Source organism: Triticum urartu, chromosome 3 (genome assembly GCF_003073215.2).
Source record: "Triticum urartu cultivar G1812 chromosome 3, Tu2.1, whole genome shotgun sequence".
NCBI lineage: Eukaryota > Viridiplantae > Streptophyta > Magnoliopsida > Poales > Poaceae > Triticum > Triticum urartu.
Genome location: NC_053024.1, coordinates 314,306,099 through 314,378,187, shown reverse-complemented (window position 1 = coordinate 314,378,187; position 72,089 = coordinate 314,306,099).

The following is a 72,089-nucleotide window of genomic DNA, read 5'->3' as shown; positions in this document are numbered from 1 at the left end:
TTCCGGATACGATCAAATTAAAATGAAGGAGTCTGATCAAGCTGTAACAACATTCATTACCCCATATGGGCCATTCTGCTTCAACACCATGCCCTTAGGGCTCAAAAATACTGGCGCCACCTACCAACACATGATTCAAACATGCCTGGAGAAACAGATCGGCAACACAGTTGAAGCATATGTGGACGACATCGTCATCAAAACTAGGCACGTTGAAACACTCATAGACGATTTACGTCTCACATTCGACAACCTCCGTGCATATGACATCAAGCTCAATCCGGAAAAGTGCATTTTCGATGTCCCCGTGGGAAAACTGCTGGGCTTCATCGTTTCCAATAGAGGAATTGAAGCAAATCCAGCCAAAATCCGAGCTTTGTCACAATTGGCTACGCCATTGGACCTTAAATAGGTTCAAAATCTCGCCTATTGCGTGACAGATTTAAGACGCTTTATCTCCAGATTGGGAGAAAAGGCATTGCCACTCTATCGCCTTCTACGGTGCACCGATCACTTCGAGTGGACGGATGTGGCGACGGCTGGACTGGAAGAAATAAAAACCCTTCTAGCAAGCAACCCAATCCTGTCTGCGCCTAACGTCGACGAACACATGTTATTATACATATCGGCAACACACTAGGTGGTGAGCGCCATGCTCGTCGTTGAGCGAGAGCAGGACGGACACAAAATTCCGCTTCGGAAGCCGGTATACTCAAAAGATAGCATACGCGGTCTTCATAGCACCCCAAAAGCTACGACACTACTTCTAGGAGTGTTCGATCACGGTGGCCTCTGAAGTACCACTCAATGACATAACAAACAACCGCGATGCCATGGGCCAGATTGCCAAATGGTCCATCTAGCTCCTTCCATTTGACATAACATACAAACCGCGTCGAGCCATTAAATCCCAAGTACTGGCTGACTTCGTCGCCGAATGGATAGAGGCCGAACACCCTAAGAGTACGACACATATTCCAACTGGGTTATGTATTTTGATGGTTCTAAAATGCTAGCAGGGCTAGGAGCGGGCATCGTTTTCACATCCCCCACTAGATATGTCCTCCAATACATACTCCAACAACGCAGCCGAATATGAGGCCTTATTGCATGGTCTTGGGATGGTCATCTCCATGGGCATACAACGCCTGGAAGTGCGTGGGGACTCAAACCTTGCAATATCTCAAATAAATGGAGACTTCAATGACAAAGATCAGAAGATGGCGGCGTATCGTAATGTCGTCCTAAAAATGTCGGCCCGGTTCGAGGGGCTCGAATTTCATCCCGTGGCCCGAGAAAGTAATCAAGCGGCGGGCGTCCTTGCTCGCATCAGCGCCAAGCGCGACCCCGTCCCACCTAATATCTTTCTGGGAAAGCTTTTTAAGCCATCCGTGGTGTGGCAAGGGGAGAGTGGCAACACTAGTCCGGATCCGAACACAGATTCCGAACACACCAATATCATCGAGGGCTCAGCCACCGAAATAACACCGTCGGCCCATCTCATTATGGCAGTCATTGCCCCATGGACCGAACCCTTCTTGGCCTACCTTAATAGGAAGGAACTCCCCGAGGATTAGAATGAGGCCCGCCGCATTGTCCGGCGTTCGAAGGCCTACAAGGTTCACGAGGAGAGCTCTACAAGAAAAGCGCTATCGAAGTCCTTCAAAGATGTATCTCTGAGGAAGAAGGACGGCAGCTCCTGGCTGAAATTTATGCCGGCCTCGGCGGGCACGACGCCATAGCTCAGGCCGTTGTTAGCAAGGCCTTCCATACGGGTTTTTATTGGCTGACAGCCCGAGCAGATGCACATGACCTTGTCCAACGTTGCGTCAGATGCCAACTCTTCACCAACCAAAGCCATATGCCGCCCACCGCCTTACAAATAATCCCCATCACTTGGCCTTTCGTAGTCTGGGGGCTCGATATGGTCGGACCCCTTAAAGGAGGAATCCATAAGAAAAAGTATCTGCTGGTCATGGTGGACAAATTCACCAAGTGGATAGAGGCCAAACCAGTTAAAACGGCCGAGTCCGGGCTGGCGATAGAATTCATATCCGGTGTTGTACACCATTATGGTGTTCCACACAGCATCATTACCAATAACGGCTCCAATTTTATAGCCGATGAGGTGAAAACCTGGTGCGCTAATCTGGGCATCAAACTCGATTATGCCTCTGTCTATCATCCGCAAACAAACAGTCAAGTCGAACGAGCCAATGATCTTATTATGAGCGACATCAAGCCTAGAATAGCGCGGTCTTTGAAAGAATCAGACAAGCACTGGGTTGAGGAGCTCAACTTTGTACTCTGGGGGCTGTGGACCACGCCCAATCGTACTACCGGATATACACCTTTCTTCATGGTGTACGGCGCAGAGGCGGTGTTACCCTGCAACATTATTCATGACTCACCTCGAGTGCGCATGTACGAAGAGAGAGAGAGAGAGAGAGAGAGAGAGAGAGAGAGAGAGAGAAAGAGAGAGATAGAGAGAGGCGAGCTTCATCGACAGGATAGCTTAGATGCCCTGGAGGAGGAGCGCGACGTCGCAAAAGCCCATTCCGCATTTTATCAACAGCAGGCCCACAGGTATCAAAGCAGAGAAGTGTGGGCCAAGACTTATTATGTTGGCGAACTCATTCTACGCCCGCCGGAGAAGAAAAAGGACAAACTCAAGCTCAAGTGGGAGGGTCCCTTCATCATTTACGAAGTTCTCACCGGAGGAGCGTACTGCCTGCGTGATGCGTCAGACAATCGCTTAGAGTCGAACCCCTGGAACGCGGCCAGACTTCGACGATTCTATGCCTAGCGCCGAACTGTGTGTTCGTCTCCTTCCTCCCATTGTTTCCATCATTTTTTTCTCTCTTTTCGTTTTTTCTCTTTAGCTTTAAAGCTTTCACGCGGTTAAGCCATGCACCCCTGACGCATACATCTTAAAATATGTACGTTCATTATACCTGGGGGCTTCTTGGACAGAAGCTTGCTATTATTATTTTCCGAGCATTAAGTTCATCACATATGCGTCTTTTCCCATATGTACCTTTTCTTCACCATTATATGCATCGATATGACTTAAGTTTTGGCCAAGCTGGGCTGCCTGGCTCCTGTGCTTATGCCCTACATTCCCGTTAATTCGGCTAGGGCATAAAGGGAGCACATCTGCGATTGTTAATGCCGGGTCATCCGGATGTGTACCTCAGACTGGGTGAAGCCGAAAGCTAGCGTTCTTAAGGGAATATTCGGTCGGTGAATTAAAGATGTTTCCGCGTTCACCCCATCGTGAACCCCCAGAAGTTACTGATACGTCTCCGACATATCTATAATTTTTGATTGTTCCATGCTATTATATTATCAACCTTGGATGTTTTATATGCTATTTTATATGATATTTGGGACTAACCTATTAACCTAGAGCCCAGTGCGAGTTTCTGTTTTTTCCTTGTTTTAGAGTATCGCTAAAAAGGAAAATCAAACGAAGTCCAATTGACCTGAAACTTCACGGAACTTATTTTTGGACCAGAGGAAGCCCACAGAGTATCAGAGATGGACCAGGAGAGTCTCAGGCTGCCCACGAGGGTGGGGGGCGCGCCCACCCCCTGGGCGCGCCCCCTGCCTCGTGGACAGCCCAGAGGTCCACTAACGTACTTCTTCCTCCTATATATATCCATATACCCTAAAAACTTCGGGGAGCACGATAGATCGGGAGTTCCGCCGCCAGAAGCCTCCGTAGCCACCGAAAACTAATCTAGACCCGTTCCGGCACCCTGCCGGAGGGGGGAATCCCTCTCCGGTGGCCATCTTCATCATCCCGGTGCTCTCCATGATGAGGAGGGAGTAGTTCTCCCTCGGGGCTGAGGGTATGTACTAGTAGCTATGTGTTTGATCTCTCTCTCTCTCTCTCTCTCTCTCTCGTGTTCTTGAGGTGATACGATCTTGATGTATCGCGAGCTTTGCTATTATAGTTGGATCTTATGATGTTTCTCCCCCTCTACTCTGTTGTAATGGATTGAGTTTTCCCTTTGAAGTTATCTTATCAGATTGAGTCTTTAAGGATTTGAGAACACTTGATGTATGTCTTGTGTGGGATACCCGTGGTGACAATGGGGTATTCTATTGATCCACTTGATGTATGTTTTGGTGATCAACTTGCGGGTTCCGCCCATGAACCTATTCATAGGGGTTGGCACACGTTTTCGTCTTGACTCTCCGGTAGAAACTTTGGGGCACTCTTTGAAGTTCTTTGTGTTGGTTGTATAGATGAATCTGAGATTGTGTGATGCATATCATATATTCATACCCACAGATACTTGAGGTGACATTGGAGTATCTAGGTGACATTAGGGTTTTGGTTGATTTCTGTCTTAAGGTGTTATTCTAGTACGAACTCTATGATGGATTGAACAGAAAGAATAGCATCATGTTATTTTACTACGGACTCTTGAATAGATCGATCAGAAAGGATAACTTTGAGGCGGTTTCGTACCCTACCATAATCTCTTCGTTTGTTCTCCGCTATTAGTGACTTTGGAGTGACTCTTTGTTGCATGTTGAGGGATAGTTATATGATCCAATTATGTTATTGTTGTTGAGGGAACTTGCACTAGTGAAAGTATGAACCCTAGGCCTTGTTTCAACACATTGCAATACCGTTTGTGCTCACTTTTATCATTAGTTACCTTGCTGTTTTTATATTTTCATATTACAAAAACCTTTATCTACCATCCATATAGCACTTGTATCACCATCTCTTCGCCGAACTAGTGCACCTATACAATTTACCATTGTATTGGGTGTGTTGCGGACACAAGAGACTCTTTGTTATTTGGTTGCAGGGTTGCTTGAGAGAGACCATCTTCATCCTACGGCTCCTACGGATCGATAAACCTGAGGTCATCCACTTGAGGGAAATTTGCTACTGTCCTACAAACCTCTGCACTTGGAGGCCCAACAACGTCTACAAGAAGAAGGTTGTGTAGTAGACATTAGTTACATATACTGCGATTTTTCAATCATAGTTCGGACATGCACATTAAACGCATGCCCACCCAGGGAAAGGAACCCTTAATGGAACTATTCTCTCTGGAAGATGTTTCTTACTATCATAATGTAATATAACATAACAAGCCGGATACAACTTGTCTATTCAAGCAACTATGACCCCTATGCCTGGTTTCCACGTATACCCCGGTCTATTTTACCGCTCAGGTATTCGGAAACACTCCGCACCTTCGGGCCTAGAGGTCGAAGAGAAAAGGTCTGCCATGACAATCGTTTTACAATTCAGCTAGAGTTACATACGTCAAGGAAGGTACATAGTCACTTGGACTCAAAAATTTCCTCCTCTATACCTTCCAGCAGGTTGTCTAACTTACAATCCTGCTGCGAATACTTGGCGGCTATTTCTACTTGGTCATATACCAAATTAACGGGAACTTCTTTTCCATTTGACCCTAGAGGTCCGACCTGGGCCATATGATTCGGATCAAGCTTGGTATACCGTGTTTCACGATGGCCCAGGCTTCTCGTGCACCTTCCCGGCAGGCCGATATCTTCCACAATCGAAAGTGCCGCCACACTCTCTTGAATAGCTGTATAAGCTCCTCCATCTTTCCTGGAGGGGAGGCAGATGGCCATAAGGCCTTGGCAACACTTCACATCGCCTGCCGAGCCTGCTCATGCACTTGCGACAGCTCTTGTAGCAAATCGCCCGAGAATCCGAACATCTCCTCTTCGGGACGACTGGTCAGCATACCTGCAGACACAACTCTGTCAGTTCCCTCCACCTCCAGTTATTCAAAGATAAGTTCAACCACATATTGGATATGCCGCCTCGCAGCCTTTTATTCTCCTTTACGAAGTCAGCCAGCTGGGCCCGTACATCTTTCAGCTCCTCGCCCAATCGGGTATTCGAATCCTGGAGCTTGTTTTTCTCCATCATGACTTTTGTTAGCACACGCTCGCCAGCGGCTAGCAGTTTTTTGGCTTCTCATTCTCCGCCTTGACCAGCTTTCAGTTGTTCTTAGCAGTTGATCTAGTGATCCTAATAAGAGGTGAGCAACTGTGTTAGCATTATTGGTCTACCATTGTGTTTTCTCGATGGAGGGGAACATTACCAGGAGACGCCTTCTTGGATTTCTCCAGTTCGGCATTGGCAGCAGTTAGCTGCGTCTGACATGTTTCTAGCTCTTGGGCTAGCAGGTCATTCTTCTCCGTAAGAACCTGGTTATACAACGATACTTAAATCAGTTGTACCAACTTCTTCAAGTCTCGGGGGCTACTAGTATATGGTTATCATATTCGGACAAAGTGAACTTACCCGCACATCTTTTAAATGCTGCTTTGTGGCTCTATTAAGCCCATCTCGAGCAGCTCGGATGTATGCATCAGCCGAGCTGAAGGCGTTAAACGCCTCTTTTGAAAAGTCGGGGTCTTGTAAAACGGCCCTTCGGCGCCGACGATTCATGGCTCTCTCCACTTCCGAGTTGGTGACGGATACATCGTCCGTATCCTTGCCTAGAGGACAATCCGGCGTTACCCCCATATCAGCCCCCATCTTTACGACAGGATCTGGATCCTGGCTGTGGGAAGTATGACCGGCCGGACCCCCAGACATAGTCCGACACACTCTTTTCCTGATATAGGAAAAACAAAAAGGTCACATTTGGATGTGACTGCCATGGTGCATACTTGCAAATCCATACCTCTTTGATGAAGGCTCGACCGTATCTTCGTTTTCCTTCCTCTTAGAAGGCTTCCCCGGTGTGGGGGCCGCTCTCTTCGGAGATGCCCCTAGGGCAGCATGGCGCGCTGAACGCCTCCCCTTTTGAGCACAGGACATTGCGGTGGGTGAGGCAGAATGAGAGAACTCTTTTGGATGAGATATCTCCTGATTACTTACGTGTGAAGCAGGGAGAAGGCCGGGATAATCGGCGGTGATAGCCACCTTTGTGTCATCATAGCTCGGCTGGTAAAACACCCCTTCCTCGAGCACCATGAATATATCCGGATGCTCCTCGAATCCAGGATCAAGGTCCCGATTGTGGCCCTCGGGCTGTGGGGTGGGGCTGTGAAGCCCTTCAGAAATCTTTCTCCAGTGCTGTTATAAATGGAAGGGTTAATACTCATTGAAAGTAGCTCAGGGAGCGGAGTGAGTAGAGCAAAGGGGTTGGGTCTTAACCAGCTAGGTGGACTGTACGTGGAAAATCCATCTCTGCACTTGATACGTAGAAATTCCTCTTCCTCCCATTTGAACAATTCGGCCAATATTTTGGCCAGAGCGGCGGGGATATTCGGACCCTTCCGGCCGCAGCAGGAGGCGTCATCTTCCCCGTTGTAGTGCCACATGGGGAGACCTCTATACTGGAGTGGCTAAACCCCCCGTACTATGGAATTCGCCATTACTTCGACTATTGATAGTCCGGAATGAGTGAGTGTCCTTATCTTGCTCATGAGTTGACGAACTTCCACACTATCTTCCTCCTCGAGGCTCTAAGGGCGCCAGCTGTGGCGTTTCTTCAAAGGAGCGCTTGTGAATTCGGGAAGCCCCCTCCGAATTGGTTCTAGAAGTGCAACGTCCTCAATGTAGAACCATTCGGAGGGCCACTCTTCGGATGCCTTCTTTGGTGTGCCGGACAGATATCCGGTCTCGATGATGCACCATATTTCAGCTCCGCTTACTTCAAATATTGACCCCCATGGTTGCGCGGGACAAGACAGAATAGCTTTCTCCACAATTCAAAGTGGGCCTCACAACCCAGGAACAGTTCACAAAGAGCAACGTAACCCACGATATGCATGATGGAGGCAGGAGTAAAGTTGTGCAGTTGGAGGCCATAATACTCAAGAAGCACTCGGAGGAATGGATGAATTGGAAATCCGACACCTCTTAGAAGACAAGGGACGAAGCATACTCATTCCCCTGGATGGATTGGGGAAATTTTCAGCCCGAGCCTCGCCATTAAAGGAGGTCAATCCTGCTCAGACAGGGACTAGATCTGCGGGGGGAAGGAATCCCTGTGTTTGCAGCTTCACCAGCTGACTGTGGGATACGGAACACCTCTCCCATTCGCCTTTTTTAGGGATGCAGGGGTGGGATGAACAGCCGGGAGCGTCAGCCATGTTGGAATGGACTTTCCTGGTGCTCAAAGGAACTTTCCATATGGTGCTGAATGGATCTGAGATCCAATCTCTTTAAATAGGCACTCCTCCTTGCATGGCCGGGGTGTTATGCGTAAACACACCCTGGCCTCTTGCCTTCGCTCGACACATGGAAGCTGAAGTTGTTGATACACAGAAGTTGAGGGATACAAAATTAAATGGGAGGCCGAGTACATCACTCTAAAGTCATCGGAGGAAGAACCCTCCTTGCAATGCCGAAGACAATCTGCGTGTTGGATACCTCGTCATTGAAGTCTGGTTCAGGGGTGATAACCCACAAGTATAGGGGATAAATTGTAGCCTCTTTCAATAAGTTAGAGTGTCGAACCCAACGAGGAGCTAAAGGTAGAACAAATATTACCTCAAGTTCTATCGACCACCTATACAACTCTACGCACGCTTAACGTTCGCTTTACCTAGAACAAGTATGGAACTAGAAGTACTTTGTAGGTGTAACGGGATAGGTATGCAAGAATATATAGAGCACGTAAAAAAACTAGGGGCTGTTTTAGGTAAAGAAGCAATAAAGTTAGTATAGCAAGTGTGGAAAAGTGGTGGTAGGAGTTGCGAAATTGTCCCTAAGCAATTGGCTACTTTACTAGACCGATAGCAAGTTTTATGTGGGAGAGGCCACTACTAGCATGTCATCCCTAACTTGGAATTCTATGCACTTATGATTGGAACTATTAGCAAGCATCCGCAACTACAAACGTTCATTATGGTAAAACCCAACCATAGCACTAAAATATATTGGCTCCCCTTCAATGACATGTGCATAAATTTCTATGCTAGGTTGAAGCTTCTATCACTCTTGCCATCCAATACGTAGTCTTATCAACATACAACTAACCCTATGGTGTGATCCACGCGCGCGCTCATATGATGGGCACCAAAGGACATCAACATAACCACAAGCAAATTAAACCAATCATAGCAATTCACCAATTACCAATAGGACAATGAAAATCTACTCAGACATCATAGGATGGCAACACATCATTGGATAATAATATGAAGCATAAAGCACCATGTTCGAGTAGAGGGTACATCAGGTTGCGGGAGAGTGGACCGCTGTAGATAGATGGGGGAAGGTGATGAAGATGTTGGTGAAGATGACGGAGGTGTTGGTGTAGATCGTCGTCACATGATGATGGTCCCGGCCGCGTTCTGGCGCCACCGGGAGAGAGGGGGAGAGAGCCCCCCTTCTTCTTCTTCCTTGACCTTCTCCCTAGATGGGAGAAGGGTTTCCCCTCTGTTCCATGGCCTCCATGGCGGCGGAGGGGCGAGATCCCCTCCGAGATTGGATATGTCTCTCTGTCTCTCTCTGTTTCTGCGTTCCGTGATTCTACCCTTTCACCGTTTCTTAAATTCCGGAGATCCGTTACTCCGATTGGGCTGAAATTTGGAAACGATTTTTATATGAATATTAGCTTTCTTGCGGCCAAATAAGGGCGCAAACTGCCTTACGGGGTGGCCATGAGGGCCCAGGGCACGCCTGACCCCCTGGGGCGCGCCCCCTGCCTCGTGGCCCCCTCGGGCATCGTCTCGCGTTGATTCTTCTTCCCAAAAATCACATATATTCCAAAAAAATCTCCATCAATTTTTATCCCATTTGGACTCAGTTTGATATGGATTTTCTGCGAAACAAAAAACATGCAACAAACAGGAACTAGCACTGGGCACTGGATCAATATGTTAGTCCCAAAGATAGTATAAAAAGTTGCCAAACGGATATAAAAGTTGTAGAATATTAGCATGAAACAATCAAAAATTATACATACGACAGAGACGTATCAAGGGGCTACTCAGGGAGTCCTGGACTAAGGGTTCCTCGGGTGTCCGGCCTGTTAGCCATGGGCCGGACTGTTGGGCTGTGAAGATACAAAGACCGAATACTCTACCCATGTCCGTATGGGGTTCTCCTTGGCGTGGAAGGCAAGCTTGGCGACCAAATATGAAGATTTCCTTTTTCTGTAACCGACTTTGTGTAACCCTAGATCCCTCCGGTGCCTATATAAACCAGAGGCTAGTTCCGTAGATATACAATCATAATCATAATCATATAGGCTAGACTTCTAGGGTTTAGCCATTACGATCTCGTGGTAGATCAACTCTTGTAATACTCATATTCATCAAGATCAATCAAGCAAGAAGTAGGGTATTACCTCCATAAAGAGGGTCCGAACCTGGGTAAACATTGTATCCTCTATCTCCTGTTACCGTCGACCTCAGACGCACAGTTCGGGACCCCCTACCCGAGATCCGCCGGTTTTGACACCGACACCTGGCAACTAGGATGAAGCTGAAAGAGTAGCCCGAAGGGCCAGTATGTATCAGTTTTTCGATGACACTCTGTACAAAAGAAGGCCCAACGGTGTAAAATTAAAGTGTGTTTGCCGGGACGATGGAAAGGAACTACTGGCTGAGATTTATAGAGGAATGCGCGGCTCCCACATTGGATCAAGTGCATTAGTTTGGAAAGCATTCCGGCAAGGATTCTATTGGCCCACGGCCCTCCAAGATGCGGTTCAGTTAGTCACGAAATGTGAAGCCTGTCAGTTCCATTCCACGAGAATACACCTGCCTGCCCATGCTCTTCATACAATCCCTCTATCATGGCCATTTTTGGTCTGGGGCTCGATATCCTCGACCCTTTCCCCGAGCAATCGGCGGCTTTGAATTCTTGTTCGTTGCCATCGACAAGTTTACAAAGTGACCGGAAGTGACTGCGGTGAGAAAGGTGACTGCTTAGTCAGCTCTCAAGTTCTTGAAAGAATTGGTGTGTTGTTTTGGAGTTCTGGCAAGGATCATCAAAGACAACGACACCCAGTTCACGAGCCATGCCTTCATGCAATACGTTCATATCCTCGGATGCAAAATCTCATTCGCTTCTGTGGCACCCCCTGGAGCAATGGACAAGCTAAGAGGGCGAATGCTGAAGTGCTTCGTGGACTCAAGACATGAACTTTTGATATGCTGCGGAAGCACGATAGTCAGTGGAATGAGAAGCTGCCGGTAGTTCTCTGGTCCCTCAGAACGACACCTAACCGAGCTACCGGGCAGACTCCCTTCTCCCTGGTTTACGAGGTAGAAGCAGTTATCCCCACAGAACTCATTTACGGTTCCCCTCGAGTGCTTGCCTAGGATGAAGTAGGGAAAGATCAGCACCGACGTGACGACACTGTGCTACTTGAGGAGAACCGTCTCCGGGCTGCTACGCGTGCTACACGCTACCAGCAAGCCCTGCGTCGCTATCATAGCCGCAGGGTTCATGCCCGGTGTTTTGAGGAAGGTGACCTTGTCTAGGCGCGTTCAGTCCACTAAGGCTACAAACAAGCTGTCATGGAAGTGGGAAGGCCCTTACCGGGTGGTACGAGTCACCAGACCTGGCGCAGTCCGTCTGGAGACCAGAGATGGCACACAGTTGCAAAACTCATGGAATATTGAGCATCCCCATAAGTACTACCCGTAAGGTGCGAGGCTACCGGGCACTGCACGACAGCCACCCTATTGTACAGGCCTTGCCTCAGTTGCATGTAACCCCTTGTACAAAGCCAGGGCGATGACCCCGTGCATGATAAAATAAAGAAGCTCTGTGGGGGCCCCTGATCGAGATCGCATGCATCCACGAGCACATCGAGATCACTGCATAGGCCTTTCATGAGCATTTGCATATGCATATAGATAGGATTGCATCCTGCATTCATTCTCATCTACATGGAGTTGCAGGTTCCTGCCGTGAACTTGACTCCGACAAAGGACGAGAAGATTGCACGGCACAACGGTAAGCCAAACAGATAAGTTTACCTCTTGTCCATTAGTGCTCTGTAAGCTATAACTTGTGCAAAGAAACCACGCCAGTGTCTTGGAACCAGGGTGCTCCCATCCTTGGCTCGAATGCTGCTTCGGCCTGGATGGTCGCAGTAGCCCTTGGTAAAAAGGGAGTGGGCAGGGGGCTGGTACCTTAGTCTATTCCCCGACAGACATGGTTCTCCGGCAGACAAAAAGGGTGCCGACAGGATATTCTGCCGGGGAAAACTCGTTTAATTACAGTAAAGAGGCACTCCACCTCTGCATGGACAGATACATGCATGGGTTCCCAGCAAGGTTTATCTCTTTCATTGACATGCAAATACATGTACAAGCATTACAGAACACAAACATGGATGAAAGGGATTACGCTATTTGAATTAAAATTTGGCAATTGCCTACAAGTTTAAGATTGGCAAAAGGTAAGTGCTCCGTAATGTCCTGTCATGTCCCTCTCCTCCTAGGCACAACCATCAAAGGCGAGGAGGACAAAAGGAGCGCCAGAGCTGAAGTCCAGTCCGTTCTCATCGGGCTCCAGGAGAGGTAGCCCGGAGGGAATGGAAGCACGAGGGAACGCCTCGATGGAGAGCACGGCGGAAGGTGGCCCTATCAACCACCGTCACCAGGGCTAGCAGGACTTGGCAGAGCTAACGGAGCTGTAGCCTGAGAGGAGGCCTACTAGGGTCCAGCTGGAAGACTACTGGAGGAGCTCGGCAGCACCATCCACACCTCCGCATCCAACTCACCGGAAAATCACATTGCCGGGAAGAGGCGCAGATGTAGATGGTGGTGCTGCTGCCAGATGAAGATGGTGTGGGCGACGATCAGCCGGAGTCAGAGTCGTCGCTCCTCCGCCCGCTGCCGTCATCATCGCCGTCAGTCACTGTCATCCTCGTCACTTCGCTTGAGGAGGAGCTTTCGTCGTCGGTCGAGCTCTCCACATAGCACCCTAAGCGGCCTCCTGACCGCCCGAAGATCTTGACAGAGAGCAGGCCACTCTCCATTAAATTAAAGTGGAGAATTGGCCCCTCCGAAAAGCTGTGTGTGTGGTGGTGTGGGGGGGGGGGGGAATCGACGTCAACCCACATGCTTCCATTCCCGCATCCCCTCATGTGTAGCCTCAGAGCGCGTGGTTGTTCGAGCTCCATCTCCCGCACAATGTTGGTTGGACGACAAAGGTGACCACATAAGGGCTTATACAGCCTGATGATGAACTCTCAAGGTTGATCCCCGACGTGGCCTTCCATCGGAGGAAGAGCCGCCGGTGGGGGCACAACCAAGGAGCTCCCTCGTCCTCCTCCTCCTCGAGCACCATGGCGGCCTCGGTCGCGCACCCTCCTCCCTCCTCTCACAGCGAGCTCCGCCGCCTCAGGATCCGGAGGAGGAGGGATATGCTATCGAGTGGAGGCCCTCGTCCCCGTTGTCGAGACACTACTGCGCCCTCGCCCTCTCACCACGGCTAAGGAGAATTGCGGAGAAGAAGGAGAGGTATGTGCAGAGGGGTACTGCCTTTGCCTCTTTTTATAGAGGGGACGAGGCAGGGGGCTGGCCTCTCGTGGTAAAGATGGCCACCCCGCTCCTCCAATACGGCCCCTTTCTGCACCCTCGATAGCTTTGGGAATCAAGGCCGACCCTCTACTCCAACGATCGATGTTTGATTTTCAACCATGGCACTCCTCCCCGTGCCCTCCGCATCCACCACCTACCACGCCCAATGCATGTGGGACACATGGCGAGGTGCATGCGAAACATGAGGCGAGTGGGGTAGCAATTTCCGCCCCGTGATCTTGGTGCGAGGAGAATCCGTGGGCCACGTCCTAGTTCTTCCACGACGCCACGAGCAACGTGTGGGGAAACCGAAAACTAGCCCAGAATTAAGGCTGATGAAGTAGCAACTGAAAACTTAAGGGGACAACCCTTCAGCAACCTTGCCTGTGCATTTGTTAGGCCCTACCCCGACGACGCTCAGCAGCGCATTCGGGGAAGGCCCGGGGGCTTTTGTCGGTGCAACAAACCCTGGGTCTGTTGACCAACTGTGCACAGGAACAAGATCGAGATTGAAGCACCAGGTTAAGTCAGAGATTGAAGCACCAACAGATTTGAGGAACGAACATGCAGCTCAGAGGGACCAAGATCGAGCCTAAGGAGCAAGATATCGGCAAGAGAAGGGCCTCCCTTTCCGGTTAGGCGAGCCCGGCAAGGGGCGAGGCCACCACCAGAAGCAAGCAACCGAGGCTCCCCGGCAGAGCCTGTCGGGGCTCGCGGGGGTAGAACCACCCCACCAACCACTCAAGCACGACTCACATTGTCAATCAGTGCGGTGTTAAGCCGCAAGATGATTAAGTGGCAGCCGTTCGCCACATGGTAGCTATTTCCTACAGAAGAAGCCTATATATGACACCCGTCCCGCGATGTGTCAAGAGACCAGGCACGGAGCTGGCAAGATAGCCCGATAGGCTTTGCCGGGCGACCAGTGAGTTAGGTATGATAGCACTGTTCTCTATCATATCAGTGGATAATGACCACTTTGCCACTATGGTGACCCCTTAATCTTTAAAAGGAGGCCCATGGCACTTGTAGGAGGGATTAGAAGGTTTGAAAGTTGACAAACCCAAGCCACCATACGCGCGCAGTTGCTGCGGCCCTGAGGCAAACTATGTCAGGCAAGTGTACTACACACCACCACATTCATTCCACCATCAATCTACCAAAGCAGGAGTAGGGTCTTACGCCTCGCGGCGGCTCGAACCTGGGTAAATTGCTTGTCTGCTCTCTATCGCGCTGCCGTACGCTTGTCTACTCTTTGTGCAATGCACCGTCCCCCTGCTGAACCAACAAGGGGCCATCCGGTCCCATAGGTGGCTGCGGACATCCCGCGACACTGGTTGAAGCTTTCCGCAAGATGTTATGGCACTTCTCCAAGCATCCCGGCCATCCGCTGGTTGCTCCAGGGTGCCCATCAAATCCTTCCTCCACAGAGTAGTGAGTTTGAAGTCCATCTTGAGCTTGAAGTCATGGGGTTGTCATCATCTTGACTCTCACTTCTCCCATATGTATCACTCAATCAACACCGTCTACGAGCATAGCAAAATAAACTACATCATCCCGGGCAATGGTAACACAGGGATTTTGGGTGAACCTACCACATGATACTACTCAAGACTTGATTTATTTTTCTCCTACTACATGCATGCTGGGGAGGAAATACTACTAATGCAATAAAACATAGGTAAATAATTTCATGATCAAGACTTGCCTGGCTGACGGTCTTTGAACGCTAGTGACTCGTGATAGCAAGCTTCACATTCTAGGATTTCTATTCGAAGAAAACAATAAACACATAAGCATACAACTATACCAACATACTAACATAACAGCAAGCTATCATACTTCACACATAGAGAATCAACCAAAACCAAAGAAAACCAATTGAACTCAAAATAGGCTTCCTTTACTCCAAGCCAAAAACTAGCAAGAAAATGAAATAAAACATTTTATTTTCTGTAATTAAAAGTTCAAATACGGACAAACGTCGAGGGCGTCGGGCGCGAGCGAGATGTGTGGGCGAGCCTTGCGGGAGGAGGCAGACGGGGTGGGGTTGGTGGGTTAGTGGGCGAGGGGGTTGAGCGGTCGGTTGGGTGGCCGAGATCGAGGGGAATCGGGTGCGGGCACGCTGGGGCAGGCCGGCTCGGCTCGCTGGTGGGCCAGTTGGGCTGCGGCTGGCCTGGTCCAACCGCTGAGGGTTTTCCCTACTTTTTTTTGAAATAAGACAGTGAAGAAATAAAACGTCAATATAAAATAAGAAATACTTTTATATAGGGAATATATATCAAAATTCTCAAAAAAACATAACCTATAAGATGAGCTATTTTTCAGAGGCAAAATAAAAACTTTATAAAAACATATTTTTTGAAAATTCCAAATAAAACTCAAATTTGAATTCAAAACTTTTGGCACTAATTTCTTCTGACATTTTGGAGTGTCTTGTTCGTGCCTCTCATACATTTGCTCAAGTATTTGTCAGGGATATTTGAACTTAATTTTCCAATGCCAAGCTGAATCCAAATTCAAATACAACTCAAATGCCTCTGAAATTTCCAAATGTCACTCAATTCAAAAAAATGCATAGATGCTTAGCTATTAACTGTAAAACATTCCAAATTAAAATTTTGGGATGTTACACTCACATCGAATGTCATGTGCGTATGCAAAATTTTCCAACATGAATGAATGTGTTGATCCTGAATCGAATAAATCAGAAGCTGGTACTAAATTAACAAGGAGAGTGCCCATCACAATAGCAGGTTGGTCTTGAGCTTCATTCAGATCAACATGATTAGCCTGGCCACGACCATAAGGCATGGCATTGTTGTTGCAGGGCCGGTTGTTATGGCCAGTAGAAGGCAGAGCCAGCTGGTTCTGATTCTCAGGGCAGTTTCTGGAACGGTGACCTAGAAGGTTACACTTGAAGCATAGACCATCATTGGGGTTGGGAGCAAGAGCTTGCGGTGGTGCAGTTTGAAGAGGCTGCTCGCCGGTGGTGGAGGCAGATGTGGTGCAGCATAAGACTGTCTTGGTGCATGTGCCATTGGACGGTACATGCTATGGGGGATCCATACCCGACGATTATGCGCTCATGGGCCTGAAGATGAGCCAGCATCATGGTTGCGCCTAAGAGATCCCTAATGTTCCTGAAGACCAATCTCAACCTGGATAGCCTTGTTCACCAAGGTGGCGAAGTCGGCAAAGTCATGAACGAGCAGTGCTAGCTTGATATCAGGGTGAAGTCCGTCACGATCTGCGAGCATCAGTAACAATGTCTTCTTTGGCATGGTGGGACAAGTCTAGGAATTCCCGCTGATAAGCATCAACCGTCTTGTTGCCTTGGGTGAGGTTACTGAACTCGTGCTTCTTCCTATCCATGATTTCCCAAGGAATGAAGCAGGCACGGAAAGCTGCTTGGAAATCCGGCCAAGTGATGACCGTTCCAGCAGGTATGGTACGCGTGTGGTTGTCCCACCATTGAGCAGCGGGACCCTTCAGAAAGAATGATGCAAAGGTGACATAGCTAGCAGGGGCCACACTAGCAGACCCCATTTCATACATGATGTCATGGAGCCAATCATCAGCATCAAGGGGCTGAGTTGAACAGCGGTAAATAGTTGGGTTCAGGTACATGAAATCCTGCAGAGTTATTGGGGCTGGCTGTTGATTCATGTTGGGGCGAGGAAACTGAGCCATCATTCCTTCCATGAACTGGCGATTCATCTCAAACTGCTGCATCATTCCGACCACGGCCACCACGGCCACCACGGCGGTGGTGGAGCGTTGCCACCACGGCCACGACCAGCGGGTCTAACCATCCTGCTAACATGTAACAGGGGTAGTTCAGCATCGAGCATTTGTAAAGACAAAGGATCATTCATGATGAAACATGCATAATGAAAGAGATATGATGGATACCACATAGTAGTCAAGATGACACTGTGTGTACTATTCAAAATACTATTATAAGGAATAACTATGGCTGATCCAACTTTAGGGTGAATGTGGTCACGGGATCCTAATGTTAGAGTTAGTAAATTCGTTTAACCCGAATGGAAGAGAGATCAGAATCCTAGAGAATAGACAAGGAGGAAAAGATCCTAAAACCACCCAATGGTAACGTGGGCCCGTAAGACACAAAACCATGTTAGTAAAAGTTTTGTAGTGACTAGACTCTACTTCGGCCAAGGAGCTGGAAGGGGGGCTACCTACAGGCAGTCGGCTCTGATACCAACTTGTGACGCCCACGATTCAATCATACACTAATCAAACACGCAAATGTGTACGATCAAGATAAGGGACTCACGGGAAGATATCACAATATAACTCTAGACACAAAGTGAAATAATACAACCTTTATATTACAAGCCAGGGGCCTCAAGGGCTCGAATACATAATCTCGAATACACAAGAGTCAGTGGAAGCAACAATATCTGAGTAAATACATAAGTTAACAAGTTTGCCTTAAGAAGGCTAGCTGAACATGATCGAAAAGGCAAGGCCTCCTGCCTGAGAGCCTCCTAACTACTCTTGGTCGTCGGCGGCCATCATGTAGTAGTAGGCACCCTCGGGGTAGTAGTAGTCGTCAGTGGCGTCATCTGGGTGAAAAAGAGGTAGCAAAGCAACTGTGAGTACTCATACAAAGTATTTGCAAGACTTACATCAGATCTAGACTAAGTATGCATCTGTATCAAAGGAATGGGTTGTATTTGTGGAGTGAACTGTAGAATGCCAGAAGAGAAGGGGAAGGCCTAGCCTATCAAAGACTAGCATCTTCAAGCATCTTGCAACATGAGAAGAGATAAGAGTAGTATTATATTATTAGCAAGTATGTTGTAACATCGCCCAGAGATCACTTCCTTGACTCCCTGTGAGAAAACAATCCCGGAGCCATCATTTCCATTACATGCCTCAACAACAAGTTCTAGTTGTATCGACCGGGATACAACTCCGAGCTTCCGTTACCGTGGACACGACTATTTGAATATATAGAATACTTCCATGAAGGGGTGCACTAACTTATCCAACACGCTCGATCAACTCCGGTCGGACACACCATCAGGTCATGTCCGCCCTAGGCTGATCAACACACTGCAGTCCTACCTAGGCTCAACAGAGAGGCCAGCACGCCGGTCTACATCCTAAGCACGCAGGGGTCTTGGGCCCATCGCCCTTTGCACTCCGGCACATTAAGTAGGCAGCCGGTGAGTAGACCTAGCTGCCCCCTTAAAAAGGCATGTGCTTACGCAGTCCAACCCGACACGCGCCGCTCCATTGCTGACGTCCGAAGAGCTTTCAGCTGATACATATGATGTAGAGTGCCCATACTTATTCCTGCGTCGTGGTCAGTGTGAAATGGCCAGAGGCCTATTCAGATCAAATATCCAAATCATTAGTGACTTGGTAGCGCGCGGTAATGATCAATGATCCATGATATGTCGTCTCGTTGCCTTGTCTCATGGACTTATGACAAGGGCTAAGAATGCCCGACCGCGCCGTGTGGAAAACTTGTGGGTATCCTCCAGATCAACCCGACTTCACATCACTCGTGGGTACCCCTCGGGGCCGACCCGATGTCATCATGGTTCTGTGGTAAGTCAAAGTAACCGTGTGTCTGAAACAATAAGGGGGAAACCTGAGGAATCACCCTCGATGGATTCCCACTTGATGTAACCATCAAGGTGGACTTGGAGGAATCACCCTCCTTGGTCCACACTTGAGAGGTTGCACGACAGTGTCATTATCAAAAGTGGTGAAGGACGAATCACCCTCAATGAGCACGACCGAATAGCTACACTACAGGGTTAACATCAGAAGTGCTGACGAGGTATCACCCTCGGCACTTGATAATAACTCTGCAGAGTCGTACAACTAGGGGGTGACGTGCGGTGTCGGGCCTAGACGTTGATCGAGTCATCGAACATAAAGCGGGGCAACTGGGACAAGGTGGGGGTCACTGATGGATCTCTAACCAACCTATACTAAACAATTTAGAATAAGCAGGTTAGGTACGAAAGCAGGTAACAAAAACAGGCTATGCATCAGAGTAGGATGATACAAAAATAGTAGCAGTTCTAATGCAAGCATAAGAGAGAAGGGAATGGTTGAAATCGGTATGATCAATGGGGGGTTTGCTTGCCTGGAAGCTATTCTGAAAAGAAAGAAGTGTCATCGATGACGTAGTCGATCACATGGGCATCATCGGTTTCGAGGTCTACGGGAGAGAAGATGGGGAAGAAACAGTAAATACAGTGCAAACAGATGCATCACTAAGCATTACATGACGATATGCAGAGCTAGGGTTGACATAATGTAGTACTATACGTTGCAAACGGAGGGAAAAAACATCCGAGGATAAATTCCCGACGTTAGGAGAATTCCGAACACGTGAAAGAGAGGGGACGGTTCCATGTTCAGCATGCTAGGGGCATGTGACAGATGAACGGATCGCATATTCGGACTCGTTGGATTTTTTCGAGCAACTTTCATGTATAGAACTTTTTCAACCGAGTTATAGATTATTTTATATTAATTTTCTAAGTTTATTGAAATTCTGGAAATATCTTTAATTCAAAAAGGATTATTGTGTCAGCATGACGTCACCCTAACATCAGCAGTCAACCAACAAGTTGGACTGGTCAAGCTGATGCCTGGGACCCACCTGTCAATGATAGTGGGGGGTTAATAGTGTTAAGAACTAATCTAAATTAGCCAGCTAACCTACTGGGCCCACCTATCATGGGGTAATTAGGTTAAACTAATTATTTGAAAATGTGGTTTGGTTAATTAAAGGGTGGGACCCATCTGTCTGTGGTACTGGGCGGCCTAGTCAGCATGTTGAGCAAGTCAACATGGTCAATATGGCTCAGGGGATCCAAGTGAAGCGACCCAGGGTGGGCTACAGGGCCAGCCACGTCAGCGGCATTGCCGGAGTAAGCTCCGACGACCTCAAACGCGGCGGCTGAACCACCACAAGCCGGAAAACCGTGGTAGGGCATCATTTTGCGTGATTTTTGTTGCGTTCGAATGGATACTCCTCCGCTCATCGATCTGCGGCGTTGGAATGGGCGGAGGTGGCCGGCAAAGGCATCGGCGACGAGCAATGGTGTCGGCAGCTTCGGGCGAGCACGAGATCGGGACCGTGGGGTGCTAGCTGGCTAGCTATGGGGCTCACTGGCCTCCTGGGAGGGCCAGGAGCAAGTGGGGATCGCCGGTGTGGGAAAAGAAACACTGGATGCGCGAGCCCGACGGCCATAGCGGACGGCGGAGCTCAGCTACGCTGCAGAGGAGGCGGAGATGCGCAAGGAGAGGGAGAAGGTGGGGGGCACACGGTGGCCCGGTGGGTGACTAGGAGCAGAAGTGGCGCGGATTCGGGGTGGCGGCGTTCGTCGGAGCCGAGGGCGAAGGCGAGGTCATGGCGGTGCTGCGAGGCCGTCATGGTCTGCGTGGCTCAGCGGGAAGGATGAGGAGGTCGAGGCAGAGCCTGGGGCATGTTGGCGAGGCGAAGGCTGGCTGGTGGCCATGGTAGAGTGTGATGAGCGGCGACGGAGAGGCGCGACCGAGAGCATAGACGAGAGAGAGAGAGAGAAAACGAGGAGGGCTGGTGAGTGGGAAAGGGGATCGAGGAGGCACGAGGGCCTTATCCGCTGTCGTCGCTGGCGAGGTGGCTCGATGGCGACCGTGGGCACGGTCGGGGAAACAGGGAGGGGGAAGGGGCGACCCGGCAGGGAAGGTGGGCCGGCTTGCTGGGATGGGCCATGGCCCAGGGGCAGGGCTCTCTCTCTCTCTCTCTCTCTCTGTCTATCTCCTATGCTTTTCCTTTTCTTTTAAAACTTTCTGTTTTCCAAAACTTTTCAAAACCAAAACAATTTATAAATTATAAAACTTACACCTAAGATATCATCATGTTTTAGGCTACTGCTACAATTAGTTTAGCATTAAAATAAAACATGTTAGCATTTTTATAATTTTAAATAGCATTTAAATTATTGTTTTAACCAGTGCTTTAATTGGTTTAGGCCATTTAGACATTTTGCAAAAATGTTGGTTCACCACCAATATCAACAGAGGATTATTAACCACATGATGAACATTTTAGATTTCATGTTTGAGCAAATTGAACTTCACTCATAATTTTGAAATTGAATTCAACTGGAATTTGAAATGAGATATTGATCAAAGTGACTAAGCACTGTTTTAGCAAAATGATTAGCTTGATCTCCGGAATTACTATGGCATCATTACACAGGGGTGTTACAGTCCGTGTGGACAACGCCCCAGAGATCGTTTTCGATGTCGCGGTCTGTCCTATGGACATCGCCTCGGAGATCGATTCCGATGCCGCTGTCCGTCCTGTGGACATCGCCCCGGAGATCGATTCTGATGCCGCTGTCCATCCTGTGGACATCGCCCCAGAGATCGATTTTGATGTCATGGTCCATCCTATGGACATCGCCCAGAGATCGACTCCCATGCCTCTATCCGTGCTGTGGTCATTGCCCGAGAGATCGATGACAAGAAATAGTTCATCGCGCTAATCCTTCAAGGTACTTTGCATTGTGTTTAATTACTAGAACCATGTGTGTTATCAAACCATATTAGGTCTAGTGCACTTTCTTGTGTGGGTGGTACTTGCTACTTTTGTTTGATAGTGAATCATGCGACCCTCTCCGAGTTATGGAAATAGATGTATCCTCACCAGCTTTTGATGTAATATATGGCATGCTTAGATGTAAGTTTGAACTATTTATCATATCAGCAGTGATTGTTTGATGGTTCTTGGTGTTAGTGGGCTAGCTACTGTGCGAGCTATAGTACTTGCAAAACACTCATCGAAGAGAAACATTGGGGCTGATGAGCTCGTGGTACGCTTATAGGTCTGATCCGTCATCGATTGGCCAATAGCCCAAGCTCCTAAAATTGTAGGCTTAGCGACCGATCAGACAATAGCCCACAATTATGCATTAATTCACATCAAACTCAAAGAGTTGGTTCACGGATACATTCAGGCCTCATTTGGCTCATAGGGTAGGAAAATCGTAGCGATACGAAATTCATAGGAAATGAGATGACATGTATCTTAAATCCTATGAGTAGGAATAGGAAAGGAGATGCCCTTTGATTCACATTATAGGATTTTTTTCCATTGAGTCTAGGCTAATGTTTATTTTTTCATATCAAATGTGGAGTATAGGAAGAATTCCTCCATAAGAATATGATTCATTCCTATAAACCAAAGGGGCTCTATAGAAATTTTTCCCATAGAAATCCTATCCTATGAAATTCCTACAAGATTCCTCTAAACCAAATGAGGCCTCACATTAATAGCCACCAAATTGGCACGTACTTATAACATGCGTGAATGTGTAATTTTTTGGGTGGAAGCGTGAATGTGTAGTGACATCGTACTTTCGGAGTGGCTACAGAGAGTGTGTACGTGTGCTAGAGGGGTTCCGGGATGGAGTCAGGGAGAGAGATCTAGAGATAGAGAAAGACCCTCTTTCTACTCCTAATCGTTAGATTGACAAAGGATATTTTTTGAGAACACAAAATCGTAGCAGTACAAAGACGTACTCCCTCTGTTCCAAAATAGATGACTCAACTTTGTACTAACTTTGAAACGGAGGGAGTACAAATCCTGGGCGGGCTAGTTGGCCTAGTGGGTTTCAGTGATATGACGTGCTACGGTGCCGTCCAGTCTTCGCATGTGGTAGCAGTATTGCGGGTACAGTAAGTTTTCTTGAAGAAGCGGAATTCAACGGAGTCATGATGGTTCCTTTGTCCGACCAACTTACAGTGGGAAAGGTTGGGCTGCGCTATGACTGGGGTGGACCAGGATAATTTTGTGCATGGTAGGTGGACTAGGATGGTCGACGTCCGACATGTCGGCGCATGAAAGTATTCTTCCCCATATCGAGGACGAGCAACGAGTATTCATTGTTTTTTTGGTGAAAGCTATTGTCTCCTCTGTTAGGACTGAGGAGTGTGAGACACGACAGCCCAGTGAACTTGGCATGTGCACAACTCCCTCCTTCCACATGTGACATAGTGTTGACTATAAGGTTGGCTACAAGGTTACAACCTTTTCTCACTTTCTCTCTATCCATTTCCTCTCAAATATTTTTTACCTTCTTTTTTAGACACAATTTTTAATACCTGTTATTTTAGAATTAGTTTTTTTATACCTAGGAGCACGTGTAGAGACGGGCTCTTGTAGAGCCCACTCCTTGACTTTGTCAATGCCTCTCTCTCCTCCACATAAGCGGGCTTATAGCCCAGTATTGTACTAGTACTAGTTGCTATGAATGCGGGTAGCTGGCATCTGAGGGGGGAGCGCGCGCGGCAGGGGGGATGGGTTTTCTGGTGGGCCAGGACGATCAGAAGCGGGCTTGGAAGCGGTCTGGATTCCCGCATGGCCCACCTCACATTATCATGATATTTCTAGGAGTCCATGCGTGGCGGGCGGGCGATCTGTTCTCCCTCCCCCGTCTCTCTCTTCTCAGCCGACGCCCGCCGAGTGGTTAGATTTCGGCTATCGACGGTTTATTCAATTGCAATCCCACATGTCAGTGAAAATGCAAGACAACACGTGTCTCCTCTTGTGAGCGGCGTGCGAGCCGGATTGTCGGGGGTGCGACGCGAATGCGACATGCATGCTTTGAGTGTGCCGCCTTTTCCTTTTGAACTTGCAAAGCGTAACATTTTCATGCGATCGATCGATAGAAATCCAGAACAAAATGATGAGGGCGGGGCTTTCCCGCGCATTAGGCGGGCTAGTTTGAGTCATATGACGTGCTATAGTGCCATCCACTTGCTCCATTTTTATGTAAGCAAGAGTCTACACCCTTACGTGGGAGGAGTGCGAAAAATGGTGGATCTGATTTTGATCGAGGGATAACTATTCACTGCGGAATAATGCAGCACTGTTAGCGATGATAGTATGATAGTTAGGGCATCTCCAGTGCTGACCCACAAATTTACTCTGGCATCTGTCCGAGGACACAAATGCCACAGGATGCCATCCAATGCTACCCGCATACCTTTCGACAACAATATGAACTAAACGAACGAAATTCATGCAAACAAAGCAAATTTCAATTAACATATTGAAATTCATTACATTTCGAATACTTTTCCTATAAACTGGACGAAATTCATTACCTATTTCACACAAACCATACTAAAACCTACTGTAAACCTAATCTAAACAATCGCCGGCGCTCGACCACCATTCCCGGCCATGAGCCCCGAGAACTGATGCTCCGGCTATTGCCTTTGCCTCCTCCTCATCTGCCTTGGCTTTGTCCAGCTCTGCCTCGATAACCTCCTCCTCCGAAGCACAAGGTTTTGAAGATTTCCGCCTCCATGTCGCCGTCAAGTGGCTAATCTGCCGTCGATGTTGTTGGGAAACACAGTAATTTCAAAAAAATTCCTACACACACGCAAGATCTATCATGGTGATGCATAGCAACGAGAGGAGAAGAGTGTTGTCCACGTACCCTCGTAGACCGTAAGCGGAAGCGCTATGACAATGCGGTTGATGTACTCATACGTCTTCACGATCCTTCCGATCCTAGTACTGAAAGTACGGCACCTCCGCGATCTGCACACGTTCGGCTCGGTGACGTCCCAGGAACTCTTGATCCAGTTGAATGTCGAGGGAGAGCTTCGTCAGCACGACGGCGTGATGACGGTGATGATGAAGCTACCGGTGCAGGGCTTCGCCTAAGCACTACGACGATATGACCGAGGTGGATTATGGTGGAGGGGGGCACCGCACATGGCTACGGGATCAATGAATAACTTGTGTGTCCTAGGGTGCCCCCTTGCCCCCGTATATAAAGGAGCAAGGGGGGAGGCCGGCCGGCCCTTGGGGCGTGCCAAGGAGGGGAGGAGTCCTCCTCCTAGTAGGAGTAGACTCCCCCTTTCCTTGTCCAACTAGGAGGAGGAAGGGGGAAGGAAGCAGAGGGAGAGAGGGAGGGAAAGAGGGGGCGCCACCCCCTCTCCTTGTCCAATTCGGACTCCTCAAGCGAGGGGGGGGGCGGCCAGCCCTAAGGCCCCCTCCTCTCTCTCTCTGACAAGGCCCATGTTGGCAATTAGATCCCCTGGGGTTTCCGATAACCCCCCGGCACTCCGATAGCTATCTCGTAACCCCCGGAACTCATCCGGTGTCCGAATATAGTCATCCAAAATATCAATCTTTATGTCTCAACCATTTAGAGACTCCTCGTCATGTCCGTGATCACATCCGGGACTCCGAACTATCTTCGGAACATCAAAACACATGAACTCATAATACCGATCGTCACCGAACGTTAAGCGTGCGGACCCTACGGGTTCGAGAACTATGTAGACATGACCGAGACACGTCTCCGGTCAATAACCAACTATGTAGACATGACCGAGTCACGTCTCCGGTCAATAACCAATAGCGGAACCTGGATGTTCATACTGGCTCCCACATATTCTACGAAGATCTTTATCGGTCAAACTGCATAACAATATACGTTGTTCCCTTTGTCATCGGTATGTTACTTGCCCGAGATTCGGTCGTTGGTATCTTAATACCTAGTTCAATCTCGTTACCGGCAAGTCTCTTTACTCGTTTCATAATGCATCATCCCGTAATTAACTCATTAGTCACATTGCTTGCAAGGCTTATAGTGATGTGCATTACCGAGAGGGCACAGAGATACCTCTCCGATACTCGAAGTGACAATTCCTAATCTCTATCTATGCCAACTCAACAAACACCATCAGAGACACCTGTAGAGCATCTTTATAGTCACTAGTTACGTTGTGACGTTTGATAGCACACTAAGTGTTCCTCCGATATTCGGGAGTTGCATGATCTCATAGTCATAGGAACATGTATAAGTTATGGACAAAGCAATAGAAACAAACTAAACGATCATCGTGCTAAGCTAACGGATGGGTCAAGTCAATCACATCATTCTCTAATGATGTGATCTTGTTAATCAAATAAAAACTCATGTCTATGGTTAGGAAACACAACCATCATTTGTTCAACGAGCTAGTCAAGTAGAGGCATACTAGTGACATTCTGTTTGTCTATGTATTCACACATGTACTAAGTTTCCATTTAATACAATTCTAGTATGAATAATAAACATTTATCTGATATAAGGGAATATAAATAACAACTTTATTATTGCCAGTAGGGCATATTTCCTTCAGTCTCCTAGTTGCACTAGAGTCAATAATCTAGATTACATTTTAATGATTCTAACACCCATGGAGTCTTGGTGTTGATCATGTTTTGCTCATGAGAGAGGCTTAGTCAACGGGTATGCAACATTCAGATCCGTATGTATCTTGCAAATATCTATGTCTCCCTCCTTGACTTGATCGTAGATGGAACTGAAGCATCTCTTGATGTGTTTGGTTCTCTTGTGAAATCTGGATTCGTTTGCCAAGGCAATTGCACTAGTGTTGTTACAAAAGATTTTCATTGGACCCGATGCACTAGGTATGACACCTAGATCGGATATGAACTCCTTCATCCAGACTCCTTCATTTGCTGCTTCCGAAGCAGCTATGTACTCCACTTCACACATAGATCCCGCCACGACGCTCTGCTTGGAACTGCACCAACTGACAGCTCCACCATTTAATAAAAACACGTATCCGGTTTTTGACTTAGAGTCATCCGGATCAGTGTCAAAGCTTGCATTGATGTAACCTTTTATGAAGAGCTCTTTGTCACCTCCATATACGATAAACATATCCTTAGTCCTTTTTAGATATTTCAGGATGTTCTTGGCCGCTGTCTAGTGATCCACGCCTAGATTACTTTGGTACCTCCCTTCTAAACTAATAGCAAGGCACATATCAGGTCTGGTACATAGCATTGCATACATGATAGAACCTATGGCTGAAGCATAGGGAATGACTTAAATTTATCTCTATCTTTTGCAATGGTCGGGCATTGAGTCTGACTCAACTTCACACCTTGAAACATGGGCAAGAACCATTTCTTTGCTTGATCCATTTTGAACTTATTCAAAACTTTATCAAGGTATGTGCTTTGTGAAAGTCCAATTAAGCGTCTTCATCTATCTCTATAGATCTTGATGCCCAATATATAAGCAGCTTCACCGAGGTCTTTCATTAAGGAATGCAGTTTTGACATCCATTTGCCAAATTTCATAATCATAAAATGCGGCAATTGCTAACATGATTCAGACGGACTTAAGCATCGCTACGGAGAGGGTCTCATTGTAGTCAACTCCTTGAACTTGTTGAAAACCTTTTGCAACAAGTCGAGCTTTGTAGACAGTAACATTACCATCAGCGTCAGTCTTCATCTTGAAGATCCATTTATTCTCTATGGCATGACGATCATCGGGCAAGTCAACCAAAGTCCACACTTTGTTCTCATACATGGATCCCATCTCAGATTTCATGGCTTCAAGGCATTTTGCAGAATCTAGGCTCATCATCGCTTCCTCATAGTTCGAAGGTTCGTCATGGTCAAGTAACATGACCTCCAGAATAGGATTACCGTACCACTCTACTGCGGATCTTACTATGTTTGACCTACGAGGTTCGGTAGTAACTTGATCAGATGTTTCATGATCATCATCATTAGCTTCCTCACTTACTGGTGTAGTAATCACTTGAACTGATCTCAGTGATGAACTACTTTCCAATAAGGGAGCAGGTACAATTACCTCATCAAGTAATACTTTCCTCCCACTCACTTATTTCGAGAGAAACTCCTTCTCTAGAAAGGATCCATTCTGAGCAACGAATATCTTGCCTTCGGATCTATGATAGAAGGTGTAACCAACCATCTCCTTTGGGTATCCAATGAAGACACATTTCTCCGATTTGGGTTCGAGCTTATCAGGTTGAAGCCTTTTCACATAAGCATCGCAACCCCAAACTTTAAGAAACGACAACTTGGGTTTCTTGACAAACCACAGTTCATAAGGTGTCGTCTCGACATATTTAGATGGTTCCCTATTTAACATGAATGCATCCATCTCTAAAGCATAACCCCAAAGCGATAGCGGTAAATCAGTAAGAGACATCATAGATCGCACCATATCTAGTAAAGTACGATTACGACGTTCTGACACACCATTACGCTGTGGTGTTCCGGGTGGCGTGAGTTGCGAAACTATTCCGCATTGTTTCAAATGAAGACCAAACTCATAACTCAAATATTCACCTCCACGATCAGATCGTAGAAACTTAATTTTCTTGTTACGATGATTTTCCACTTCACTCTGAAATTCTTTGAACATTTCAAATGTTTCAGACTTATGTTTCATCAAGTAGATATACCCATATCTGCTCAAATCATCTATGAACCTCAATGTTCATTGGACCACATACATCAGTATGTATGATTTCCAATAACTTGGTTGCTCGCTCCATTTTTCTAGAGAACGGAGTTTTAGTCATCTTGCCCATGAGGCATGGTTCGCAAGTACCAAGTGATTCATAATCAAGTGATTCCAGAAGTCCATCAGAATGGAGTTTCTTCATGCGCTTTACACCAATGTGACCCAAACGGTAGTGCCATAAATAAGTTGCACTATGATTATCAACTCTGCATCTTTTGGCTTCAATAGTATGAACATGTGTATCACTACTATCAAGATTTTGTAAAAATAGACCACTCATCAAGGGTGCATTACCATAAAAGATATTACTCATATAAATAGAACAACTATTATTCTCTGATTTAAATGAATAACCATCTCGCATCAAACAAGATCCAGATATAATGTTCATGCTCAACGCTGGCATCAAATTACAATTATTTAGGTCTAAAACTAATCCCGAAGGTAGATGTAGAGGTAGCGTGCCGAAGGCGATCACATCGACTTCGGATCCATTTCGCACGTGCATCGTCACCTCGTCCTTAGCCAATCTTCGCATAATCTATAACCCCTGTTTCGAGTTGCAAATATTAGCAACAGGACCAGTATCAAATACCCAGGCGCTACTGCGAGCATTAGTAAGGTACACATCAATAACATTTATATCAAATATACCTTTCACTTTGTCGATATCAAATATACCTTTCAACTTGTCTGAGTACAGACAACTACAAATGAAGAAGGCTGAGAAGCCTGACTATCTACAAGACCCTACCGAGGGCACAACATCGAAGTCCACGCGGAACTACTAGCGAGACTGACATCTCTCTGCAAAATCATAAATTAAACAAACCTGAGTACAAATGTACCCAGCAAGACTTACATCAGAACTAACTACGTATGCATCGGTATCAACAAAGGGGGTAGTGGAGTTTAACTGCAGCAAGCCAGATTTGACTCAGTGGCTAACATGAACCACGACTGCAGGCAACTATTTTGAGGTGGCGCACACGAGTCCACATATTCACCATATCAATTCACCACTATGGATCTGCTCCCCTCTCCCTACGAGAAGGCCATCCATAGCACTCATGCTTATCTTGCGCATTTTAGGGTATCCACTTTCACTTGTCTATGAACTGTATAGGCAACCAAGTAGTCCTTTACCATGGACGCGGCTATTTGAATAGATGATGTTAACCCTGCAGGGGTGTATTTCTTCACACACGCTCTCACCACTTACTACCGTTTACACGAGATGTACTCGGCAACCTTCAAGCGGAAGCCCAACGAGGGTGTCGGCCACGGCTTACCTAAACACTCAAGTCTGTAGTCTAGGTTTATCGCCTATCCAGGTTCCATCCACAGGGAGTCCGGCAGGTTTCCACATACGGCCCCAAACGATTTGTACAGGGTTCCGAGACACCAAACGGGCGCCCTGCATACCCGGCCACGGTGTATCTACCGCATCATAGCCCACCCCTAGGGTCAGCGCTATGCACGGCCGCCAACACATATCCTATAAACACCAGAAACTAGTTGCAACTCCTGGACAGAGAACTAGGGTGGTTAAGGAGCCAAGAGGGCCAATTAAGGATCCCAATGCATGGTAGTAACTGATTCTTAAATCACACATACAGATCTCGGTGCTTAAGGATGGTTCCAATGAAACAACCCACCATGTACTCCTACATGGCCTCCCATTAATACCTTTACCAAAACATGTTCAACACACTTAGCTCACACATAGTAGGACATGTTCACAACTTTCCAATTCATCCCTGATGAATCAAACCTGACTCAACTCTAAGCAGTAGCAAGCATGACAAACAAGCATGAATGAGTAGGCACATCAGGGCTCAAACAACTCCTACTCATGATAGTGGGTTTCATCTATCTAATGTGGCAATGACAGGTCATGCAGAGAAAAAGGGGTTCAACTACCGCAGCATGTAACAGTTGAATCATTGTTATCCTAATGCAAGAAAAGAGAGCAGGAGCGAGAGAGTGGGATTGTATCGGAATGAAAAAGGGGGTTTTGCTTGACTGGCACTTCTAAACATAATATAGCTCTTCATCGGTGTCATCGAACACGTCATCGGAACACGTCTATCGAGAGGGAACAACCATCGACAAACAAAGAAGAAACACAATCAATGCCATGCAAAAATATGATGCATGAATGTGACATGGCAATATGCTGTTGATTGGCCTAATGCAACTAGCAACAAGTTAAATGGAGTTCATTTGAACACTAGGTTCAAATTCAAACTCCATATGTGCTTTCTTAAATGCCATTTAATTGAATTGTCCTAAACAGAGGACATAAGTTGCTCTAACATGCATGCAAATTCCATAAACAGATTCTTTGGATTTTTCTAACAATTTTTCATATATAAATTATTTCCATTGGAGTCATAGATTATTTTCTATGGATTTTTGAAGTTTTGGGCATTTTGTGAAAATAAAGAAATCAAATAGATTCATTTAAAATCCAGAAAATCATTACTGCGTCATCACGGGGTCAGCATGACGTCAGCAAGTCAAAGGCGACAACCCATGTCAAACTTGACGCCTGGGACCCACATGTCAGTGTCTCAGGGCTGGTTTGGGTGGATGACACGCGGGGCCGGTCAACACTGACTTGACCAAGTCAAAGCTGACACGTGGGGTCCACACATATTAGTACTAATCTTAAGAGAAAATTAGACTAACCTAATTAGGCTCAGGGTCCCACACGTCAGTGGCTCTAGAGGGGTGATTAGTGGGCTCATTAGCAATTAATGATGTCGCCATGTCAGCCTCGCCGGAAACTGGCCGGCGGCAACCATTCCGCACGGCGGAGGCGTCGGGTTTTGCCATCCGGCGACCATTGGGCTCGCGGTTTGGCCCTATGGGCTGCTGGACGTGCACCGCATCCAACGGAGCACGCGGCTGGCCGAGGGGAGGTCGAGAACTACGGCGGCGACCACTTGGGCGGCGGCCAGAGCTAGGGCAACGGCGGAGATGGCACTACAGGGCATGGCAGGGCGAACCCGTGAGTGCTTCAGGTTCCCAGGAGCGCAGCGAGCTCGCTGATGATGCTCGGGCGAGCGGCCGAGCTCAAGAGCACGGAGCTCATTGGCAATGGCGGTGGCGAGCTTCAGCGGAGATGGGGAACGAAGCTAGAACATGAACGCGAGAAGGAGAGGTTGGGGAGTAGGTCCGTCAGCTCACAGTGGTTGCAGAACGTGTCTCAACAGCTCGGGGGAGGTCAGACGATGTCGGGGCGTTGCCGGTGATCTCGGAGGTCGGGGGTTGAAGATGACGGTGGTGATGGCGTTGTAGGCCTCATGCCATCGCGTTCTTTGTCATGCGGCTCCACGGCGTTGGGGCGGAGCTAGGGGACCGGACGGCGAGGCGAGGCGTGCTCGGTGGCTGCGGTGCTGCTCGACGGCACGCTGCGCTGCGCTCGGGTGCGAGGTGGAGAGGGACCAGAGGAGGGGGGAAGCACGGGGGAGAGTGAGAGAGGTTCGGGTGGGGTGTCGTGGAGTCTCCAGGCGCTCGAACAAGGGCGGGGAGGAGGAAGCAGGAGGTGGAGGCCTCGGGTGCGCGCGCGTCGACACGCCTCTGCCTACTGGCAGAGGTTGAAGACGACCGCTTCGGCCAGTGGGCTGGGCCACCATCTGGGCCGCCAGGTGGGCTACTACAGGTAAGCCAGGTAAGTATCTTCTCTCTCTCTCTCTCTGCTTTCCTATTTTAGTTTCTGTTTTCTATTATTTTGTAGTATTTAGGGCTTTACTAAAAATACTTAAACAGATCCAAAAATCATGAAACTGCTCAATGCCACTGTTTGGAATATAACCAACAGCAAACATTTTAGTTTATGATTATTTGAGCATTTAAAATATTATATAGCATTTAAATGCCCAAATGCAAATAGACTATGATTTAATTCAGTGCCCAAAGTTGTCCTAGAAAAATGTGAACCATTTTTGACAGAGGTTCTAGACCAAGGAAAAGATGATGAACATTTTAGAAGGGCATTTCAGGTTCATTGAAAAAATATTTAGTAAACCTAGTTGGTTTAAGTGGTGCTGGGGGTTTCTGTCATCCCCATTTCAACTTTCTGAGAAAATTTAACATGATGACATGATGATCATGCAAGGACAAGCAAAGGCTAAGCTGGGGATGTGAAAATAACTTTTAATGTCGGCGATGAACCAAAATACAGGACAGTCCGGGCACCAGCTGCCTTGGTCCTCAAACCGATCGTGGACGGCTTTCGGCTCACCAAAGTTCTCATGGACGGTGGCAGCAGACTAAACCTCATCTACGAGGATACACTCCACAAAATGGAAATAGACAGGAGCCGCATCGAGCAAAGCAACACGACCTTCCGAGGAATCATTCCCAGTCGGGAGGCACGGTGTGCGGGAAAAATCAAACTTGACGTGGTATTCGGCACGCCGAAGAATTATCGGTCCGAAGAGATAACCTTCCAAGTGGCCCCTTTCAATAGTGGATATCACGCCCTCTTGGGGCGAGATGCATTTACACGCTTCCAAGCTGTACCTCATTACAGATACATGAAGCTTAAGATGCCTGGCCCAATGAATAATCACTATCGCTAGTGATCTGGACATTGCACTCCACGCCGAAAATAAAACCGCATCTCTAGCCCTCGAGGCATTATCTGAAGCCCTCACGGCCGAAGAATTAACCGCACTACGCTCCACGGTGGACAGGGACGATGTGATCCTAGATAAACGACCCAAATCCACATCCTTCAAATCGGCAGAAGAAATAGTCAAATTCCAAGTCCATCCAACGAACCCTAAGAAGACAACGTCTATTGGAGCACAACTAGACCCAACGGTTGACACGGAGCTACGAGAATTCCTGCGCGAGAGCTGGGATATATTCGCCTGGCACCCTTCTGATATGCCAGGAATCCCACGCAAGTTGGCTGAACACAACCTCAATATATTGAGGGGATATAAACCGGTCAAGCAAACACTGCGGCGCTTTCCCGAACCCAAACGTCAAGCTTTGGGGGAGGAGCTAGCGAAACTAATCGAGGCCGGATTCATAAGAGAAATAAAACACCCGGACTGGCTGGCCAACCTGGTGATGGTGCCAAAGAAAGACAAATGCTGGCGCCTGTGCATCGATTTCAAAGACCTCAATAAGGCTTGCCCCAAGGATCCCTCCCCCCTCCCCCGCATCGAGCAGATCATTGATGCTACCACATGACACGACTCATTGTGCTTCCTCGACGCATATTCCGGATACGATCAAATTAAAATGAAGGAGTCCGATCAAGCCGTAACAACATTCATTACCCCATATGGGCCATTCTGCTTTAACACCATGCCCTTAGGGCTCAAAAATGCCGGCGCCACCTACCAACACACGATTCAAACATCCCTGGAGAAACAGATCGGCAAGACAGTTGAAGCATATGTGGACGACGTCGTCATCAAAACTAGGCACGTTGAAACACTCATAGACAATTTATGTCTCACATTCGACAACCTTCGTGCATATGACATCAAGCTCAATCCAGAAAAGTGCGTTTTCGGTGTCCTCGTGGGAAAACTGCTGGGCTTCATCATTTCCAATAGAGGAATTGAAGCAAATCCAGCCAAAATCCGAGCTTTGTCACAATTGGCTACGCCAACGGACCTTAAACAGGTTCAAAATCTCGCCTGTTGCGTGGCAGCTTTAAGACGCTTTATCTCCAGATTGGGAGAAAAGGCATTGCCACTCTATCGCCTTCTGCGGTGCACCGATCACTTCGAGTGGACGAATGTGGCAATGGCCGGACTGGAAGAAATAAAAACCCTTCTAGCAAGCAACCCAATCCTGGCCACGCCTAACGTCGACGAACACATGTTATTATACATATCGGCAACACACCAGGTGGTGAGCGTTGTGCTCATCGTTGAGCGAGAGCAGGATGGACACAAATTTCCACTTCGGAAGCCGGTATACTATGTATCCACTATCCTCGCACCATGTAAATCCTGGTACCCACATTATCAAAAGATAGCATACGCGGTCTTCATGGCACCCCGAAAGCTATGACACTACTTCCGGGAGTGTTCGATCACGGTTGCCTCTGAAGTACCACTCAATGACATAACAAACAACTACGATGCCATGGGCCGGATTGCCAAATGGTCCATCGAGCTCCTTCCATTTGACATAACATACAAACTGCGTCGAGCCATTAAATCCCAAGTACTGGCTGACTTCGTCGCCGAATGGACAGAGGCCGAACTCCCTAAGAGTACGACACATATTCCAACTGGGTTATGTATTTTGATGGTTCTAAAATGCTAGCAGGGCTAGGAGCGGGCGTCGTTTTAACGTCCCCCACTAGATATGTCGTCCAATACATACTCCAAATATTGTACACAGACTCCAACAACGCAGCCGAATATGAGGCCTTATTGCATGGTCTTCGGATGGTCGTCTCCCCATGGGCATACAACGCCTGGAAGTGCGTGGGGACTCAAACCTCGCAATATCTCAAATAAATGGAGACTTCAATGCCAAAGATCTGAAGATGGCGGCGTATCGTAATGCCGTCCTAAAAATGTCGGCCTGGTTTGAGGGGCTCGAATTTCATCCCGTGGCCCGAGAAAGTAATCAAGCGGCGGGCGTCCTTGCTCGCATCAGCGCCAAGCGCGACCCCGTCCCACCTAATATCTTTCTGGGAAAGCTTTTTAAGCCATCCGTGGTGTGGCAAGGGGAGAGTGGCAACACTAGTACGGATCCGAACACAGATTCTGAACACACCAATATCATCGGGTGCTCAGCCACCGAAATAACACCGTCGGCCCATCTCATTATGGCAGTCATTGCCCCATGGACCGAACCCTTCTTGGCCTACCTTAATAGGAAGGAACTCCCTGAGGATCAGAATGAGGCCCGCTGCATTGTCTGGCGTTCGAAGGCCTACAAGGTTCACGACGGAGAGCTCTACAAGAAAAGCGCTACCGAAGTCCTTCAAAGATGTATCTTCGAGGAAGAAGGGCGGCAGCTCCTGGCTGAAATTCATGCCGGTCTCGGCGGGCACCACGCCATAGCTCAGGCTGTTGTTAGCAAGGCCTTCTGTATGGTTTTTTATTGGCTGACGGCCCGAGCAGATGCACATGACCTTGTCCAACGTTGCGTCGTATGCCAACTCTTCGCCAACCAAAGCCATATGCTGCCCACCGCCTTACAAATAATCCCCATCACTTGGCCTTTCGTAGTCTGGGGGCTCGATATGGTCGGACCCCTTAAAGGAGGAATCCATAAGAAAAAGTATCTGCTGGTCATGGTGGACAAATTCACCAAGTGGATAGAGGCCAAACCAGTTAAAACGGCCGAGTCCGGGCCGGCGATAGAATTCATATCCGGTGTTGTACACCATTACGGTGTTCCACACAGCATCATTACCGATAACGGCTCCAATTTTACAGCCGATGAGGTGAAAACCTGGTGCGCTAATCTGGGCATCAAACTCGATTACGCCTCTGTCTATCATCCGCAAACAAACGGTCAAGTCGAATGAGCCAATGATCTTATTATGAGCGGCATCAAGCCTAGACTAGCACGGTCTTTGAAATAATCAGACAAGCACTGGGTTGAGGAGCTCGTCTTTGTACTCTGGGGGCTGCGGACCACGCCCAGTCGTACTACCGGATATACACCTTTCTTCATGGTGTACGGCGCAGAGGCAGTGTTACCCTGCAACATTATTCATGACTCACCTCGAGTGTGCATGTACGAAGAGAGAGAGAGAGAGAGATAGAGTGAGAGAGAGGCGAGCTTGATCGACAGGACAGCTTAGATGCCCTGGAGGAGCAGCACCACGTCGCAAAAGCCCATTCCGCATTTTATCAATAACTGGCTCACAGATATCAAAGCAGAGAAGTGTGGGCCAAGACTTATAATGATGGCGAACTCATTCTACGCATGCCGGAGAAGAAAAAGGACAAACTCAAGCCCAAGTAGGAGGGTCCCTTCATCATTGATGAAGTTCTCACCTTAGGAGTGCACCGCCTGCGTGATGCGTCAGACAATCGCTTAGAGCCGAACCCCTGGAACGCGGCCAGACTTCGATGTTCTATGCCTAGAGCCGAACTCTGTGTTCGTATCCTTCCTCCCGTTGTTTCCATCATTTTTTTCTCTTTTCGTTTTTTCTCTTTAGCTTTAAAGCTTTCACGTGGTTAGGCTGTGTACCCCTGACGCATACATCTTCAAATATGTACGTCCATTATACCTGGGGGCTTCTTGGACAGAAGCTTGCTATTATTATTTTCCGAGCATTAAGCTCATCACATATGCGTCTTTTCCCATATGTACCTTTTCTTCACAATTATATGCATCAATATGACTTAAGTTTTGGCCAAGCTGGGCCGCCTGGCTCCTGTGCTTATGCCCTACGTTCCCGTTAATTCGACTAGGGCATAAAGGGAGCACCTCTGCGATTGTTACTGCCGGGTCCTCCAGATGTGTACCTCAGACTGGGTGAAGCCGAAAGCTAGCGTTCTTAAGGGAATATTCGGTCGATGAATTTAAGATGTTTCCGCGTTCACCCCATCGTGAACCCCCAGAAGTTACTAATATGTCTCCGACATATCTATAATTTCTGATTGTTCCATGCTATTATATTATCAACCTTGGACGTTTTATATGCATTTATAGGCTATTTTATATGATTTTTGGGAGTAACCTATTAACCTAGAGCCTAGTGCCAGTTTTTTGTTTTTTCCTTGTTTTATAGTATCGCTGAAAAGGAAAACCAAACGGAGTCCAATTGACCTGAAACTTCACGGAACTTATTTTTGGACCAGAAGAAGCCCACGGAGTATCGGAGATGGACCAGGAGAGTCCCGGGCTGCCCACGAGGGTGGGGGGCGCGCCCCCCTGCCTCGTGGACAGCCCGGAGGTCCACCGACGTACTTCTTCCTCCTATATATATCCATATACCCTAAAAACTTCGGGGAGCACGATAGATCGAGAGTTCCGCCGCCAGAAGCCTCCGTAGCCACCGAAAACTAATCTAGACCCGTTCCGGCACCCTGCCGGAGGGGGGAATTCCTCTCCGGTGGCCATCTTCATCATCCCGGTGCTCTCCATGACGAGGAGGGAGTAGTTCTCCCTCGGGGCTGAGGGTATGTACTAGTAGCTATCTGTTTGATCTCTCTCTCTCTCTCTTGTTATTGAGGTGATACGATCTTGATGTGTCGCGAGCTTTGCTATTATAGTTGGATCTTATGATGTTTCTCCCCCTCTACTCTCTTGTAATGGATTGAGTTTTCCCTTTGAAGTTATCTTATCAGATTGAGTCTTTAAGGATTTGAGAACACTTGATGTATGTCTTGCGTGGGATACCCGTGGTGACAATGGGGTATTCTATTGATCCACTTGATGTATGTTTTGGTGATCAACTTGCGGGTTCCGCCCATGAACCTATTCATAGGGGTTGGCACACGTTTTCGTCTTGACTCTCTGGTAGAAACTTTGGGGCACTCTTTGAAGTTCTTTGTGTTGGTTGTATAGATGAATCTGAGATTGTGTGATGCATATCGTATAATCATACACACAGATACTTGAGGTGACATTGGAGTATCTAGGTGACATTAGGGTTTTGGTTGATTTCTGTCTTAAGGTGTTATTCTAGTACGAACTCTATGATAGATTGAACAGAAAGAATAGCTTCATGTTATTTTACTACGAACTCTTGAATAGATCGATCAGAAAGGATAACTTTGAGGTGGTTTCGTACCCTACCATAATCTCTTCGTTTGTTCCCCGCTATTAGTGACTTTGGAGTGACTCTTTGTTGCATGTTGAGGGATAGTTATATGATCCAATTATGTTATTGTTGTTGAGGGAATTTGCACTAGTGAAAGTATGAACCCTAGGCCTTGTTTCAACACATTGCAATACCGTTTGTGCTCACTTTTATCATTAGTTACCTTGCTGTTTTTATATTTTCAGATTACAAAAACCTTTATCTACCATCCATATACCACTTGTATCACCATCTCTTCGCCGAACTAGTGCACCTATACAATTTACCATTGTATTGGGTGTGTTGCGGACACAAGAGACTCTTTGTTATTTGGTTGCAGGGTTGCTTGAGAGAGACCATCTTCATCCTACGGCTCCTACGGATTGATAAACCTTAGGTCATCCACTTGAGGGAAATTTGCTACTGTCCTACAAACCTCTGCACTTGGAGGCCCAACAACGTCTACAAGAAGAAGGTTGTGTAGTAGACATCAGTTACATATACTGCGATTTTTCAATCATAGTTCGGACATGCACATTAAACGCATGCACACCCAGGGAAAGGAACCCTTAACAGAACTATTCTCTCTGGAAGATGTTTCTTACTATCATAATGTAATATAACATAACTAGCCGGATACAACTTGTCTATTCAAGCAACTATGACCCCTATGCCTGGTTTCCACGCATATTCGGAAACACTCCGCACCTTCGGGCCTAGAGGTCGAAGCGAAAAGGTCTGCCATGACAATCGTTTTACAATTCAGCTAGAGTTACATATGTCAAGGAAGGTACATAGTCACTTGGACTAAAAAATTTCCTCCTCTATACCTTCCAGCAGGCTGTCTAACTTACAATCCTGCTGGGAATACTTGGCGGCTATTTCTACTTGGTCATATACCAAATTAACGGGAACTTCTTTTCCATTTGACCCTAGAGGTCCGACCCGAGCCATATGATTCGGATCAAGCTTGGTATACTGTGTTTCACGATGGCCCAAGCTTCTCGTGCACCTTCCCGGCAGGCCGATATCTTCCACAATTGAAAGTGCCGCCACGCTCTCTTGAATAGCTGTATAAGCTCCTCAATCTTCCTGGAGGGGAGGCAGATGGCCATAAGGCCTTGGCAACACTTCACATCGCCTGCCGAGCCTTCTCGTGCACTTGCGACAGCTCTTGTAGCAAATTGCCCGAGAATCCGAACATCTCCTCTTCGGGACGACTGGTCAGCATACCTGCAGACACAACTCTGTCAGTTCCCTCCACCTCCAGTTATTCAAAGATAAGTTCAACCACATATTGAATATGCCGCCTCGCAGCCTTTTATTCTCCTTTACGAAGTCAGCCAGCTGGGCCCGTACATCTTTCAGCTCCTCGCCCAATCGGGTATTCGAATCCTGGAGCTTGTTTTTCTCCATCATGACTTTTGTTAGCACACGCTCGCCCGCGGCTAGCAGTTTTTTGGCTTCTCATTCTCCGCCTTGACCAGCTTTCAGTTGTTCTTTGCAGTTGATCTAGTGATCCTAATAAGAGGTGAGCAACTGTGTTAGCATTATTGGTCTACCATTGTGTTTTCTCGATGGAGGGGAACATTACCAGGAGACGCCTTCTTGGATTTCTCCAGTTCAGCATTGGTAGCAGTTAGCTGCGTCTTACATGTTTCTAGCTCTTGGGCTAGTAGGTCGTTCTTCTCCGTAAGAACCTGGTTATACAACGATACTTAAATCAGTTGTACCAACTGCTTCAAGTCTCAGGGGCTACTGGTATATGGTTATCATATTCAGTCAAAGTGAACTTACTCGCACATCTTTTAAATGCTGCTTTGTGGCTCTATTAAGCCCATCTTGAGCAGCTCGGATGTATGCATCAGCCGAGCTGAAGGCATTAAACGCCTCTTTTGAAAAGCTGGGGTCTTGTAAAACGGCCCTTCGGCGCCGATGATTCATGGCTCTCTCCACTTCCGAGTTGGTGAGGGATACATCAACCGAATCCTTGCCTAGAGGACAATCCGGCGTTACCCCCATATCAGCCCCCATCTTTACGACAGGATCTGGATCCTGGCTGTGGGAATTTTGACTGACCAGACCCCTGGACATAGTTCGACACACTCTTTTCATGATACAAGAAAAACAAAAAGGTCACAGTTGGATGTGACTGCCATGTTTCATACTTGCAAATCCATACCTCTTCGATGAAGGTTCGATCGTATCTTTGTTTTCCTTCCTCTTATAAGGCTTCCCCGGCGTGGGGGCCGCTCTCTTTGGAGATGCCCCTGGGGCAGCATGGCATGCTGAATGCCTCCCCTTTTGAGCACATGACATTGCGGTGGGTGAGGCAGAATGAGAGAACTCTTTCGGATGAGATATCTCCTGATTACTTACGTGTGAAGCAGGGAGAAGGCCGGGATAATCGGAGGTGATAGCCGCCTTTGTGTCATCATAGCTCGGCTGGTAAAACACCCCGTCCTCGAGCACCACAAATATATCCGGATCCTCATCGAATCTAGGATCAAGGTCCCGATTGTGGCCCTTGGGCTGTGGGGCGGGGCTGTGAAGCCCTTCAGAAATCTTTCCCCAATGCTGTTATAAATGGAAGGGTTAATACTCATTGAAAGTAGCTCAGGGAGCGGAGTGAGTAGAGCAGAGGGGTTGGGTCTTACCCAGCTAGGTGGACTGTACGTGGAAAATCCATCTCTGCGCTTGATACGTAGAAATTCCTCTTCCTCCCCTTTGAACAATTCGGCCAATATTTTGGCCAGAGCGGCGGGGGTATCCGGACCCTTCCGGCCGCAGCAGGAGGCGTCATCTTCCCCGTTGTAGTGCCACATGGGAAGACCTCTGTACTGGAGTGGCTAAAGCCCCTGTACTATGGAATTCGCCATTACTTCGACTATTGATAGTCTGGAATGAGTGAGTGTCCTTATCTTGCTCATGAGTTGACGAACTTCCACACTATCTTCCTCCTCGAGGCTCCGAGGGCGCCAGCTGTGGCGTTTCTTCAAAGGAGCGTTTGTGAATTCGGGAAGCCCCCTCCGAATTGGGTCTAGAAGTGCAACGTCCTCAATGCAGAACCATTCAGAGGACCACTCTTTGGATGCCTTCTTTGGTGTGCTGGACAGATATCCGGTCTCGATAATGCACCATATTTCGGCTCCACTTACTTCAAATATGGACCCCCCGTGGTTGCGCGGGACAAGACAGAATACCCTTCTCCACAATTCAAAGTGGGCCTCACAACCCAGGAACAGTTCACAAAGAGCAACGTAACCCGCGATATGCACGATGGAGGCAGGAGTAGAGTTGTGCAGTTGGAGGCCATAATACTCCAGAAGCACTCGGAGGAATGGATGAATTGGAAATCCGACACCTCTTAGCAGATAAGGGAGGAAACATACTCATTCCCCCTAGATGGATTGGGGAAATTTTTAGCCCGAGCCTCGCCATTAAAGGAGGTCAATCCTCCTTGGACAGGGACTAGATCTGCGGGGGAAGGAATCCCTGTGTTTGCAGCTTCACCAGCTGACTGTGGGATACGGAAAACCTCTCACATTCACATTTTTCGGGGACGCAGGGGTGGGATGAAGAGCCAGGAGCATCAGCCATGTTGGAATGGACTTTCCTGGTGCTTAGAGGAATTTTCCGTATGGTGCTGAATGGATCTGAGATCCAATCTCTTTAAATAGGCGCTCCTCCTTGGATGGCCGGGGTGTTATGCGTAAACACACCCTGACCTCTTGCCTTCGCTCGACACGTGGAAACTAAAGTTGTTGATACACAGAAGCCGAGGGATACAAAATTAAATGGGATGCCGAGTACATCACTCTGAAGTCATCGGAGGAAGAACCCGCCTTGCAATGCCGAAGACAATCTGCGCGTTGGATACCTCTTCATTGAAGTCTGGTTCAGGGGTGATAACCCACAAGTATAGGGGATCAATTGTAGCCTCTTTCAATAAGTTAGAGTGTCGAACCCAACGAGGACCTAAAGGTAGAACAAATATTCCCTCAAGTTCTATCGACCACTCATACAACTCTACGCACGCTTAACGTTCGCTTTACCTAGAACAAGTATGGAACTAGAAGTACTTTGTAGGTGTAAAGGGATAGGTATGCAAGAATATATAGAGCATGTAAATAAAAACTAGGGGCTGTTTTAGGTAAAGAAGCAATAAAGTTAGTATAGCAAGTGTGGAAAAGTGGTGGTAGGAGTTGCGAAATTGTCCCTAAGCAATTGACTACTTTACTAGACCGATAGCAAGTTTTATGTGGGAGAGGCCACTACTAGCATGTCATCCCTGACTTGGAATTCTATGCACTTATGATTGGAACTATTAGCAAGCATCCGCAACTACTAACGTTCATCATGGTAAAACCCAACCATAGCACTAAAATATATTGGCCCCCCTTCAATCCCATATGCATCAATTTCTATGCTAGGTTGAAGCTTCTGTCACTCTTGTCATCCAATACGTAGTCTTATCAACATACAACTAACCCTATGGTGTGGTCCATGCACGCGCTCATATGATGGGCACCAAAGGACAGCAAGATAACCACAAGCAAATTAAACCAATCATAGCAATTCACCAATTACCGATAGGACAATGAAAATCTACTCAGACATCATAGGATGGCAACACATCATTGGATAATAATATGAAGCATAAAGCACCATGTTTGAGTAGAGGGTACAGCAGATTGCGGGAGAGTGGACCGCTGTAGATAGATGGGGGAAGGTGATGAAGATGTTGGTGAAGATGACGGAGGTGTTGGTGTAGAGCGTCGTCACACGATGATGGCCCCGGCGGCGTTCCGGCGCCACCGGGAGAGAGGGGGAGAGAGCCCCCCTTCTTCTTCTTCTTCTTCTTCTTCTTCTTCTTCCTTGACCTTCTCCCTAGATGGGAGAAGGGTTTCCCCTCTGGTGCATGGCCTCCATGGCAGCGGAGGGGCGAGATCCCCTCCGAGATTGGATCTTTCTCTCTGTCTCTCTCTGTTTCTGCGTTCCGTGATTCTGCCCTTTCACCGATTCTTAAATTCCCGGAGATCCGTAACTCCGACTGGGCTGAAATTTGGACATGATTTTTATCCGGATATTATCTTTCTTGCGGCGAAAGAAGGGCACAAACCGCCTTACAGGGTGGCCATGAGGGCCCAGGGCGCGCCTGACCCCCTGGGGCGCGCCCCCTGCCTCGTGGCCCCCTCGGGCATCGTCTCACGTTGATTCTTCTTCCCAAAAATCACATATATTCCAAAAAAATCTCCATCGGTTTTTATCCTATTTGGACTCAGTTTGATATGGATTTTCTGCGAAACAAAAAAACATGCAACAAACAGGAACTAGCACTGGGCACTGGATCAATATGTTAGTCCCAAAAATAGTATAAAAAGTTGCCAAAAGTATATAAAAGTTGTAGAATATTGGCATGAAACAATCAAAAATTATAGATACGACGGAGACGTATCAAGGGGCTACTGAGGGAGTCCTGGACTAAGGGGTCCTCGGGCATCTGACCTGTTAGCCATGGGCCGGACTGTTGGGCTGTGAAGATACAAAGACCGAAGACTCTACCCATGTCCGGATGGGGTTCTCCTTGGCGTGGAAGGCAAGCTTGGCGACCAAATATGAAGATTTCCTTTTTTGTAACCGACTTTGTGTAACCCCAGATCCCTCCGGTGCCTATATAAACTAGAGGGCTAGTTCCGTAGATATACAATCATAATCATAATCATACAGGCTAGACTTCTAGGGTTTAGCCATTACGATCTCATGGTAGATCAACTCTTCTAATACTCATATTCATCAAGATCAATCAAGCAAGAAGTAGGGTATTACCTCCATAAAGAGGGTCCGAACCTGGGTAAACATTGTATCCCCTGTCTCCTGTTACCGTCGACCTCAGACGCACAGTTCGGGACCCCCTACTCGAGATCCACCGGTTTTGACACCGACACCTGGCAACTAGGATGAAGCTGAAAGAGTAGCCCGAAGGGCCAGTATGTATCAGTTTGTCGATGACACTCTGTACAAAAGGAAGGCCCAACGGTGTGAAATTAAAGTGTGTTTGCCGGGAGAAAAGAAAGGAACTGCTGGCTGAGATTCACAGAGGAATGCGCGGCTCCCACATTGGATCAAGTGCATTAGTTCGGAACGCATTCGGACAAGGACTCTATTGGCCCACAGCCCTCCAAGATGAGGTTCAGTTAGTCACGAAATGTGAAGCCTGTCAGTTCCATTCCACGAGAATACACCTTCTTGCCCATGCTCTTCAGACAATCCCTCTATCATGGCCATTTTCGGTATGGGGGATCGATATCCTCGTCCCCTTCCCCGAGCAATCGGTGGCTTTGAATTCTTGTTCGTTGCCATCGACAAGTTTACAAAGTGACGGGAAGTGACTGCCGTGAGAAAGGTGACTGCTTAGTCAGCTCTCAAGTTCTTGAAAGAATTGGTGTGTTGTTTCGGAGTTCCGACAAGGATCATCAAAGACAACGACACCCAGTTCACGAGCCACGCCTTCATGCAATACGTTCATACCCTCGGATGCAAAATATCATTCACTTCTGTGGCACCCCCCGGAGCAATGGACAAGCTAAGAGGGCAAACGCTGAAGTGCTTCGTGGACTCAAGACATGAACTTTTGAGATGCTGCGGAAGCACGACATTCGGTGGAATGAGAAGCTGCCTGTAGTTCTCTGGTCCCTCAGAACGACACCTAACTGAGCTACCGGGCAGACTCCCTTCTCCCTGGTTTACGAGGTAGAAGCAGTTATCCCCACAGAACTCATTTACGGTTCCCCTTGAGTGCTTGCCTAGGATGAAGTAGGGAAATATCAGCACCGACGTGACGACGCTGTGCTACTTGAGGAGAACCGTCTCCGGGCAGCTACGCGTGCTGCACGCTACCAGCAAGCCCTGCGTCGCTATCATAGCTGCAGGGTTCATGCCCGGTGTTTTGAGGAAGGTGACCGTGTCCTTAGGCGCGTTCAGTCCACTAAGGCTACATACAAGCTGTCATGGAGGTGGGAAGGCCCTTACCGGGTGGTATGAGTCACCAGACCTGGCGTAGTCCATCTGGAGACCGGAGATGGCACATAGTTGCAAACCTCATGGAATATTGAGCATCCCGATAAGTACTACCCGTAAGGTGCGAGGCTACCAGGCAATGCCCGACAGCCACCCTTTTGTACAGACCTTGCCTCAGTTGCATGTAACCCCTTGTACAAAGCCGGGGCGATGACCCCGTGCAAGATAAAATAAAGAACGCATTGTGGGGGCCCCTGATCGAGATCGCATGCTTGCACAAGCACACCTAGATCACTGCATAAGCATTTCATGAGCATTTGCATATGCATATAGATAGGATTGCATCCTACATTCATTCTCATCTACATGGAGTTGTAGGTTCCTGCCGTGAACTTGACTCCGACAAAGGACGAGAAGATTGCACGGCACAATGATAAGACAAACAGATAAGTTTACCTCTTGTCCATTAGTGCTCTGTAAGCTATAACTTGTGCATAGAAACCATGCCGGTGTCTTGGAACCAGGGTGCTCCCATCCTTGGCTCGAATGCTGCTTCGGCTTGGATGGTCGCAGTAGCCCTTGGTAAAAAGGGAGTGGGCGGGGGGCTGGCACCTTAGTCTATTCCCCGACAGACATGGTTCTTCGGCAGACAAAAAGGGTGCCGACAAGATATCCTGCCGGGGAAAACTCGTTTAATTAAAGTAAAGAGGCACTCCACCTCTGCATGGACATATACATGCATGGGTTCCCAGCAAGGTTTATCTCTTTCATTGACATGCAAATACATGTACAAGCATTACAGAACACAAACATGGATGAAAGGGATTACGCTATTTGAAATAAAATTTGGCAATTGCCTACAAGTTTAAGATTGAAAAAAGGTAAGTGCTCCGTAATGTCCTTTCCTGTCCCTCTCCTCCTAGGCACAACCATCGAAGCCGAGGAGGACAAAAGGAGCGCCAGAGCTGAAGTCCAGTCCGTTCTCGTCGGGCTCCAGGAGAGGTAGTCCGAAGGGAACGGAAGCACGAGGGAACGCCTCAATGGAGAGCACGGCGGAAGGCGGCCCCATCAACCACCGTCACCAGGGCTAGCAGGACTCGGCAGAGCTAACGAAGCTGTAGCCTGAGAGGAAGCCTACTAGGGTCTAGCTGGAAGACTGCTGGAGGAGCCCGGCAGCACCATCCACACCTCTGCATCCAACTCACCGGCAAATCACATTGCCGGGAAGAGGCGCAGATGTAGATGGTGGTGCTGCTGCCAGATGAAGATGGTGCGGGCGACGATCAGCTGGAGTCAGAGTCATCGCTCCTCCTTCCGCTGCCGTCGTCATCGCCGTCACTGTCATCCTTGTCACTTCGCTTGAGGAGGAGCTTTCGTCGTCGGTCGAGCTCTCCACATAGCACCCTAAGCGGCCTCCTGAGAGCCCGAAGATCTTGACAGAGAGCAGGCCACTCTCCATTAATTTAAAGTGGAGAACTGGCCCCTCCGAAAAGCTGTGTGTGTGAGGGGGGGGGGAATCGACGTCAACCCACATGCTTCCATTCCCGCATCCCCTCATGTGTAGCCTCAGGGCGCGTGGTTGTTCGAGCTCCATCTCCCGCACAAAGTAGGTTGGAAGACAAAGGTGACTACACAAGGGCTTATACAGCCTGATGATGAACACTCGAGGTTGATCCCCGACGTGGCCTTCCATCGGAGGAAGAGCCGCCGATGGGGGCACAACCAAGGAGCTCCCTCCTCCTCCTCCTCCTCGAGCACCATGGCGGCCTCGGCCGCGCCCCCTCCTCCCTCCTCTCAAGGAGGAGGGATACGCTGTCGAGTTGAAGCCCTCGTCCCCATTGTCGAGACACTACTACGCCCACGCCCTCTCACCACGGCTAAGGAGAATTGTGGAGAAGAAGGAGAGGTATGTGCAAAGGGGTACTGCCTTTGCCTCTTTTTATAGAGGGGACGAGGCAGGGGGCTGGCCTCTCGTGGTAAAGATGGCCGCCCTGCTCCTCCAATACGGCCCCTTTCTGCACCCTCGACAGCTTTGGGAATCAAGGCTGACCCTCTACTCCAACGATTGATGTTTGATTTTCAACCATGGCACTCCTCCCCGTGCCCTCTGCATCCACCACCTACCACGCCCAATGCATGCGGGACAGGTGGCGAGGTGCGTGCGAAACAGGAGGCGAGTGGGGTAGCAGATTCCGCCCTGTGATCTTGGTGCGAGGAGAATCCGTGGGCCATGATCCTAGTTCTTCCATGATGCCATGCGCAACGCACGGGGAAACCGAAAACTAGCCAGGAATTAAGGCTGATGAAGTAGAAACTGAAAACCTAAGGGGACAACCCTTCAGCAACCTTGCTTGTGCATTTTTTGGCCCTACCCCGACGACGCTCAGCAGCGCGTTCGGGGCAGGCCCGGGGGCTTTTGTCGGTGCAACAAACCCTGGGTCTGTTGACCAACTGCGCACAGGCACAAGATCGAGATTGAAGCACCATGTTAAGTAAGAGATTGAAGAACCAAGAGATTTGAGGAACCAACATGCAGCTCAGAGGGACCATGATCGAGCCTAACGAGCAAGATATCGGCAAGAGAAGGGCCTCCCTTGCCGGGTAGGCGAGCCCGACAAGGGGCGAGGCCACCACCAGAAGCAAGCAACCGAGGCTCCCCGGGAGAGCCTGTCGGGGATCACGGGGGCAGAACCACCCCACCAACCACTCAAGCACGACTCACGTTGTCAATTAGTGCGATGTTAAGCCGCAAGATGATTAAGTGGCAGTCGTTCGCCACATGGTAGCCATTTCCTACAGAAGAAGCCTATATATGACACCCGTCCCGCGATGTGTCAAGAGAACATGCGCGGAGCTGGCAAGATAGCCCGGTAGGCTTTGCCGGGCGGCAAGTGAGTTAGGTATGATAGCATTGTTCTCTATCATATCAGTGGATAATGACCACTTTAGCACTATGGTGACCCCTTAATCTATAAAAGGAGGCCCATGGCACTTGTAGGAGGGGTTAGAAGGTTTGAAAGTTGACAAACCCAAGCCACCATACGCGTGCAGTTGCTGCGGCCCTGAGGCAAACTATGTCAGGCAAGTGTACTACACACCACCACATTCATTCCACCATCATTATACCAAAGAAGGATTAGGGTCTTACACCTCGCGGCGGCTCGATCCTGGGTAAATTGCTTGTCTGCTCTCTATCGCACTGCCGTACGCTGGTCTACTCTTTGTGCAATGCGCCATCCCCCCGCTGAACCAACAAGGGGCCACCCGGTCCCATAGGTGGCCGCGGACATCCCGCGACACTGGGTGAAGCTTTCCGCAAGATGTTATGGCACTTCTCCAAGCATCCCGGCCATCCGCTGGTTGCTCCAGGGTGCCCATCAAATCCTTCCTCCACATAGTAGTGAGTTTGAAGTCCATCTTGAGCTTGAAGTCATGGGGTTGTCATCATCTTGACTCTCACATCTCCCATATGTATCACTCAATCAACCCCGTCTACGAGCATAGCAAAATAAACTATATCATCCCGGGCAATGGTAACATAGGGATTTTGGGTGAACCTACCACATGATACTACTCAAGACCCGATTCATTTTTCTCCTACTACATGCATGCTGGGGAGGAAATACTACTAATGCAATAAAACATAGGTAAATAATTTCATGATCAAGACTTGCCTGGCTGACGGTCTTCGAACGCTAGTGACACGTGATAGCAAGCTTCACATTCTAGGATTTCTATTCGAAGCAAACAATAAACACATAAGCATACAACTATACCAACATAGTAACATAACAGCAAGCTATCATACTTCACACATAGACAATCAACCAAAACCAAAGAAAACCAATTGAACTCAAAATAGGCTTCCTTTACTCCAAGCCAAAAACTAGCAAGAAAATGAAATAAAACATTTTATTTTCTGTAATTAAAAGTTCAAATACGGACAAATATCGAGGGCGTCGGGCGCGAGCGAGATGTGCGGGCGAGCCTTGCGGGAGGAGGCAGACGGGGTGGGGCCGGTGGGTAAGTGGGCGAGGGGGTCTAGAGGTCGGTTGGGTGGCCGAGATCGAGGGGAATCGGGTGCGGGCACGCTGGGGCAGGCCGGCTCGACTCGCTGGTGGGCCAGTTGGGCTGCGGCTGGCCTGGCCAGGCGCTGAGGATTTTCCCTACTTTTTTTTGAAATAAGACAGTGAAGAAATAAAATATAAATATAAAATAAGAAATACTTTTATATAGGGAATATATATCAAAATTCTTAGAAAAACATAACCTATAAGATGAACTATTTTTCGGAGGGACAATAAAAACTTTATAAAAACATTTTTTTGAAAATTCCAAATAAAACTCAAATTTGAATTCAAAACTTTTGGCACTAATTTCTTCTGACATTTTGGAGTGTCATGTTAGCGCCTCTCATACATTTGCTCAAGTATTTGTCAGGGATATTTGAACTGAATTTTCCAATGCCAAGTTGAATCCAAATTCAAATACAACTCAAATGCCTCTGAAATTTCCAAATGTCACTCAATTCAAAAAAATTCATAGATGCTTAGCTAGTAACTATAAAACATTCCAAATTTAAAATTTGGGATGTTACACTCGCATCGAATGTCATGCGCGTATGCAAAATTTTCCAACATGAATGAATGTGTTGATCCTGAATCGAATAAATCAGAAGTTGGTACTGAATTAACAAGGAGAGTACCCATCACAGTAGTAGGTTGGTCTTGAGCTTCATTCAGATCAACATGATTAGCCTGGCCACGACCATAAGGCATGGCATTGTTGTTGCAGGGCTGGTTGTTACGGCCAGTAGAAGGCAGAGCCAGCTGGTTCTGATTCTCAGGGCAGTTTCTGGAACGGTGACCTAGAAGGTTACACTTAAAGCAAAGACCATCATTTGGGTTGGGAGCAGGAGCGTGGGGTGGTGCAGTTTGAAGAAGCTGCTCGCCGGTGGTGGAGGCAGACGTGGTGTAGCATAAGACTGTCTTGGTGCATGTGCCATAGGACGGTACATGCTATGGGGGATCCATACCTGACGATTATGCACTGACGGGCCCGAAGATGAGCCAGCGTCATGGTTGCGCCTAAGAGATCCCTAATGTTCCTGAAGACCAGTCTCAACCTGGATAGCCTTTTTCACCAAGGTGGCGAAGTCGACAAAGTCATGAACGAGCAGTGCTAGCTTGATATCAGGGTGAAGTCCGTCATGATCTGCGAGCATCAGTAGCAATGTCTTCTTCGGCATAGTGGGACAAGTCTAGTAATTCCCGCTGATAAGCATTAACCGTCTTGTTGCCTTGGGTGAGGTTACTGAACTCGTGCTTCTTCCTATCCATGATTTCCCAAGGAAATAAGCAGGCACGGAAAGTGGCTTGGAAATCTGGCCAAGTGATGACCATTCCAACAGGTATGGTACGCGTGTGGTTGTCCCACCATTGAGCAGCGGGACCCTTCAGAAAGAATGATGCAAAGGTGACATAGCTAGCAGGGGCCACACTAGCAGACTCCATTTCATACATGATGTCATTGGAGCCAGTCATCAGCATCAAGGGGCTGAGTTGAACAGCGGTAAATAGTTGGGCTCAGGTACATGAAATCCTGCAGAGTTATTGGGGCTGGCTGTTGATTCATGTTGGGGCGAGGAAACTGAGCCATCATTCCTTCCATGAACTGGCGATTCAGCTCAAACTGCTGCATCATTCCGACCCTGAATTCGGGCGGTGGTGGAGCGTTGCCACCACGGCCACGACCAGTGGGTCTAACCATCCCGCTAACATGTAACAGGGGTAGTTCAGCATCGAGCATTTGTAAAGACAAAGGATCATTCATGATGAAACATGCATAATGAAAGAGATATGATGGATACCACATAGTAGTCAAGACGACACCGTGTGTACTATTCAAAATACTATTATAAGGAATAACTATGGCTGATCCAACTTTGGGGTGAATGTGGTCACGGGATCCTAATGTTAGAGTTAGTAAATTCGTTTAACCCGAATGGAAGAGAGATCAGAATCCTAGAGAATAGACGAGGAGGAAAAGATCCTAAAACCACCCAATGGCAACGTGGGACCGTAAGACACAAAACCATGTTAGTAAAAGTTTTGTAGTGACTAGACTCGACTTTGGCCAAGGAGTTGGAAGGGGGGCTACCTACAGGCAGTTGGCTCTGATACCAACTTGTGACGCCCCCGATTCAATCGTACACTAATCAAACACGCAAATGTGAACGATCAAGATCAGGGACTCACGGGAAGATATCACAACATAACTCTAGACACAAAGTGAAATAATACAAGCTTTATATTACAAGCCAGGGGCCTCGAGGGCTCGAATACACAAGAGTCAGTGGAAGCAACAATATCTGAGTACATACATAAGTTAACAAGTTTGCCTTAAGAAGGCTAGCTGAACATGATCGAAAAGGCAAGGCCTCCTGCCTGGGAGCCTCCTAACTACTCCTCGTCGTCGGCGGCCATCATGTAGTAGTAGGCACCCTCGGGGTAGTAGTAGTCGTCAGTGGCATCATCTGGCTCCTGGGATCTGTCATTTGGTCGCGACAATCGGGTATGGGGGAAAAAGAGGTAGCAAAGCAACCATGAGTACTCATACAAAGTATTTGCAAGACTTACATCAGATCTAGACTAAGTATGCATCTGTATCAAAGGAATGGGTTGTATTTGTGGACTGAAATGTAGAATGCTAGAAGAGAAGGGGAAGGCCTAGCCTATCGAAGACTAGCATCTTCAAGCATCTTGCGGCATCAGAAGAGATAAGAGTAGTATTATATTATTAGCAAGTATGTTGTAACATCGCCCAGAGATCACTTCCTTGACTCCTTGCAAGAAAACAATCCTGGAGCCATCATTTCCATTACATGCCTCAGCAACAAGTTCTAGTTGTATCGATCAGGATACAATTCCGAGCGTCCGTTACCGTGGACACGGCTATTTGAATAAATAGAATACTTCCATGCAAGGGTGCACAAACTTACCGAACATGCTCAATCAACTCCGGCCGGACACACCATCAGGTCATGTCCGCCCTCGGCTGATCAACACACCCAGTCCTACCTAGGCTCAACAGATAGGCCAGCGCGCCGGTCTACATCCTAAGCATGCAGGGGTCTTGGACCCATCGCCCTTTGCTCTCCGGCACATTAAGTAGGCGGCCGGTGATCAGACCTAGCTGCCCCCTTAAAAGGCAGGTGCTTACGCAGTCCAACCCAACGCACGCCACTCCATTGCTGACGTCCGAAGAGCTTTCGGCTGATACATATGATGTAGAGTGCCCATTCTTATTCCTGCGTCGTGGTCAGTGTGAAATGGCCAGAGGCCTATTCGGATCAAATATCCAAATCATTAGTGACTTGGTAGCACGCGGTAATGATCAATGATCCATGATATGTGGTCCTGTCGCCCTGTCTCACGGACTTACGACAAGGGCTAAGAATGCCCGGTCACGCCGTGTGGAAAACTTGTGGGTATCCTCTAGATCAACCCGACTTCACATCACTCGTGGGTACCCCTTGGGGCCGACCCGATGTCATCATGGTTCTGTGGTAAGTCAAGGTAACCGTGTGTCTGAAACAATAAGGGGGAAACCTGAGGAATCACCCTCGATGGATTCCCACTCGATGTAACCATCAAGGTGGACTTGGAGGAATCACCCTCCTTGGTCCACACTTGAGAGGTTGCACGACAGTGTCATTATCAAAAGTTGTGAAGGACGAATCACCCTCGATGAGCACGACCGAATAGCTACACTACAGGGTTAACATCAGAAGTGCTGACGAGGTATCACCCTCGGCACTTGATAATAACTCTGCAGAGTCGTACAACTAGGGGGGGTGACGTGCGGTGTCAGGCCTGGACGTTGATCGAGTCATCGAACATAAAGCGGGGAAACTGGGACAAGGTGGGGGTCACTGATGGATCTCTAACCAACCTATACTAAACAATTTAGAATAAGCAGGTTAGGTACGAAAGCAGGTAACAAAAATAGGCTATGCATCAGAGTAGGATGATACAAAAATAGTAGCAGTTCTAATGCAAGCATAAGAGAGAAGGGAATGGTTGAAATCGGTAAGATCAATGGGGGGTTTGCTTGCCTGGAAGCTATTCTGAAAATAAAGAAGTGTCAACGGTGACGTAGTCGATCACATGGGCATCATCGGTCTCGAGGTCTACGGGAGAGAAGATGGGGAAGAAACAGTGAATACAGTGCAAACAGATGTGTCACTAAGCATGACATGATGATATGCAGAGCTAGGGTTGACATAATGTAGTACTATACGTTGCAAACGGAGGGAAAAACGTCCGAGGATGAATTCCCAGTGTTAGGCGAATTCCGGACACGTGAAAAGAGGGGACAGTTCCATGTTCAGCATGCTTGGGGCATGTGACAGATGAACGGATCGCGTATTCGGACTTGTTGGATTTTTCCGAGCAACTTTCATGTATGAAACTTTTTCATCCGAGTTATAGATTATTTTATATTAATTTTCTAAGTTTTAATGAAATTCTGGAAATATCTTTAATTTGAAAAGGATTATTGTGTCAGCATGACGTCACACTAACATCGGCAGTCAACCAACAAGTTTGACTGGTCAAGCTGATGCCTGGGACCCACCTGTCAATGACAGTGGGGGGGGGGGGGGTTAATAGTGTTAAGAACTAATCTGAATTAGCCAACTAACCTACTGGGCCCACCTATCATGGGGTAATTAGGTTAAACTAATTATTTGAAAATGTGGTTTGGTTAATTAAAGGGTGGGACCCATCTGTCTGTGGTACTGGGCGGCCTAGTCAGCATGTTGAGCAAGTCAACATGGTCAATATGGCTCAGGGGATCCAACTGCAGCGACCCAGGGTGGGCTACAGGGCCAGCCACGTCAGCGGCGTTGCTGGAGTAAGCTCTGACGACCTCAAACGCGGCGGCCAAACCACCGCAAGCCGGAAAACCGTGGTAGGGCATCATTTTGCGTGATTTTTGTTGCGTTCGAACGGATACTCCTCCGCTCATCGATCTGCGGCGTTGTAACGGGCGGAGGTGGCCGGCAAAGGCATCGGCGACGAGCAATGGCGTCGGCAGCTTCGGGCGAGCACGGGATCGGGACTGCGGGGTGCTAGCTGGCTAGCTAAGGGGCTCACTGGCCTCCTGGGAGGGCCAGGAGCAAGTGGGGATCGCCGGTGTGGGCAAAGAAGCACTGGATGCGCGAGCCCGACGGAGCTCAGCTACGATGCGAATTAGCTGCAGAGGAGGCGGAGATGCGCAAGGAGAGGGAGAAGGTGGGGGGCACATGGTGGCCCGGTGGGTGACTAGGAGCAGAAGTGGCGCGGATTCGGGGCGGCGGCGTTCGTCGGAGCCGAGGGCGAAGGTGAGGTCATGGCAGTGCTACGAGGCCGTCATGGTCTGCGTGGCTCAGCGGGGAGGATGAGGAGGTCGAGGCAGAGCCTGGGGCACGTTGGCGAGGCGAAGGCTGGCTGGTGGCCGCGGTAGAGTGTGATGAGCGGCGACTGAGAGGCGCGACCGAGGCAGATTTGGAGGGACGAGAGAGAGAGAGAGAAAACGAGGAGGGCTGGTGAGTGGGAAAGGGGATCGAGGAGGCACGAGGGCCTTATCCGCTGTCGTCGCTGGCGAGGTGGCTCGATGGCGACCGTGGGCACGGTCGGGGAAACAGGGAGGGGGAAGGGGCGACCCGGCAGGGAAGGTGGGCCGGCTTGCTGGGATGGGCCATGGCCCAGGGGCAGGGCTCTCTCTCTCTCTCTCTCTCTCTGTCTATCTCCTATGCTTTTCCTTTTCTTTTAAAACTTTCTGTTTTCCAAAACTTTTCAAAACCAAAACAATTTATAAATTATAAAACTTACACCTAAGATATCATCATGTTTTAGGCTACTGCTACAATTAGTTTAGCATTAAAATAAAACATGTTAGCATTTTTATAATTTTAAATAGCATTTAAATTATTGTTTTAACCAGTGCTTTAATTGGTTTAGGCCATTTAGACATTTTGCAAAAATGTTGGTTCACCACCAATATCAACAGAGGATTATTAACCACATGATGAACATTTTAGATTTCATGTTTGAGCAAATTGAACTTCACTCATAATTTTGAAATTGAATTCAACTGGAATTTGAAATGAGATATTGATCAAAGTGACTAAGCATTGTTTTAGCAAAATGATTAGCTTGATCTCCGGAATTACTATAGCATCATTACACAGGGGTGTTACAGTCCGTGTGGACAACGACCTAGAGATCATTTTCGATGTCGCGGTCCGTCCTGTGGACATCGCCCCGGAGATCGATTCTGATGCCGCTGTCCGTCCTGTGGACATTGCCCCGGAGATCGATTCTAATGCCGCTGTCCGTCTTGTGGACATCGCCTTAGAGATCGATTTCGATGTCACGGTCCATCCTGTGGACATCGCCTAGAGATCGATTCCCATGCCTCTGTCCGTGCTGTGGTCATTGCCCAAGAGATCGATGACAAGAAATAGTTCATCGCGCTAATCCTTCAAGGTAGTTTGCATTGTGTTTAATTACCAGAACCATGTGTGTTATCAAACCATCTTAGGGTTGGTGCACTATCTTTTGTGGGTGGTACTTGCTACTTTTGTTTGATAGTGAATCATGTGAACCCTCTCCGAGTTATGGAAACAGATGTATCCTCACCAGCTTTTGATGTAATATATGGCATGCTTAGATGTAAGTTTGAACTATTTATCATATCAGCAGGGATTTTTTGATGATTCTTGGTGTTAGTGGGCTAGCTACTGTGCGAGCTATAGTACTTACAAAACACTCATCGAAGAGAAACATTGGGGCTGATGAGCTCGTGGTACGCTTATAGGTCTGATCCGTCATCGATTGGCCAATAGCCCAAGCTCCTAAAATTGTAGGCTTAGCGACCGATCAGACAATAGCCCACAATTATGCATTAATTCACATCAAACTCAAAGAGTTGGTTCATGGATACATTCAGGCCTCATTTGGCTCATAGGGTAGGAAAATCGTAGCAATACGAAAGTCATAGGAAATGAGATGACATGTATCTTAAATCCTATGAGTAGGAATAGGAAAGGAGATGCCCTTTGATTCACATTATAGGATTTTTTTTCCATTGAGTCTAGGCTAATGTTTATTTTTTCATATCAAATGTGGAGGATAGGAAGAATTCCTCCATAAGAATATGATTCCATTCCTATAAACCAAAGGGGCTCTATAGAAATTTTTCCCATAGAAATCCTATCCTATGAAATTCCTACAAGATTCCTCTAAACCAATGGAGGCCTCACATTAATAGCCACCAAAATTGTCACGTACTTGTAACATGCATGAATGTGTAATTTTTTGGGTGGAAGCGTGAATGTGTAGTGACATCGTACTTTCGGAGTGGCTACAGAGAGTGTGTGCGTGTGCTAGAGGGGTTCTGGGATGGAGTCAGGGAGAGAGATCTAGAGAGAGAGAGAGAAAGACCCTCTTTCTACTCCTAATCGTTAGATTGACAAAGGATATTTTTTGAGAACACAAAATCATAGCAGTACAAAGACGTACTCCCTCTGTTCCAAAATAGAAGACTCAACTTTGTACTAACTTTGAAACAGAGGGAGTACAAATCCTGGGTGGGCTAGTTGGCCTAGTGGGTTTCAGTGATATGACGTGCTACGGTGCCGTCCAGTCTTTGCATGTGGTAGCAGTATTGTGGGTACAGTAAGTTTTCTTGAAGAAGCGGAATTCGATGAAGTCATGATGGTTCCTTTGTCTGACCAACTTATAGTGGGAAAGGTTGGGCTGCGCTACGACTGGGGTGGACCAGGATAATTTTGTGCATGGCAGGTGGACTAGGATGGTCGACGTCCGACACATGTTGGCGCATGAAAGTATTCTTCCCAACACGAGGATGAGCAACGAGTGTTCATTGTTTATTTTTGGTGAAAGCTATTGTCTCCACTGTTACGACGGAGGAGTGTGAGACACGACAGCCCAGTGAACTTGGCATGTGCACAACTCCCTCCTTCCACATGTACCATAGTGTTGACTATAAGGTTGGCTACAAGGTTACAACCTTTTCTCACTTTCTCTCTATCCATTTCCTCTCAAATATTTTTTACCTTCTTTTTTAGAAACAATTTTTAATACCTGTTTTTTAGAATTAGTTTTTTATACCTAGGAGCACGTGTAGAGACGGGCTCTTGCAGAGCCCACTCCATGACTTTGTCAATGCCTCTCTCTCCTCCACATAAGCGGGCTTATAGCCCAGTATTGTACTAGTACTACTTGCTATGAATGCGGGCAGCTGGCGTCTGAGGGGGGAGCGCGCACGGCAGGGGGGATGGGTTTTCTGGTGGGCCAGGACAATCAAAAGCGGGCTTGGAAGCGGTCTGGACTCCCGCATGGCCCACCTCACATTATCACGATATTTCTTGGAGTTCGTGCGTGGTGGGCGGGCAATCTGTTCTCCCTCCCCCGTCTCTCTCTTCTCAGCCGACGCCCGCCGAGCGGTTAGATTTTGGCTATCGACGGTTTATTCAATTGCAATCCCACATGTCAGTGAAAATGCAAGAGAACACGTGTCTCCTCTTGTGAGCGGCGTGCGAGCCGGACTGTCGGGGGTGCGACGCGAATGCGACATGCGTGCTTTGAGTGTGCCACCTTTTCCTTTTGAACTTGCAAAGCATAACATTTTCATGTGATCGATCGATAGAAATCCAGAACAAAATGATGAGGACGGGGCTTTCCCACGCGTTAGGCGGGCTAGTTTGAGTGATATGACATGCTACAGTGCCGTCCACTTGCTCCATTTTTATGTAAGCAAGAGTCTACACCCTTACGTGGGAGGAGTGCGAAAAATGGTGGATCTGATTTTGATCGAGGGATAACTGTTCCCTGCGAAATAATGCAGCACTGTTAGCAATGATAGTATGATAGTTTGGGCATCTCCAGTGCTGACCCACAAATTTACTCCGGCATCTATCCGAGGACACAGATGCCACAGGATGCCATCCAATGCTACCTGCATACCTTTCGAAAACAATATGAACTAACCGAACGAAATTCATGGAAACAAAGCAAATTTCAATTAACAGAATGAAATTCATTAGATTTCAAATACTTTTCCTATAAACTGGACGAAATTCATTACATATTTCACACAAACCATACTAAAACATACTGTAAACCTAATTTAAACAATCGGCGGCGCTCGACCACCATGCCCGGCCATGAGCCCCGAGAACTGATGCTCCGGCTATTGCCTTTGCCTCCTCCTCACCCACCTTGGCTTTGTCCAGCTCCGCCTCGATAACGTACAAGGTTTTGAAGATTTCCGCCTCCACGTCGCCGTCAAGCGGCTAATCTGCCGTATATGTTGTTGGGAAACACAGTAATTTCAAAAAAATTCCTACACACACGCAAGATCTATCATGGTGATGCATAGCAACGAGAGGGGAAGTGTGTTGTCCACGTACCCTCGTAGACCGTAAGCGGAAGCGTTATGACAACGCGGTTGATGCAGACGTACGTCTTCACGATCCTTCCGATCCTAGTACCGAAAGTACGGCACCTCCGCAATCTGCACATGTTTGGCTCGGTGACGTCCCAGGAACTCTCGATACAGCTGAATGTCGAGGGAGAGCTTCGTCAGCACGACGGCGTGATGATGGTGATGATGAAGCTACTGCTGCAGGGCTTCGCCTAAGCACTACGACGATATGACCGAGCTGGATTATGGTGGAGGGGGGCACCGCACACGGCTAAGGGATCAATGAATAACTTGTGTGTCCTAGGGTGCCCCCTTGCCCCCGTATATAAAGGAGGAAGGGGGGAGGCCGTCCGGCCTTTGGGGCATGCCAAGGAGGGGAAGAGTCCTCCTCCTAGTAGGAGCAGGACTCCCCCTTTCCTTGTCCAACTAGGAGGAGGAAGGGGGAAGGAAGTAGAGGGAGAGAGGGAGGGAAAGAGGGGGCGCCACCCCCTCTCCTTGTCCAATTCGGACTCCTCAAGGGGGGGCAGCCCTAAGGCCCCCTCCTCTCTCTCTGACAAGGCCCATGTTGGCAATTAGATCCCCCGGGGTTTCCGATAACCCCCCGGCACTCCGATAGCTATCTTGTAACCCCCGGAACTCATCCGGTGTCCGAATATAGTCATCCAAAATATCAATCTTTATGTCTCGACCATTTCGAGACTCCTCATCATGTCTGTGATCACATCTGGGACTCCGAACTATCTTCGGTACATCAAAACACATAAACTCATAATACCGATCGTCACTGAACGTTAAGTGTGCGGACCCTACGGTTTCGAAAACTATGTAGACATGATCGAGACACGTCTCCGGTCAATAACCAATAGCGGAACCTGGATGTTCATATTGGCTCCCACATATTCTACGAAGTTCTTTATCGGTTAAACCGCATAACAATATGCATTGTTCCCTTTGTCATCGGTATGTTACTTGCCCAAGATTCGATCGTTGGTAACTTAATACCTTGTTCAATCTCGTTACCGGCAAGTCTCTTTACTCGTTTCGTAATGCATCATCCCGTAACTAACTCATTAGTCACATTGCTTGCAAGGCTTATAGTGATGTGCATTACCGAGAGGGCACAGAGATACCTCTCCGATACTCGGAGTGACAATTCCTAATCTCGGTCTATGCCAACTCAACAAACACCATCAGAGACACCTGTAGAGCATCTTTATAGTCACCAGTTACGTTGTGACGTTTGATAGCACACTAAGTGTTCCTCCGGTATTCGGGAGTTGCATGATCTCATAGTCATAGGAACATGTATAAGTTATGGACAAAGCAATAGAAACAAACTAAACAATCATCGTGCTAAGCTAACGGATGGGTCAAGTAAATCACATCATTCTCTAATGATGTGATCTTGTTAATCAAATGAAAACTCATGTCTATGGTTAGGAAACACAAACATCATTGTTTCAACGAGCTAGTCAAGTAGAGGCATACTAGTGACATTCTATTTGTCTATGTATTCACACATGTACTAAGTTTCCATTTAATACAATTCTAGCATGAATAAACATTTATCTGATATAAGGGAATATAAATAACAACTTTATTATTGCCTCTAGGGCATATTTCCTTCAGTCTCCTAGTTGCACTAGAGTCAATAATCTAGATTACATTTTAATGATTCTAACACCCATGGATTCTTGGTGCTGATCATGTTTTGCTCATGAGAGAGGCTTAGTCAATAGGTCTGCAACATTCAGATCTGTATGTATCTTGCAAATCTCGATGTCTCCCTCCTTGACTTGATCGCAGATGGAATTGAAGCGTCTCTTGATGTGTTTGGTTCTCTTGTGAAATCTGGATTCGTTTGCCAAGGCAATTGCACCAGTGTTGTCACAAAAGATTTTCATTGGACCCGAAGCACTAGGTATGACACCTAGATCGGATATGAACTCCTTCATCCAGACTCCTTCATTTGTTGCTTTCGAAGCAGCTATGTACTCTGCTTCACACATAGATCCTGCCATGACGCTCTGCTTGGAACTGCACCAACTGACAGCTCCACCATTTAATAAAAACATGTATCCGGTTTTTGACTTAGAGTCATCCGGATCAGTGTCAAAGCTTGCATCGATGTAACCTTTTACGAAGAGCTCTTTGTCACCTCCATATACGATAAACATATCCTTAGTCCTTTTTAGATATTTCAGGATGTTCTTGACCGCTGTCTAGTGATCCACGCCTAGATTACTTTGGTACCTCCCTGCTAAACTAATAGCATGGCACATATCAGGTCTGGTACATAGCATTGCATACATGATAGAACCTATGGCTGAAGCATAGGGAATGACTTTCATTTTCTCTCTATCTTTTGCAATGGTCGGGCATTGAGTCTGACTCAACTTCACACCTTGAAACATAGGCAAGAACCCTTTCTTTGCTTGATCCAGTTTGAACTTCTTCAAAACTTTATCAAGGTATGTGCTTTGTGAAAGTCCAATTAAGCGTCTTCACCTATCTCTATAGATCTTGATGCCCAATATATAAGCAGCTTCACCGAGGTCTTTCATTGAAAAATTCTTATTCAAGTATCCTTCTATGCTATTCAGAAATTCCGTATCATTTATGATAAATAATATGTCATCTACATATAATATTAGAAATGCTACAAAGCTCCCACTCACTTTCTTGTAAATACAGGCTTCTCCAAAAGTCTGTATAAAACCATATGCTTTGATCACACTATCAAAGTGTATATTCCAACTTCGAGAGGCTTGCACCCGTCCATAAATGGATCGATGGAGCTTGCACACTTTGTTAGCACCTTTTGGATCGACAAAACCTTCTGGTTGCATCATATACAACTCTACTTTAAGATATCCATTAAGGAATGCAGTTTTGACATCCATTTGCCAAATTTCATAATCATAAAATGCGGAAATTGCTAACATGATTCGGACGGACTTAAGCATCACTACGAAGAGGGTCTCATCGTAGTCAACTCCTTGAACTTGTCGAAAACCTTTTGCAACAAGTCGAGCTTTGTAGATAGTAACATTACCGTCAGCGTCAGTCTTCTTGAAGATCCATTTATTCTCTATGGCATGCCGATCATCGGGCAAGTCAACCAACGTCCACACTTTGTTCTCATACATGGATCCCATCTCAGATTTCATGGCTTCAAGCCATTTTGCAGAATCTGGGCTCATCATTGCTTCCTCATAGTTCGTAGGTTCGTCATGGTCAAGTAACATGACCTCCAGAACAGGATTACCGTACCACTCTGGTGCAGATCTTACTCTGTTTGACCTACGAGGTTCGGTAGTAACTTGATCAGAAGTTTCATGATCATCATCATTAGCTTCCTCACTTACTAGTGTAGGAATCACTGGAATTGATCTCAGTGATGAACTACTTTCCAATAAGGGAGCAGGTACAATTACCTCGTCAAGTTCTACTTTCCTCCCACTCGCTTATTTCGAGAGAAACTCCTTCTCTAGAAAGGATCCATTCTGAGCAACGAATATCTTGCCTTCAGATCTATGATAGAAGGTGTACCCAACCGTCTCCTTCGGGTATCCAATGAATACACATTTCTCCGATTTGGGTTTGAGCTTATCAGGTTGAAGCCTTTTCACATAAGCATCGCAACCCCAAACTTTAAGAAATGACAACTTGGGTTTCTTGACAAACCACAATTCAAGAATTCATAAGGTGTCATCTCAACAGATTTAGATGGTGCCCTATTTAACATGAATGCATCCATCTCTAAAGCATAACCCCAAAGCGATAGCGGTAAATCAGTAAGAGACATCATAGATCGCACCATATCTAGTAAAGTACGATCGGACACACCATTACGCTGTGGTGTTCCGGGTGGCGTGAGTTGCGAAACTATTCCGCATTGTTTCAAATAAAGACCAAACTCATAACTCAAATATTCACCTCCACGATCAGATCGTAGAAACTTAATTTTCTTGTTACGATGATTTTCCACTTCACTCTGAAATTCTTTGAACATTTCAAATGTTTCAGACTTATGTTTCATCAAGTAGATATACCCATATCTGCTCAAATCATCTATGAACCTCAATGTTCATTGGACCACATACATCAGTATGTATGATTTCCAATAACTCTGTTGCTCGCTCCATTTTTCCAGAGAACGGAGTTTTAGTCATCTTGCCCATGAGGCATGGTTCGCATGTACCAAGTGATTCATAATCAAGTGATTCCAGAAGTCCATCAGAATGGAGTTTCTTCATGCGCTTTACACCAATGTGACCCAAACGGCAGTGCCACAAATAAGTTGCACTATCATTATCAACTCTGCATCTTTTGGCTTCAATAGTATGAACATGTGTATCACTACTATCAAGATTTTGTAAAAATAGACCACTCATCAAGGGTGCATGACCATAAAAGATATTACTCATATAAATAGAACAACTATTATTCTCTGATTTAAATGAATAACCATCTCGCATCAAAAAACATCCAGATATAATGTTCATGCTCAACGCTGGCACCAAATTACAATTATTTAGGTCTAAAACTAATCTCGAAGGTAGATGTAGAGGTAGCGTGCCGACGGCGATCACATCGACTTTGGATCCATTTCGCATGTGCATCGTCACCTCGTCCTTAGCCAATCTTCGCATAATCTATAGCCCCTGTTTCGAGTTGCAAATATTAGCAACAGGACCAGTATCAAATACCCAGGCGCTACTGCGAGCATTAGTAAGGTACACATCAATAACATTTATATCAAATATACCTTTCACTTTGCCATCCTTCTTTTCCGCCAAATACTTAGGGCAGTTCCACTTCTAGTGATCAGTCCCTTTCCAGTAGAAGCACTCAGTGTTAGGCTTAGGTCCAGACTTGGGTTTCTTCACTTGAGCAGCAACTGGCTTACTGTTCTTCTTAAAGTTTCCCTTCTTCCCATTACACTTTTTCTTGAAACTGGTGGTCTTGTTGACCATCAACACTTGATGCTCCGTCTTGATTTCTACCTCCACAGCCTTTAGCATTGCGAAGAGCTCGGGAATCGTCTTATCCATCCCTTGCATATTATGGTTCATCATGGAGCTCTTGTAGCTTGGTGGCAGCGATTGAAGAACTCTGTCAATGGCACTATCATCAGGAAGATTAACTCCCAGCTGAGTCAAGTGGTTGTGGTACCCAGACATTCTGAGTATATGTTCACTGACAAAACTATTCTCCTCCATCTTGCAGCTGTAGAACTTATTGGAGACTTCATATCTCTCAATCCGAGCATTTGCTTGAAATATTAACTTCATCTCTTGGAACATCTCATATGCTCCATGACGTTCAAAATGTCGTTGAAGTCCTGGTTCTAAGCCGTAAAGCATGGCACACTGAACTATCGAGTAGTCATCAACTTTGCTCTGCCAGGTGTTCACAACATCTAGCGTTGCTCCTGCAGCGGGTTTGTCACCTAGCGGTGCTTCCAGGACGTAATTCTTCTATGCAGCAATGAGGATAATCCTCAAGTTACGGACCCACTCCGTGTAGTTGCTACCATCATCTTTCAACTTAGCTTTCTCTAGGAACGCATTAAAATTCAACGGAACAACAACTCAGGCCATCTATCTACAACAACATAGACATGCAAAATACTATCAGGTACTAAGTTCATGATAAATTAAAGTTCAATTAATCAAATTACTTAAGAAATCCCACTTAGATAGAAATCCCTCTAATCATCTAAGTGATCACGTGATCCATATCAACTAAACCATGTCCGATCATCACATGAGATGGAGTAGTTTTCAATGGTGAACATCACTATGTTGATCATATCTACTATATAATTCATGCTCGACCTTTCAGTCTCAGTGTTCCTAATCCATATCTGCATATGCTAGGCTCATCAAGTTTAACCCGAGTATTATGCGTGTGCAAAACTGGCTTACACTCGTTGTATGTGAACGTAGAGCTTATCACACCCGATCATCACGTGGTGTCTCGGCACGATGAATTGTAGCAACGGTGCATACTCAGGGAGAACACTTATACCTTGAAATTTAGTGAGAGATCATCTTATAATGCTACCTCCGAACTCAGCAAAATAAGATGCATAAAGGATAAACATCACATGCAATCAATATAAGTGATATGATATGGCCATCATCATCTTGTGCCTTTGATCTCCATCTCCAAAGCACCATCATGATCACCATTGTCACCGGTGTGACACCTTGATCTCCATCGAAGCATTGTTGTCATCTCGCGCAACTATTGCTTCTACGACTATTGCTACTGCTTAGTGATAAAGTAAAGCAATTACCTGGTGATTGCATTTCATACAATAAAGCGACAACCATATGGCTCCTGCCAGTTGCCGATAACTGTTTTACAAAACATGATCATCTCATACAATAAAATTTAGCATCATGTATTGACCATATCACATCACAACATGCCCTGCAAAAACAAGTTAGACGCCCTCTACTTTGTTGTTGCAAGTTTTACGTGGCTGCTATGGGCTGAGAAAGAACCGTTCTTACCTACGCATCAAAAACCACAACGCGGTATAGTGACTGCTTTTTGATCTTCAGAAAGAACCCTGTTCATTGAATCCAATTCAACTAAAGTTGGAGAAACTGACACCCACCAGCCACCTGTGTGGGACGCATGTCGGTAGAACCAGTCTCGCGTAAGCGTACGCGTAATGTTGGTCTGTGCCTCTTCATCCAACAATACCGCCGAATTAAGAATCAACTTCTGACGGCAAGCAATATGTATATACCCACGCCCACAACTCCTTTGTGTTCTACTCGTGCATATAACATCTATGCATAGACCTAGCTTGGATGCCACTGTTGGGAAACGCAGTAATTTCAAAAAAATTCTTACACACATACAAGATCTATCATGGTGATGCATAGCAACAAGAGGGGAAGAGTGTTTTCCATGTACCCTCGTAGACCGTAAGGGGAAGCGTTATGACAACGCGGTTGATGTAGTCGTACGTCTTCACGATCCGACCGATCCTAGTACCGAAAGTACGGCACCTCCGCGGTCTGCACACGTTCAGCTCGGTGATGTCCCACGAACTCTCGATCCAGCTGAGTGTCGAGGGAGAGCTTCGTCGGCACGACGGTGTGATGATGGTGATGATGAAGCTACCGGCATTGGGCTTCGCCTAAGCACTACGACAATATGACCAAGGTGGATTATGGTGGAGGGGGGCACCGCACACGGCTAAGGGATCAATGATCAACTTGTGTGTCCGAGGGTGCCCCCTTGCCCCTGTATATAAAGGAGCAAGGTGGGAAGCCGGCCAGCCCTTGGGGCGCGCCAAGGAGGGGAGGAGTCCTCCTCCTAGTAGGAGTAGGACTCCCCCTTTCCTAGTCCAACAAGGAGGAGGAAGGGGGAAGGAAGGAGAGGGAGAGAGGGAGGGAAAGAGGGGGCGCCACCCCCCTCCTTGTCCAATTCGGACTCCTCAACGGGGGGGGGGGAGCGGACAGCCCTAAGGCCCCATCCTCTCTCTCTCACAAGGCCCATGTTGGCCCATTAGATCCCCCGGGGTTTCCAATAACCCCCCGGCACTCCGATAATTATCCGTTAACCCCCGGAACTCATCCGGTGTCCGAATATAGTCATCCAATATATCAATCTTTATGTCTCAACCATTTCGAGACTCCTCGTCATGTCCGTGATCAAATCTGGGACTCCGAACTATCTTCGGTACATCAAAACACATAAACTCATAATACCGATCGTCACCGAACGTTAAGCGTGCGGACCCTGCGGGTTCGAGAACTATGTAGACATGACCGAGACACATCTCTGGTCAATAACCAATAGCGTAACCTGGATGTTCATATTGGCTCCCACATATTCTACGAAGATCTTTATCGGTCAAACCGCATAACGATATACGTTGTTCCCTTTGTCATTGGTATGTTACTTGCCCGAGATTCAATCGTCGGTATCTTAATACCTAGTTCAATCTCGTTACCGTCAATTCTCTTTAATCGCTCTATAATGCATCATCCCGTAACTAACTCATTAGTCACATTGCTTGCAAGGCTTATAGTGATGTGCACTACCGAGAGGGCCCAGAGATACCTCTCCGATACTCGGAGTGACAAATCCTAATCTTGATCTATGCCAACTCAACAAACACCATCGGAGACAACTGTAGATCATCTTTATAGTCATCCAGTTACGTTGTGACGTTTGATAGCACACTAAGTGGTCCTCCGGTATTCGGGATTTGCATGATCTCATAGTCATAGGAACATGTATAAGTTATGGACAAAGCAATAGCAACAAACTAAACGATCAACGTGCTAAGCTAATGGATGGGTCAAGTCAATCACATCATTCTCTAATGATGTGATCTCTTTAATCAAGTGACAACTCATGCCTATGGTTAGGAAACATAACCATCATTGTTTCAACGAGCTAGTCAAGTAGAGGCATACTAGTGACATTTTGTTTGTCTATGTATTCACACATGTACTAAGTTTCTAGTTAATACAATTCTAGCATGAATAATAAACATTTATCATGATATAAGGAAATATAAATAACAATTTTATTATTTCCTGTAGGGCATATTTCCTTCAGATGTTTACCGCACCAAGCTTGGTGTCGACTGAGTGGAGGAGCGGTGGCCTTCCTAGGACCAGAGCAGTGGCGACCTACCATGTACTACTCTTCCTTGCTGCCGGCTGCGCCCACACACGCGCACTGGCTTTGTGGTCGTGGTGGCGGAGGGCGGCCGGGGGGGGAGCTGGCGATGTCCTTCGTCTTCTCGTGCGACATTACGTCCAAGAGAGCTTTGGAGCGCGTCCGAAGCTGAGCCACCGATGTCCTTCATCTGCTCCTGCGACAGTACATCCAAGAGAGCTTTGGAGCGCCAGGAGTACATGGTTGGAGTGGTGCCAAGTGCCGACAGAAGGAAGGGACCAGAGGAGAATGATTGTGGGTCTTTGGCTATGGCTGGGAGCTGGGGGTGAAGTCAATATAGCGGGCAAATGGCAATGAGCCATGGCAGACGATTGGACAGCTGGCGCCATAGTAGGTTCATTGGCAGCCGCATGTCAGTAATGTGGGTGGCGGACGGACGGAAGGCAGTGGTGTCGTTAACGTGGAGCAGTCGCTTGCATCGGGATGCCGCGCGGGTGGCGCTCTCTCGGCCGTCACGCAGCTGCAATGCCGGCGCCAGTGAGAGATCACGTCGGGCATGAATGCGGACGCTGCTTCAGTGACCTAACTGCAGGTGCAGTTGGGTCACTGACAATGGGCCCAACAGGCATCTAGCCCAAATGTCAGTGACCCAACTGCACCTGCAGTTAAGTCACTGAAGCTCAGTCTCGTGAATTCGGCATTGACGTTCTGGAGAGATGGTGACCATTTAGGCGGGAAGCGTGTGCTAGAGATGGAAGGGGTGTCGGTAGGCCAGGGCGGTTAGACACTGGCATGGTTGTAAAATGTGAACTCATGGATGCCGAGGCTTTGAAGCATATGCAGCACGTATAGACAACGAAGCATCCATGCAACTGCTCTTGTCGCCAGCTAGCCTTCGATGACCACCATTAAACACCACACAACCATGCATAACTTACGAATAATGGGTGAATCGATCAAACACACACTCGTGTGCAGTGGCATTATGACTGGTCGCTCACGATACATATATAGGTACCATAGTACCCTCTCTAGCTAGGCTGTTTTATAGATTGTCGTTGTGATGGATGATATACATGAGCAAGGCACCGAGTCACGTCGTCGTGTCGTGTGCAAAGCCATGGCTAATGTCGAGCAGCTCGGCGCCCAAGCATGAGTATGACGTTGGTGTTGAGCCAGGTGAATACATGCTCGGTGTTCGCGGAGGTCGCCAGCAAATGTCTAAACAGTAATGTCAGGCACCGCCGGGGTGCGCAGGTGATGGGCCGTTTGCATTGCGCCATGAGCAGGACTTTGATTGAGAGGGCGAAGTGCATGCATTAGCATGGTTTGACAGCGTGAGCATGAGTGTCTGCACGCGTACATGCTACTCGCATCTATGGATGGTGTGTGCTAATGTGTGCATCACCTATTATATAAAAAATCAGTTTGTGCATTTAACGCAAAGTATTTCATTTTCATTTGGTTGACGAGTGTGCGTTGCAGCGACGACTCTGTGTTTTGATTCCTCACATATGCATAATTTTGGTTTTTATTTCTTTCTCCATTGACAGGTAGGCCTGCATAGATAGATAGATACAGAACACGAGCTGATGAGGCGCATGCGGATTATTTGACTGGTCAACCAGACAAATACAGAGCTATACGCTGAGCCGGTGACCATATAATCACCATATCTCGTATACAATGATCAAAGTGAGCTATGAAGACAACTTTGATGACCACCAATGCATTTTACTTGGTAGTAAATGACCAGGATTGAAGGGGAATCCAAAATTCCTTCGTCTTGTATCCTTGAGCTCTTTACAAACCAATGCACTATATGGTTGTTCGACCACTCCACCCCAGAGCTCTCACCAAGCATCGTTCATGCCACCGTGCCGCACACTAACCGGTAAGGAAGCAATGTCATCCCGCCGCATTGAGTTCCTCGCCACTCACGACCGCACATAAAATGGTAGGGAAGCGATGGCATCCCGCCATGCCGAGTTCATCGCCACTCACGACCTCACACCTACGTGGGTGGACTTTGAAGTTGCCAAGGCCGAATGGGCGGTAGAGCAAGAGGCGGCCAAAGCCGCACAGTGGGAGCGGAAAAGCCAGAAAGCACTCAAGAAACGAGAGGCCCTTCACTGCAAGAAATAAGAGGACGCACGAGCTGTTGCAGAGAGTTCGGTGGAGATCCAAGCACGGTGGGGTGTCGCCGACAAAGCCGAGAAGGAGAACGATGACGTCTAGCCAGCATGTGAGAAATAGTACTAGTAGTCAGTGTGTGTGTCTGTGTCGCCCGGACGTTTGTTTAATTAATTACGAGCATGTACCAGTATTAGTTACTACTGTAGTTTTTAGAGCAAATTACCAGTACATTAGCCTAGACTCAATGGAAAAATTCCTATCCTATGCATCAAATGGCATCTCTTTCTCTATAGGAATTGAGATGCATGTCATCTCACTTCCTATGATTTTCATATTCCTATAAAATTCCTATCCTATGAACCAAAGGAGGCCTCTGCTGGAATACAGTACTACTATAGCTAGCAGTACTGCTGGTACAATAGTTTCCTTCAAGAAGCATAATTCAACGAAGTCATGATAGTTCCTTCATCCGAGCAACTTCAGAGTGGGAAAGGTTGGGCCTGTGATTTGACGGCTCATTAGTTGTTATTATTGCGGCGCGATGACCGGGGTCACTCTCCCTTGGAGTTCTGCATGCATGGCAAGTGTACCAGGATGGTCGACGTCCAACATGTCAGCAAACGAAAGTATTCTTCCGATATCGAGGTGCAAGGAAATTGTGTGGTATAGTATCACTGCTGATATATATATATTTTTTATTTTTGATGAAAGCTAGCATTTCAACTCTTATGATGAAGGAGTGCCAAACACGGCATGTGCTGGATGTCCCACATGTCAGCAAAAGGAGTGGGACATGAATAGCGTGGTAGAGCGTCTCCACTTCTTCCACTTCTAGGTCGGAGACCACACGTAGTAGTACTAGTGGTATGAACCACACAAAGGGCGACCCCGAGAGAAAACACGTCTAGTTGGAAGGTCTCGGGCCATACATGTAAACAAATATAAAATCGAATGTGTGCCTCCAATAAGTATAGTACTCCCTCCGGTCCTTATTTCTCTGCGCATAACTTTCTTCATTTTTTCCCTGGATAGTTTGTGCATTCCTCTTTTATCTCCATGGTTTCCAACTATGCCCCGCATTAAGTGAGCCACCTTCCAACTAATTGCATGCAAAATTTACTCAATCTCCTCGTAACTATGCATGCATGTAGCGAGACAGGGAGCAGTGCGTGCATCGGGAGTGGGATTTGAGGCAACAACAGGCATGCGAGCTAGGAGAGCCAATCGGTTGCATGGAAATAATAGCTACCCAGCGATGCGATACATGCAAACACAAGGGCAAATTTGTCCAGAAAAAATAGGCTGAGCCTTCCCTTGGCATGCGCGCTAGACCTTAGGCGCAGAGAAAAAAGACTGGAGGGAGTAGTAGAGTACTTAGGCACGTACATCATAACATCACCCTGGATTGCACATACAACATTTAGTGGTAGTAAGAGACAAATGCCTATATACCACGCATGTTCATGCTATTTGTGCATTTCTACTTCACTTACTACGCTACATTTCTCAGGTTCGTACATCCACTCCTGGGTACATGTCCGTCTCGTAGTTCCAGTCCCACGTGTTCTTCATAGATGGAACGATCCATAACGGTGGGCAATGAGAGTCCGTATCATCGCAGCTTCTTAGTGTGGCTCCCCACGATGGAGACTCATCCAAACTATGGCCAGCCTCGACGAGGAGCAATCGCGTGCACTGGGAAGCAACGCTCTCTTGGCCGTCGTGCTGCTTCAAAGCCGGTGCCAGTGAGCGGTCGCCTCCGCTCTGGCCGGGCATTAATGTGGCACTAATGCTCTGGGGAGACACTGACCGTTTCATGCGGGAAGCGCGCGTTGGCAAGGGAGAGGGTTTGGGTTGGCCAGGGTGGTCAGACGCGGGCGTGGTGGTGGTATTGATTTTGATCCGTTTTAGGTGTAGTACTGGTAGTTTGCAAAACTATTCAATTATTGCACTCAGTTTCCTAAGAAATTGTGGTAAAAAATGTTACTTACAATGCATGCATGCGTGACCAATATAAATGACCAATAAAAAACTAGTAGATGCACACAACGATTTAATGGACATTGTAATCTCAACATGTGATGGGGAGCTCTAGATTTGAATTTGAAACTTATAAAACAAAAAAATAAAAAAATAAACTG